Here is a 72,089-nt window from a genome sequence, read left to right on the forward strand (position 1 = left end):
AGGATGCTTTCTGGTTTCCAATTTTATTGTATAAGAGTTTTATCATGTAATGCATACCATTCTGTAACTCTTACTCTACATAACATACATCATGAATTATTCTAGAATATTTTAACAAATTTTTGTCATTTACTAAGAAATATTAAGGACCAAAAATGTGCCCAGCTTTCTGAAAAGCACTGGTGTTAGTGTGGGGTGTGCAGCTATGGCCTCTGCCCACATGGACCTCACATCTCACCAGGACAGTAGGCAGAAGAGTGGATGTCATGCTTATTGTAGATGCAAGGGAGCTCTGCATTCTCCCAGTGCTGAGAAAACCCAGAAAAACTAGCTCTTGGAGAGTGAAAATTGAAGTTTAACCAAGCCAGAGGAAAAAAGAGGAACAATTTCACAGCGTTTTCATTCACTCAGAAGATGTCAACAAGTATTTACTGCACACCTATTATTTACCAGGAATAAAATCCTCCTGCCATCTGGAAAGGGAATAAAATTAATATCAATGTATATGTAGTTTATTAGGAGGGAATGAATGCACAAGAGGAAAATAAAGCACACGAAGATACAGGAAGAGCCAGATTAGAGATGGGAAACTGTGTTTCTTGTTGTTGTTGTTTTATATCGAGTGGGTGAGTGAAGTCCTCACTCATACGGAGATATTTAAGCAGAAAAAAGAAGAAAGTAAAGAAACAAGTCAAGAGGATACTTGTGAAGGGCTGTTTGAAGGCAGGGGAATGGTCAGCGCGAAAATCCCGAAGCCAGAGGAGGTGAGCGTCTTGGGGGGAAGTACAAAGGACACCGTGGCTATATCCAGAAGAGAGTTAGGAGATGAATTCACAGGTCACAGGAGACAGGAGACCACCGAGGGCTTTGACCAGAGAAGCGCTCTGGCTGCTAAGTGGAGCGCTGATATTACAGAGCACGAAATGAAGCTGGAGGGCCAGCCTGCAGGCAATGGAGGTTGGCGATTGGACCAGACTGGCAACAGGGCAGCACGCAAAGATCACTGGTACTTCGGCTAAAGACAGTTGCAAGAACCTCTCAAGGATTTTATGTAACAATTTTCGTAAAGACTCTGGTTGGGAGAGAACAAGCATAAATTTGAATATAACGAGTCTACTTAGGAAGTCATTACATAAATTTGGAAATTTTCTGTTTTCCTCCTTAAACAAACTTCTAAAGAAGGAAAAGAATTCATATTCATGAGAGAGGCTAAGCAGATGCACATGTTGGGAAAGGATGGAGCAGAAAGCTTCCCAGGCAACCTAGAGGACTGATCAAGGGCGATAATGGTTTTGAATATATGGGATTTGACACCATAAAAAAATCGACTATGCCATATTGCAAAACCCACAAATAAACATGAAGAATATTTTAAAAATCAAACCACCTTAATACAAAAGTTGTGCTGATGGATAAAAATGCCATGATTCAGCTTTATAATTTCTTTTTGACGTAAGAATTTCAAGGGTTGTTGAAGTTACTTGTGGAAGTACAAAGTCATGCTTTTTTAACCCGTCACAACCATGAAGCTCTATTCATTGTAATTATTTATAATTGCTGCCTTAGTTATTTTAAAGACTGGACTTTGCTAATTAGCTCTTTGTGAATGCTCTGATCCTGGGATTCTTACTTCCTCTTCATCCAGGCTTTGTTTGGTCTCGCTTTTATTTGTATTGACCTTTGACATCCCAATTTTCTGTTTGCTTTTACAATCCTAGCTAATTAGAGGATTTCAAATTCTTCTTGATAAAGAAGTTCTTGTACAGAGCATGTGATTAGACTATCTGATGACAAGCCAGGATTTTAGCACCCCACAGTTAAAAGATCACACCTCCAAGCCGCATTTTCCCACAGGATGCTTTGCGTTTCAGCAATTAACCTCCTGTTCGGGACATGGTCTGCTATTCATTTCCTTCGTCGGGATTATTTCAAAGTCTGCCCTTTTATTGCCTTTTATCTGATGCAGTGAACCCTGAGGTCAAAGTAAAAAGGCCTAGGGAAAAAGTCTCATCGTCTTGTAGAAATGATCACAGTGCCTTTTATTAGAAATGTATCATCCAAAGCTTGCAAATTGCCTTTTGCCCTACATAAAACTGCTACACTTAAAATTGCTTGTAACATTACAGCTACTGATATTTCCTTGGTGAATTACAGACCCTGCTGCACCTATGCGTTTGGATGTGCACACACACGTGCACACTTCCTATGGAGTCACAGAAATTGTTGGAATGACAATTAGTATCTGAGTAGGCAATGAGCTAGGACGGAAAGGATCTAGGAGCTCCTATTGGCACGAAATTGGATTTTCATTCCTCCTTCATTCTGTGTACGCTTAACAAGTGCCTACTCTGTGTTGGGTGCTGTAATTTATGCTCAAGACACAGATGTGATAAAACCACGTCCCTGTCTCCCAGAAGTAGAGAGAATAAATAAGCCAACTTAAAAGTGTTAATACCACCAGATGTGGTCTTAAGTGATAGTACATGAATACTTAGTGGTTAACAGAGGAAACATCCACGTCTGCTTGAGGACCTAGGGAAAACTTCAGGAAAGAGGACACATTCGCCCTGAGGTTTGACAGAGAAGTAGAAGCTCTGTGGAGAGACGGTGGGAGTGGGAGGTGTGTGTGGTGGGGCGGTAGTGGTAGAGAGAGGGGATTCTGAGTATGTGGAAACGCACAGAGCCCCGACAGAACATGTTGAAAACTCAGCTTAATCCCACACTGTCAGAGCAGGGAGAGACGACGATCTGGACAGCTAAGTAGTTAACAAGTCAAAAATATACGGCTCCTCTTCTAAAGCAGTAATAAACCAGCAAAAGCCTTGGCACAGACGCCAACGCCAAAAAAAGACGCTTCAAATTTTATCCAACAGACGATGAAGAGCCACAGGAAATGTGTGTGACTGGACATGTGTTGGTATAAGATTACTTTGCTAGTAGTAGGAAGGCTATACCAGTAGGGTTGTGACCAGAGACAGGGAAGCCAGTAAGATGACCAAAAAGAGAGTCCAGAAAACAGGAGATGAGGACCTGAAATTGGACAATGGCAGCGGAAAAGTAGAGGTGGCAAAAAATACAAGGGAGACTCTAGGAGTACTTGTTGACTGATTAAGTGTACCTGGTTTAGTCCCCCCCACCGACCCCGTTTCCTGACTTGGGAGAGCACACAAATGATGATGCAGAGGCTCAAAAGAATGCTCCATCAACCCATGGATCACGCAATGTGATGCAACATTCGAGAATGTTCCGTGACTCCGTGAAGCCCATTTCTAAACGGAGATAATACTGGCACCTGCCTCAAAGGGTTGCTATGAGAATTAATGAATTAAGATTCTCTAATTCAACTGTATGGACTCAGAGCAAGCACTAAGTATTAACTAGTATTTTATAGGTATCTTGAATTTATCACGACTTTGAGGCAATCAAGTTAAAAGGTCTATATTTGGATAAGTAATAGACTACAGAGAATTTTGTTTTTCAGCATAAACGTAATAGATTAAGCTCACAGACAAATCTAGAAATTTCCAGAATGAAAACAGGTGAGTACACAGTTTTGAAGAATGTCAACATGTAGGGGGAGAACACACAAAATGAAGCCCACAAAAATAGCTGAGGGTAAATGGGGGTCCAGGAACAGACTGAAAGCAGAAATCATGCAACGTAAGATAGACTCAGTGGACTGGAGTTAAGGGCAGGTATCCAGGCTCTGAGAGGCTCCTGAGAAGAGAAGGATGCCAATCAAACTTGTTTCAAAGGGCATATGGACAGTCACGTATGCATTCCTATTATAATGCACATAATACTATAATTCATGTGTTTGTTTTTCAAGTCTGCCTTCCATTTTGAAAAAGTAATCTTCTGTATCAGTTATATATTGATCATAAGAAACTGTCCCCAAACTTAGTAACTGGGGGAAAAAAAGCATTTTATTTGCTTACAAATAACGTGCCACGTTTTAGGCTGGGCTCGGCTGAGCCCATTCATGCAAGGGGGTGCACGTGTGGTCAGAACACTGAAGATCTACCCCCTTGGCCAGTGTCAAGCACACAACAGCACTGTTAACTACAGTCACCACGTGGTATAGATCTTCGGGACTTATTCATCTTGCATAACTGAATCTTTGTGCCTTGACCAATATCTCCCCATTTCCTCCACCCTCCAGCCCCTGGCAACCACCATCCTACTCTCTGCTTCTATGAATTTGACTGTTTTAGGTTCCACATACAAGGAGATCATGCAGTATCTGTCACTCTGTGTTTGGCTTATTTCACTTAGGATAACGTCTTCCAGATTCATCCATGTGGGTTGCCAATGTCAGCACTGCCTTCTTTAAGGCTGAATAAAAGTCCACTGTGTCTACGCTTTGCTTGTCTAGCAGCTCCACTGGGGCTGTAATAACTAAGGTGGCTACATGTATGCTGCTGGCAGTAGAGGCTGGTAGTGGTCTTGGCCACGTGTAGCCAAAAGACAGCTGTCACCTGAGAGAGACACACACACACACAACACGGAAACTCAAGACCTCAAGGCTCAGAACTCCCACATGATTTTCACTACCTTCTGTTGGTCAAAGCGAGTCATTACGCAGGCCCAAAATCAAGGGGTTGCAAAATAGACTCCACTTCTCTATGAGACAAGTTGCAAATAATTCTTGGCCATTTTCAATCTACCATGTCACCTCAGGGCAAGAGCCACAGGGTTTGGATTTTGTATTCCCAATTCCTGATACACTATTATTCTTAAAGCTATATTGAATGGCAGCATGGTTCTTTGGGGGCATACTTCCTTTCCAAACATCGGAGGTTAAGAGTTTAAAAGAAAACACAAAACTTCTGCAATAAAACAGAATGAGATTTACAAAGATTGGCGTCAAAAAAATAAACCTATGTGAGGAATGAAGCCCTACCTCAAAACCGTGACTTTTCTTTTTAATTGTACCATCCCCCTGAGAGATTACTTCTCATGGCTGCCAACACCATGTACTCAAAATGACGACCCAGAAACCTTTCCTTGATATGCCCTATCTTAGATGAAACAAATCTGAAACATTACACGAGACTTAACTATGGCAATAAAGGTCGAGAGTAACATAAAACCAAACATGGCTTACTCCCAAAGGATTTAGACCCCGTTCCATTTTCATCCTTCAATCATCCACCTTGACTCTGGCAGAGCCATCACTGCGTACCTCCATGGCTACCCTCCTCACTGTCTCAACTCAGGGAAGACTGCCTTGGAGATCAGCAGGAACTCCTTCTCCCATCTCCTTCAGAATCTTTTTTCCCTGCCTGAGGATCAAGGTCTTTTTCAGGTATTGACTCAAGGACTGTGATCAGGGAGACTCCACACCCTGCTTACAGGGATGTGACCTTAACCTATGGTCACTGCTAGAACCGTAACTGAAAAGAACTCATCACAGCATCCATAAACGACATAACATCAGGAGTACCCATTTTCGGTGAGGGTGCTTTATCACACAGACTTAAGAAATGTTAAAGGTAAAGAGTAATCCAACACTTTTTTTCATTCACGCAAATAATTTTCCTGATGTGTCAGAGCAAGAAAGGGTAAGAAAGGTAGGGAGAAATGTCCGACCTAATTTAAAATCTGTGACAACGTAACAGAGTTGTTCCCTATGTTAATACATTCCATGAAGCTACTTACTTCTTGACATCCGTGTAGTAAAATTTCTGAATGTTCTAACATCATTTAATTTTCCAATAACAATTTTCACTTTTTCATAGCACTAAGGTTACTCCTAGATTCACTTAATCAATGTTAGGCAAGATTCAAAGCCTCAGACAAATGATCATTTAGTCTCAAAATATACCCAAGACCATTTAATTGTCAAAGAACAGTCTCAAAATATTCCCAAGACCATTTAATTGTCAAAACTACAGATGCTAAATAAATCTGGCTATACCATACAGCAAATAAATCTGAAATATATTCCCACCATTTTCCCCCTTAGTTTTTCAGTACTAACCATTGTGTCACTTTTGCCTGGAGTTGTAAAACTTTTCATTGCATTCTCCAAACTAAAGATAACTTACATAATACAAAAGAAAATGGTGAATAGACGACATATAGCTGCATATAGGAAAAGAATCTCCTTTCATCTACCACAAGGCTACCTTGGAGCCAAGGTTACAAGAATGCAGGAGAACCAAGAATCTTCAAATAGAAGAACTTGAATTGAAAGGAATTCTATATTTCAAACAGAAAATGTCCCAAGGGGGAAAAACAGACGTAGGTTTGAATTTTTCTAAATGAGCAAATAACAAGAAAATGTCAGAAATATTACTTTCATACGAGGAACGAAAATAAATGAAAATTTTCAGAGGCAAAGCAACAAAGCCTACTTGTGGTAATAGTGGTACATAGCATTTGCATAGAGCATTACAAGTTGATTCTCTATTAAAAAAATAACTGAACTAATGTTTCAATGGGATTATCAAATTTTTCTGATTGAAGATGTGCCTCACTCGGTGTGAGAATTATTTAGCTTGAACTCAGTAATGTGGCTCATCATAGCCAACAGCAAACTCTTTCACATAGCAATACAATCGGGTGTTATTAGATTCAATGTCCAGATAAAGATAGAGGTGACTGCTCGGAGGTCTCACGTTCACACTAGTATTAGGTACCATAAACCTTTGAGAGTTGCTACTGCACAGTGAATGGTTCTTACATAAATTGAATATAAAAGAGTAAGTCGTCCTTTTTTCTAAATTGAATATCCCAACATACGTGTTGGTACACCAGCAGGAAGAGCTAATACCAGAAGCAACCCCAAACCCGTAATGCATAGATGCAGGTGCTTGAAACTTCAGAGAATGGGAGGATGACGTGATCATTTTGGTCCCCAAAGACCCATTGTTAGTGCATCTGTTCTTGCCAGCCTGATTCCAAGTGGGTGGGCTGCAGAAGACACTCCCAGCATTAGTTATAAATAAACTCCGGACAAAAACAGTGAAACAGGACTGCTTCCTTCCCACGTACTTGCTCCCTTTCCTGCCAATGCCTCTACACCCCCGCCCAAGTCTCTGACGCTCTAGGAAGGCATTCTGCTTTCAGGGCTGCACAAAGCGACACCAGACGCAGGCTGGATCTTCCCCCCTCATCATAATCCAATTGCTTCATCATCTCACTCGTCATCAAATGTACCCTTCACCTCAGGACTCTACTAGTTAATCTAATTGATTTCAACAAAACATTCATGGTTTATTTGGGTTTAATTTGTTATCATTGCCAGTTACCATGTTCGCATTCAGTGAGGGACTTACTGGCTGGACCCAGTGAATGAACAGAGTGACAATTTCACGGGCTGCAGGATAACCAGAGGAAAAACAACTTGGGAAGCAGGTGGGACTCTGGTCTCCACTGAAGTCACAGTGAATTCGTGGCTGCCGGTCTGCATGGGTTTACAAAGAACCCAGAACTGGTATGTCTTGCTGAAAGAGCTACACCTATTGAGATGGAATCCTCCAGCTGACAGCACTGTATTGGTCAGCTCTGGTCTTCGATTTGAAATTCAGCAGAGGACAGCACATAAGCCCATAGGGTTTTTTTAATCTCTTGATGGGAATTATTGAGTTGTAGACTTTTTTTTTTTATTACTGGGAAAAGTCCAGGTGAAAGTGACTGAAATGTAAATTATAAGTAAAAATGGTACTACAGAAAAGGGTTTATTTTAGGTTTCGTAACAATCCAATGTGCAGTTATGAATTTTCAAGGGAAAGCAGAAGATCCCTATTACCTGCTGCTCCTGGAGGGTGGACCAAGCATAGATGATTGCTTTATTATCACCCTCCTGGGAATTCGCCAGGTGTTCCAGACAATGCAACACAAAAGTGCCCGTCTGGATTGCTGCCACTGACTTAATAGGAAACAGCAAGTGGATAGACTAACAAGAAATGACTTCAACATTTTTCAGGACAGTAAAGCTTTAGCTTTCCATTACTTGCTGGTTTTTTTTTTAACTATTATTAATAGCTTTGTAAGCTTCTAAAACTTTTTTTTTTAAATATCCAAAACATAGAAAGTACTTTTCCCTGGTCTGATCATCTCACAGGGATGAGATCTCTATTAGGCATTTACATTTCTGCTACACTGAAATACATTCTCTATTAGAAGTCAGTGCACTTTTTCTGTAAAGGGCAGATAAATATTTTAGTTTTTATGGGCGATATGGTCTTTGTCACAATTACTCAACTCTGTCATGGTACTGTTAAAATGGCATAGAGGGCACATAAATGAATGAGCATGCATGTGTTGCAATAAAATTTTATTTACAAAACAGGCAATGAGCTGGATTCGGCCCATAAGCAAGAAATCTAGCGACCACTCTTCTATATGATGTTTGTATTTTTTCCACTATCGCCTAATCGCTCTATACATAGGTGGTACTCTGTGTTTCCTGTAGACTGGATGACTAAATGGCTTAAAGCAAATTATTTAATGTTGATGATAAATGTAAAGACAGTTCTGCAAAGTCGTATTAGGAAAAAAAAAAAAAAAAGCTTCCTAACCACTTTCTGTCTTGTCTCATAAAGCTCATGTCAAAATGTGCTTCCCAAGATAATCCCTTAAAAATAACTTTGCATTTTTAGGAGGAACACAAAGAACAGTGCAAGCTTTCACTCAAGAACTACTTACAATTTATACCACAAGATCCTTAGGAATTACGGCCTTATTTAAGTCTTTTGCTGCACTGTTTTTCACAGAATATTAAATGACAGCCGTACAAAAAAAGGATACTTCAAAAATTGGGGGGAAATCATGGTTTTAAACATAATTAATTACAAATAATGAAACCTGGCTTAGCAATTAACGTAAAATCCTTTCAAATGAAATTATAATTGAGGCTCTTTTTTACCTGTAGACTAAAATCTTTTTGACTCACGTTGGATGACAATTTCACTTAATTACATGGCCAACCAACTACACTCGTAAAATTTATCCCATACCTACCATGTTATGACATTGCAATCCTAATGATAGAAAGACTATGTAAGTCTTTGGTACCCCACAGAATATATAAGACAGTTAAGAAAATAAGATGTTCTTGAGGTTCAAGGAAGACATGACACCTCATTAAACTGGTCGGATCAGGAAAAGATTCCTGGAGTCCCATCTTTTTTGTAAGGCGCATCGACCCATACATCATAATCTGGACTTGAACGATTTTTCACGTTTAATTTCTTGTTTCTACCATGTTTCATAAATGTCTTGTGCATTTATAACTAACTCCTCGTGTGGTTTCCAGTTAGGAATACCAGTCTTAAACTTGGCCATCCCGGCGACCTTTCAAAGCCTACTTCAAATACCTTAACATGAATTCTTATTAATTTTTACTTCTTCCATGCCTATCAAAATTTCTTTCTCTCTCACTCAGAGCTGTAAAGCATTTTTGAGTCCTAAAAGAGTACTTCCCACATGGTGAGGCTTTTCCTTGTATTGGTATATCAAGTCTGAAGGGTCTGAGATTGTACTTACTTATAAGCTAACAAGGTAACCTGCCACAGTTTCAGAGCTGGCAGAAGACACAAGATGCCTGTGTCAGAAACAACTTTACTGTTCACAGCAATAGGAGTCACAGTGATAATACTGCAAGCCCCAGTTTCCTCAGGCAAACTCAAGAGGACCAGGTGATGCCTGCACACACAAGAGGCTCATCACAGGAAAGGAACCCTAACTTCAGGGGCCTGAATCTTTTCTAATGGGTCATAAGCATGCCTGACCTTCGCCTCAAGGAAGGTATCGTAATTGTACTAGACATGAAACACATCTTCCCTCTGCTCCAGGGCAGTCACTAGGCCTATCTTCCCCAAGGTCCCCTCCACAAATAGAGTTGAAATCACAGTCCAGAACAAAGCAGTCAGTGTCTCTACTCACAGACTCGCTACGATGTGAGAACCGTGGAGAATCTGGAGAATTGTCTCCCAATAAGTGACCTTCCCTCCTTTTCACTTCAGAGCAGTCTTATTTTGTGCCCCCCCTGAGAAAGATCCTGAGATGAGGATTCAAGCAGACATGGTTTGGAGACAGATGTCAGAAAACATCAGTAGGGGAGTGAGAGTGAGAAAAGGAATAGAAGGAAGCCAATGAAGGGCAAGTCATCACTCTGGGTACCGTTGCAGATAACTAGAGGCTCATCCTTCTGGGAACTCAGGGAGACCATGTAGAAGAAGTAAGAACTCTGAATTAGCCCCCTTAAGGAGAGGGTGCTGACGTATTTATACACCAACTGTCCTTGGTTACTGTTTGAGAATTGTTCCTGGGAGGTGACAACATATCTAGTGGCTCTGCCTACTGTTTTCAGAAACAGAATAAGCTCAGGTACAAAAAAAGAAAGAAGAAGAAAATCCTCTGGCCAAAGAAAATAGGTGCATTGCATGTTAACACAAATATGGTAAGGCCCGTAGGGATGTGGACAAGACATGGCCAGTAACTGTTACAAGGGCAGAATTTTATATTTTTTCTTTAACAATTAACAAAACTTAGTTTATTGTTGGCACTTAATCTTTTGTTATTGAATGGAAAAGAAAACTTGACATAGGTCTTGAAAAAAGAGTATCGATAGGCCTAAGTGGAGGAAAAAATACAGGGTTGATCTGTGAAAAAATTTACTTTAACAAGTAAATGTCTCATCTAATGTTGTACCAAATCAGACATAACTAAAATATTTAATTCTGCTAATTTATTTCTGGGCCATAGTTAAAAAAATGGCCCTATAACTCATGAGATCGTAAGTTAAATGCGATAAACTCTAGTGCAAACTGACTCTTCTTTCAAAATTTATTCATCTTCATTGTGTAAGTGAAGACGAGCTCAATGAAGCATGTTTTAGATAAGGCTTAATTCATTTCCAAACATCTAAATTCTGTCAATTAGACAGTTTGAAATAAAATTTACTTAAAGAAACTCAACTTCTGAATACAATCATGTATTCTAAGTAAAAGAACTGTATTCTAAATGTGTGCTTATATCATCTCACACCCGTCAGAATGGCCATCATCAAAGTATCTGCAAACAATAAATGCTGGAGAGGGTGTGGAGAGAAGGGAACCCTCCTGCACTGTTGGTGGGAATGTAAATTGGTATAGCCACTATGGAGAACAGTATGGAGGTTCCTTTAAAAAAACTAAAAATAGAGCTACCGTATGATCCAGCAATCCCACTCTTGGGCATATATCTGGAGAAAACCACAGTTCGAAAAGCTACCTGCACCCCAACGTTCACCGCAGTGCTGTTTACAATAGCCAAGACATGGAAGCAACCTAAATATCCATCGAGAGATGAATGGCTAAAGAAGATGTGGTACATATATATATATATATATATATATATATGATGGAATATTACACAGCCATGAAAAAGAATGGAATCATGCCATCTGCAGCGACATTCAGGACCTGGAGACTGCCATACTAAGTCAAGTCAGACAGAGAAAGACAAATATGGTATCTCCAATATGCAGAATCTAAACAAAATGGATACAAATGAACTTCGTTACAAAACAGAAGCAGACTCACAGACTTACAGAATGAATTTATAGTTACCAGAGGGGAAGGGTGGAGAGGAGGGACAGATTGGGAGTTTGGGATTGACATGTACACACTCTGCTACATTTAAAATAAAATGCCTAAAAAAATAAAGTCATTCTTACTACTCATCTTCAAAAGAAAAAAATAAATAAATGTGTGCCTTCGCATAGACTAGACTGAGGCTCCCAGGGAGACTGAAACTCTCTCTGTTCATGACGACACAAAACTAAGGATGCCCTTAGTCTTCCTGGCATACAAGAGTCTGTTTCTGGGCAGGTTTTGTCAAATGCATGCAGAGCTTCGCGTACTAAAGAGTTCCTTACAGTTTAGACACTGATCAACTATTGGCTCCATAAGGGTTCCCTTTGATTTTTCTTCGAGATGCTGCAGAAACTTTCTCGAATCCTGGCTGTTGCCAGTGAGTCTTTCTTCTGCCTGCCTTTGTCAAAAACAACAGTAAGATGAAACCTTCAGCTGGGGTGGCACATCTTCACCCAAATTCACTTCCTATTATTCACAAACTATTTCAACTTGCTTCTTGGCCAAGTAGCCTCACCCAAGACAACAGAAAAACTCTCTGAAGAAGTCCAGTTATGCTTAAATATCCCAGTACCTGATGGTTAGAAAGAATACCAGGGCCGTCTGATGTTATTATCCCAAGCCTTTATCCTCTCTAGAGAGCGCCTGGCCTCAGCTTCCTCAGTTTCTGCTCTCCCGTCCCATAACGTAGTGATATGGGAGGTGATAAACTTTCTTATTGTGAGCCAAAGGGTATCTTTCTTCAGCTTTTTCCATTAGCCAAGTTTAACCTCATGCAACAAAAAATAAATACCATTAAGAACCATTATATACTGGAAGACCAAGTCTTTCCTCTCTTCCCACGTTAGTTCCTTAAATCATGTGTCACATGGCATTTATCCTAAAGTTCCTCCAGACCCATCGCCAACCTTTTCAGACTCCACTCAGCATTCTCTACTTTTTCAGTTATCTCTTAAAAATACTCAGTTTTTTTATTCTTATATGGTAAGATGGTTTACCTCAAATATTTTTTAAGACACAAGAAATTCAACTTACATACTTTACACATATAATTACTAGCTACAAATTTAGATTTCATTAACAGGAAAAATCCATGTCTAATTGTTTTGCACATAAACAATACAATTACCAATAAACTAAATCAGTATTTCTGACCAGTATTAAGCACTAATGAGAGTGAATCTATTATCTCTATAAATGTTTTAACTTTAAAATTCATAATCAAACACCAAAACTAGTTTAAAGATGAAAGGGACACAAAAGAATAGGCTATAAAATTATCCTAAGTATTCATTTTCAGGGAAGGATAAGCAGCAGCGTATGGTGAAAGGTATTTTTATGGGCTTCCTTCCATAGGTAAAAAAAAACAAAAAAACATTTAGAACTTCAGACCACAACACACTAGCTGTGGAGTCTAGTATCTTTAGCTAATGAACACCAAAGCAGACACCAAATTCTAAAATGCTTAATATATTCAAGGAATTATCAAAAAAGGCAACATCTTCCTAAAAAGTCACATAATCTCTATGCTTTTTTATACACAGTAACTGCATCAATAAAAAAAATTTTAAAAATTAAAAAATTTTAAAAATTTAAAAATAAAAAAAAAAATCTAAGTACTCACCAGCAGAACATGATTGGACATGGTGTGCACCTTCTACGTCACCAGCTTAATAGGAAATGTCTCACCCTGCTTTCCAATTCCTTTAGATCCGAACCCGCAAACGGCGGAAAACCAACCTCAACCTTGCACACTAGGGGTGGCAGAGCAGCAAGATGTGGCAACTCTGGGTCCTTGAATAACTTCAAGTGGCAGAAATACCTCTGCCTGCCCTCTCTTCAGGCCACCACTTCTAGACAGTTACCTTACTTAAGCTGTCAAGTATTTTTCTATGCTATAGCAGCCTATACTTGACCCTTCCTAATTCACCAAGTATCTGGAGCCCTGAACTTCCATCACTTCGTTTTCCTTTGGTGGTGGTTGTTCAGTTTGCTTTTATTAATGTCGTGGTAAGAGGTGGAGCTTTTAACATCCAATCTCATTGTCTTTGTTTCAACACATTTTCTAGGTTCTGCTGTCTGTGTATTCCTGGAAATGCAGAAATGCAAGAGCATTTTAAGAAGACGAACCCTTACTTTTTACATTTCACAAAGGATCACACCATACCTGATGTATGTTCTTTGAGTATAAATTTATGGCACATTTTTCAAGGCATTCACTGTAAATTCAGCTACATTGCTATTTTGAACTGTTTTATGATGTCCATTTTTCTCAGTCTGACGTTTCAGTAGGTCCTAACACACACATTCACTGGGCAAGTCTAAACACTAAAGAAATACAGGGTTATCAATCAAGCAGCAGTTACTGAGAGCCTACTAGGGCAAGTTCTCTGCTGCGTGAGTGATGGAGAGGCAAAACATGGTCCCGATATAAAGGAGCCTGTGATCTTGTTGGGAAGACAGAACACACACAATGTGAACCAAATCACTAGCAAGTACGTGATAAATGCCACTAAGTTCCAACGAAGGGTCGAAGGGGAATATTTTAAGGTAAAATTGATGCAAAAAACTTAAAGCTACCTAAATACGCTGTCAGCACTCTTGGCACGTTTCAGCATTTTTCTTCACTCAGTTTGGGACAACTCAGCATTGCTACCAGACTCGTCTAAGGTCTTCTTTTTTTTTTAATTGGGGTATAGTTGTTTTACAGTGTTGTGTTAGTTTCTACTGTACAGCGAAGCGGAGTTCCCTGGGCTATACAGCAGGTTCTCATTAGTTATCTATTTTATACATATTAGTATATATATGTCAATCCCAATCCCCGATCCATCCCACCCCCGCCTTGGTATCCACACGTTTGTTCTCTACATCTGTGTCTCTATTTCTGCCTTGCAAACCGGTTCATCTGTACCATTTTTCTAGATTCCACATATATGTGTTAATATACGATACTTGTTTTTCTCTTTCTGACTTACTTCACTCTGTATGAGTCTCTAGGTCCATCCACGTCTCTACAAATGATCCAATTTCATTCCTTTTTATGGCTATGTAATATTCCATTTGTATATATGTACCACATAAGGTCTTTTTTCATCCCAGGAATTGCAAACACATCTTCCAGAATTAATTTCTCTATATGGGACTTGAGTTTGCCCATGAGAAGCACGTGTACGAGGTTTGGAAAGCATGGCTCTGGGGCCATTTTCTCTAGAGGGAGTTGCAGCCAGATGTGCAGACAGAAATGAGGCATCCCAGTGGGCTCCTGGAGGGCTCTTGAGAATCACATGCCGTCCTGTTGCAGACTGACACAGTTGGTGGTAGCTTCCCAGGGATGCTTCAGAAATGCCACCATTTCTCAGGAAGCACTTGAGAACCACCTGCTGGGGAGTTTCTGGCTGAGGTCTCTACAAGGACCTTCCTGAACTTCAACGTCATCTTCCCTGACCTTTACTCTTCCAGTTCTTGCTACCTTTGTGTAAGCCTCTATTCCTTCATGAAACCCTTTATCCTCGGAGTATATACGGTGGCTTGTATTTTCCTGTCTGAACCCTGACGGCCATAGGTGGGAATCCTTATAAAGTGAGAAGATGACAGGAGGGAGGTGCTTGTACTCCCAGACACTCTTCCTTCACCAAAACAAAACCAGACCAAACCATACACAGTGAAAAATGCATGGGGGCAGTGGCAACGATAAATTCTAAATCTGGTAACTCATTCACTTAAACTGAGTGAAATCGGAAAGTGGACCAAAAGTCAGACAGGAGGCTGGACATAAACCCTGGCTCAGCAGAGTCAAGAGGAAATGCCGAGAGGAAGGCAAACCAGGGTGGAGTTCACCCGGGATGGAGACACAAGACCTAGGAAGAAGAAAACAAGGCAGGAGGAGACAGGGAAGTCAGCACAGCTAAGGAAATCAGATGATTTTTCAGAAATCAGAGTGAAAATAATTTCAATTTCAAATACAAATGACATTGATAGGATTTGACAAATGTTCTATTTGAGGAATTGGAGTTTCTTTTCTCCACACTCCCCATCTCCACACTCGTGGCTCCTACACAGCTCACGAATGCCATGGATGTCAACATTAGGCCCCTTCTTCCTTTCTTATATCTATATGTATTTTTTTAATAGCAAAACCTAAGTTGTACAGGCATCCACTTTAAGTATTGCAGTGAGCTGAACTTTAGAGAGCTTCAGGGAAGGTGAGAGTAGCCGACTATAGTCACAGCACCTGACGCAGGACAACAAAGCAGCTACAGCACGTCTGAACAGTCATGGTTCCCAGCCAAGTACCAGTCTGCTAAAATACCCACGGTGCATACATCTTCAGGAAACTTAAGATTTGTTTTTAATAGTATCAAAATTATTTTTAATTGAAAAGGCAGCCTTTGGAACAGGAGAGGATTGTGTACATCACATATCTGATATGGAGTTAATATCCAGAATATGTAAGGAACTCCTATAACTCAACAGAAAAATCAAATAATCTGTTTTTAAAATGGTCAAATGACCTAAATAGACATTTCTCCATAGATAACGTACCAATAACCAACAAGGATATGAAAAGGTGTTCAATGTTGATAGAGAAATTAAATGCAAATTAAAACCACAGTGAAATATCACCTCACACCCATTAAAATCGCTACAATCAAAAAAAAAAAAAGAAGAAAAGAAAAAGAAAAACCCCAGAAAATAAATGATAGCAAGGATGTGAAGCAATTGGAAATTTTATGTACTGTTGATGGAATTATAAAATAGTGCAACCACCAGAGAAAAGAGTGTGGAGCTTCCTTAAAAATTTTTAAAGCTACCATATGATCCGGTAATGCCACTTCTAGGTAATTTAAAAGAACTGAAAGCAGGGTCTCAAAGAAGTATTTGCACACCCATGTTCACAGCAGCACTATTCACAACAGGCAAGAGGTAGAATCAACTCAAATGTCCAAATGAATAAATAGACAAAGTGTGATATTACGCATATAACAGAAGAAAATTCAGCCTAAAACAAGAAAAAAAGGGGCTTCCCTGGTGGCGCAGTGGTTGAGAGTCCGCCTGACGATGCAGGGGACACGGGTTCATGCCCCGGTCCGGGAAGATCCCACGTGCCGCGGAGCGGCTGGGCCCGTGAGCCATGGCCGCTGAGCCTGCGCTCCGCAACGGGAGAGGCCACAACAGTGAGAGGCCCGCGTACCACAAAAAAAAAAAAAAAAAAGAAAGAACGAAAGAAAGAAATCCAGTCAAATGCTACCAATTGGATGAACCTTGAGGACGTTATGCTATATGGAATAAGCCACTCACAAAAGGACAAATACTATATGATCCCATTTATGTGGTGTATCTAGAATAGTGAAATTTATAGAAACACAAACTAGAATAGTGGTTGCCAGGGACTGGGTGGGAGTGGAAAAGGTGAGTGGTTCTTTAACGGGTAAATAGTAAGTTTCACAAAATGAAAACGTCCTGAAGATCTGTTTCACAATAATGCGAATATACTTAGCACTACTGATGAAAAATGAGTAAGATGGTAAATTTTGTGTGTTTTTCACTAAAATTTTTTAAGTAGCTTAAAAATTAGCTTTAAAAACATTCCAAGAAATATTTTTCACAGAAAATGTGCATCGTTCCCACCAGAGTAGGAACATGCGTCTCTTCAGTTAGTCACATTGGCTGATGCCTTTTATTTCCCCGTGAAGGCTTCCTCACTGGAATGTATTTACTAAACACAAGAATTTCCAGGCACACATGTAGGGCACATAGTACTTCCATTGTGCCCCTTTGTTAGTAGTTTAGTACATTGGTGAAACTTCAGTTTCACAGAGTCTCTAACTAGCTTAAAACCCCATTTGTTTACCTTTTACATATCACACCAAAACACCAGAGACCATTAGCTCAAATGCTTACCAAATTTGTTGAGATTCTAAATTATGCTTGGTGCTCAGTACATTATTACATTCAGGACCTCACAATCCACTAAGTGAACAGATAATTATAACACCATAAATGCAAAGCAAATTAACACATATGAGGTGAGAAGTTCAAAGATAAAAGTACATAGGCAACATGAATAGGAGATGATTAACTGTCAGAGCACACAGTGAAAGCTTTGGAGAGGACTTAGTGAAAGCTGAGAGAATTTACCAGGCAGGTGGGCAAGAGAGAAGAGAGAAAGGGATTCTAACAGAAAGAAGAGCATCAATAAATAAATGATAGGTATGGTGTTCAAGGAACTACAGGTCTTCCAGTATTTCTGGAACTTGCAGTGCAAGAGGTAGAAAGAATAAAAGATAAATTTACAGCAAAAGGCAGGAACCAGGTAACGGAGGGCCTTGTAACTCATACTAAGAAACTTGGACTCGCCATTTGCAGCAACATAGATGCTACTACAGATTATCATACTAGGTGAAGTAAGTCAGAAAGAGAAAGACAAATACCATATGATATCACTTATATGCGGACTCTAAAATATGACACAAATGAACCTATCTATGAAACAAAAACAGAATCAGGAACATAGAGACCAGACTGGTGGTTGCCAAGGGGGAGGGGGTTGGGGGAGGGATGGAGTGGGAGGTTGGGATTAGCAGATGAAAACTAGTATATATAGAATGTATAAACAGCAAGGTCCTACTGTATAGCCCAGGGAATTATATTCAATATCCTGTGATAACCCATAATGGAAAAGAATATAAAAAATAATGTATATATATATATATATATATATATATGTGTAACTGAGTCACTTTGCTATACAGCAGTAATTAATGCATTGTAATTCAACTATACTTCAATAAAAAATAAATTTAAAAAAATATAATAAATGACGTATCTTGAAAAAAGGAGAAATTTGGACTTGTTTTAAGGGAAATCCTTTGAGGGTTCAGTGGGATACAGAATATAAGATCAGATTTTTACTTTAGAAAAATCACACAAGCAATGCTGTCAATTATAGTTTTGGGACAGTAGGACTATGAAACACAAGGGCATCAATTAGAAAACTCTTCAAACATCTGGACTGATACTAAAACACCAATTTAAGGCAAATGGGCATGTAGCACAGGCAGGAAATTCTGAGAAATATTTACAAAGTTTGCAGACTGTGATGTGTAGTTCGGTATGCTGGATAAGGAGAAATCTAGGATGCATCACTGGTTCGCAACTTTTGAACCTTCTACACACAAGAGTAAGCTAAGAGAGAAGTAACTTTGGAGAATAAGGAAGAAGAAAAAATTGGGGGTTGAGGAATAATCAAATAATATATTGAGTTGGAGCATCCTGGATCTAGATTCTTGTGGGGCATGGAGACAAAGACGGCACATAGCAGTTGAAAATACAGCTCTAGACCTCAAGGGCGAGAAAGGGACTGCGGTAGAGGTTAAAGAGTCATCACCTAAGTCATAATAATGGATGACATTCATAGAGAATAGAGGTAGCACAAGATCAAGTACAGAGAAATATGCATCCCTGGATTTAAAATAATAATAATAAATGAGTCAAGGAAGAGAAGCCCCTGGCAAAACAGACTATAGTAATATATGAATAACATAATGCAAAGTTCCCAATATTATAAAAATTTCTTAATAAATGAAAGTATAATTAATTTTGCAGCACTAATCTGAATCTCTTCTCATAATTTACCTCCTCACTCAGAATGTTAAGTATATGCATAGATATAGTAGAGATATAAAGTGCTATGTAACCTTGACACCACGGTATCTTCACATCATCGTTTCACGTCACTCTGGTGATCTTCAGCATAATCCAACCTGACCCCCATGTATATATCTACTTACATCTGAACAGAACTTTCTGAAACTTAGTTATCATCCACTCGTTCAACGCATTTTTTCCAGTCTTCCAATATCACCACAATTATGCTCTCTCCACAGTCCTCATCATCTATTGACTAGCTACCTTGAAAACTATTTAAAGCTAATGCATCCTTGGATGGCAGTGGTTTAAAACCATGTGTGTTGCATTTTTTTTTTTTTTTACAGGAATTTTCCGTCTCTTGACTGAAAGCAACGATTGATGTTGTATTGGAAATTACCAGCATGCTATGTTAGCCTCCAAGTATGCTAACTGGCAAGCTATTCCACAAGTCACAAAACAGAAGGGCTCACCCATCACATTAAGATGCTTAAATCATACACGGTGAAAACAGGAGGAAAAGTATGGGCCAAGTTAACACACTCAGTAGAGAATGCAAGCCGGGTAGCAGAACCACACCACTGAATTCCTGGGTCATGTAACGTTCCTGCAGGCAAATGTTCTGCTCTTTCTACCATGTCTGCCTTCTCTGCTGATGACGTGGTTATGAAGACCAGAGTTAGGATTTGAGTAAGAGGGCTTATTAGCAGATGGAAAGTCCTGGAGCCATCACACCCTTGCTCTTTTGGAAAGTACAGTGACCATTATGCCAGGTCACAGCTGTAGCTTGAAGAGGAGCTTTTGATAAGTTTCTTGTGCAGAAGACAGGTGGAACCAGGAGAGAGTCTTAATGCTTCTCTTAATGCTTAGTGGGTGGTCAATTTAAGATTTCATGAAGGCTGAGCGCTTCGCATGCATCACGTACATCTGTTTATCTTGAATATTAGCTACCTCTGGGTCCTTCCACCTCCGATCTGCATTCAGCATATAGATTTATTTTGTCCTATCTAACATGCCTTATAAGTAATTAACTTCCTTATAAACAGAATTCATAATATGAGTTAACTTTACATTTCACATACCACTTACATATTCAGTATATATACCTGCCATAGCTTATGAGGTTCAACTATGTTTACAATTGATTCATCATCCATGTTTAACATAAATAATGAAGGTTTTATTTTTTAGTAGTTTTCACACCACATATTTTCTCTTTCCTTATAAATGCACAACTGTAGATTCTTAATTAAGGTAGCAAAAATACATTACAACTTAATACTGGTAAAATATTCAGGCATGTGACATGTCATGGGAAGAGATTGATTTTAAAAAATGAAAACTTTAGATTTCCATGGAATCACATTTCATAGACAACCACTTACTGTAAATTTTTAATACCCCACATACTGATAGAATGCCTCTCAAAGATATAGCTTGAATGCATGATGCTGAGAACCCCCAAGGTTGCTAGTAGTTTACTCAACGGTAACTTCTGAATAATACTGTCAGAGAGTTACTCCAAATTTCTGAAGAACATGAAGAATGAACAGAAATGCAGAATGATGTTTTTCTTTACTAAAATGATTTTTCAACTAACCTTTTCCATTGCTATGAGAATAAGTATCTTAACTCAGAAAAGTTGAAGTAATTAAGATGTTTCTAGAAGTTCTTATTCAAAATAATCACCCATTGCAGTTGTGTGTAAGTCTACTTTGTGCCATTATTTTGCTTTGTGAATAACCATTATTTCTTTATAAGATAGAAACACATCCCTCGAAAGTCTTAAAATTCTAATAGTTTATTAATTTGTTTATTATAAGAGCCCCAAAGTGAAATGGTCAAGTACTTTGAGTCAAAGGATGTCACTTCATTAGAGAAAGAAATGTAGTAAAGTATAAACAATCCATGTGCTCACATTGATACCATTTACTGTAAAAGGTTTTGGCCTAATTAATAAAAATTTCAAGATAACAAATTTAAAAACAGTATCATAACATATCCAAAATATATTTATCTAGTAGGATTAGCTAATAGTTATTTTTTACTATGACTTTGTTGATTCCAAATAAAGTAGGACTTTTTTGCCTGTGTTTCTCAACAACTATTTCATCAAATTGAAAATAAATTGAAGATCCTGCAGTTAAAACTACTAGAAGGAAGCATAGGAAAAAAAGCTTTTTGACACTGGTCTTGGCAATGACATTTTTGTTTTGGGATATGACACCAAAAGCACAGGCAACAAAAGCAAAAAATAGACAAGTGGGAATACATCAAACTAAAAAGTTTCTTCACAGCAAAGGAAACTATCAACAAAAAGGAATGGGAGAAAATATTTGCAAACCATATATGTGATGCAGAATTAATATCCAAGATATATAAGGCACTCATACAATTTAATACCAAAAATAACACAATTTTTAAAAATGGGTAAAGGACTTGAAAAGATATTTCTCAAAATACAAAATGATCAACAGGTATATGAAAAAACACTCAATATTATTAATCAGGGAAATGCAAATCAAAACCAAAATGAAATATCCCCTCACACTTAAGATGGCTATTATCAAAGAGACCAAAGGTAGCAAGTATTAGAAAGGATGTGGAAAAAAGGGAAGACTTGTGCACTGTTGGTGGGAATGAAAATTGGTACAGCTACTACAGAAAGCATGGTGGAGGTTTCTCAAAAAATTAAAAATAGAATTACTTTATGATCCAACTTCCCATTTCTGGGTTTATATCCAAAGGGAATGCAATCAGTATTTCAAAGAGATTTGCACTCCCATGTTCACTGCAGTATCATTCACAATAGCCAAGATATGGAAGTGACTTAAGTTTCCATAAACAGATAAATGAGTAAAAAATATGTGGTGTACATGAACACACACACACAGTGGAATATTATTTAGTCATGAAAAAGAAAGAAATCCTGATATTTGCAACAATGTGCATAAGCTTAGAGGACATTACGCTCAATGAAATAAGCCAGAGACAGAAAGACAAATACTGCGTCATCTCACATGTGGCATTTACAATAGTCAAAGTCATTGAAGCAGAGTAGAATGGTGTTTTCCAGGCTGAGGGTTGAGCGCAGCCCTGTTGGTTAAACAGCAGAAAGTTTCAGTCATGCTGGATGGATATTGGAGGTACAGCATGGTGCCTATAGTTAATACTTCACTGTATGCTTGAAATTTACAGAGGGCAGATCTGAAGTGTCCTCACCACAAAATAAAAAGAAAATGGTAACTGTGTAGTGATGGATATGTTAATCAGCTTGGCTGTGGTGATCGTTTCACTATGTATACATTTATCAAAACATCAAATTGTATACCTTACATATATACAATTTTTGTCAATTATAGCTGAATTAAGCTATTTTTTAGAAAAGAAAAATATATCTGAGATGCATGAAGTAGAAGAAGCAATTTCTGGCCAATATCTAAAATGTCATCCTTTTTCCATTAAAATAAAAAAACAAGTGTCCTATTGTATGTGGTTATCAATACCCATAGAACTGTACCCTAGAAAAACCAAGATTTACTGTACAGAGACAAAAAAGTGAATTAAAAACATTATGTGACCTCCTAAATTCTACAAACTTAAAAAAATAGTAATCTATCAAAGCTGTGTCAAATATGGTAATACAAAAAAAAAAGAGCATTTGGTTTAAGTAATTGTGTCCCTGCCATAAGTAAACATATTGATAATGGTTCACTGGAGGGTCAGAGATGATTTACAGTATTAAGAAATCTGGAAGAGTGCTCAAGGAGAAAGCCCAGGGGCAGCCCAATGAGGCCAATGAGGCATGACAACTGTAGATTGTGGACATGTCATCATAAAATCAAAATGACAAGGGGAGACGAGCAATAAATGCAAACTGATAGTCATACTGCCCCAAAGCCATGTGGACATCAAGTACTGATAGGGCAAAGGTGAAAGTTCACGGGTCATCCCCATCATTAACCTTACCGGTCAGTCTTTAACCCCAGTCCCAAGAAAGTCTAGAAACCAAGATTTAGGCAGGAAAAGGAAAGTACTGTGAACAATCCTCCCAAGGTCACATACAACATATCAGACGGCAGTAAAGCCATATAAACCCTTCTTCTACGACCTAGAATCAATTGTCAGTACTGTATACTCTTAATAAACACTGTCGGAGGTGGGTGTGTGGTGAGGTGAACTTCATCTTAAAGTCACCATGTTACCTAGAAAGTGTGAAATAAAGCATGAAAGTATAATACAGTTTTCCAGTTCACATTTCAAAATTTGTTTCAAAGTGGTAAGGTGTCATTTCATCCTATAACGTGAAAGTGTTGAAGATGGAAAAAATACCACACACACGGCTATTTAAAGAACTTATTAATATTGCACCTAGTGTTAGCAAAGAAGCAGGCCAGGCACAGGTGAATGCAAAGATGAGTACAGCCCTCAGAGTTTCTTATAATCCCACAGATAAGTAGAAACATCCATGGGACATCCACAAGGACGTGAGAACACGCTGTCTGGATGTAGCTCTAACATCAGTGTTCTCAGCCTCCCATTTCCAAGACTGAGCATTGATGTTGTAGACATTTTCTAAGTGAAAGGCTCACCCCAAAAGTCAGGTCTGCTAAGAGTCCTAGGAGGTAAGTAAAGTAGTAGCTGAAAGTTGTGGACTCAGAATAAAGTTAATTTCAACTAAATGCTTGGTTATAGGGACTTATTCCACCAGGGATATGGGCAAAACAGCAGGCCAGATACTGCATATCCAGGCACCTAAAGATTTCCTTAAGTTATGAATGTCTTGAAAATAATTTCTACCAAAAAACCTAAAAAACAACTTTCTGATATGCTAGAGACTCAACAGCAAATACTCTAAACCATGGACGTGGTAGGTGCTATTTTGATGGTGAGACAAAGGAACATCTGAACATAATCCTAAATTTGTTCTAAAGAAATACTGGGATGGCCAAAAAGTTTGCTCAGATTTTCCCATACCATCTTATGGAAAACCCAAACGAACTTTTTGGCCAATCCAATAGAAATCAGCAGGAGTAGAGTTAGAGAGGAATACCAGAAGTAATGAGGCGACTTCCTTATAATACAGTGCACTCTCCTATAATCTGAATCAATTAAGAGCTAAAGTGGAAATTGGAGGCTTTGTGGCCAGCGGGGAAACGTGGGAAAATGTCTTACTGATCCAACCAATGCATCTCATCCAGATGACATTGATGCACTGATACAGAGGGGAGGACATTGTGTTTCATTTTGGTTTGGTTTTCCTCCATATCTCCTATGATAAGACTGAAATGTAAAAGCCTGTTGGCAGTAGTGATCAACTGTCCTTGGTTTTCTTTCAGAGTTGAGTAAAAAAAAAAGAAAGAAAGGTTTATGAACAGTAACATGTATACAACTAGTCTAACCACCACATACACAAAAGGTAAACTCTACATTCTGACATACAGCTGTCTAAGGCTTTAATTTCTTCAAGAACAAGGTTAAGAATACAGATGTTTACCACCAATTTAAATGGCTGGTAAATGGCTTCAGTTTCCTTAGGAGAAAATGAAGCAAGACATAGACTACGTACACAGTCTTGGAAGCCACTTCTAATTCATGCAAGAAGAAAATGCCTCCTTTTCCACTATTTCACTTGAAGAGAATTTGTTCTGAAGTAACGATGCAGTCGTTAGACTTAATTCTTTCGTGCTGCAGAATACCAAATCTTCCATCTACCAGCCATCAGGACTCATATCCTATTTAATACAACTTGCATTATCCAGTCACAAAAGTTCCTAGTCAAATGGTATCAAAACCTAACATAAGAAAATTTTCTAGAGTGAAAGTCAAGTAGCAACCACATGAGAACTGATTTCTGCCTACAACAAAGCAAAGCCAATACAACAGAGGAGATACTTGAATCCAACTAGCAGGGCAGAGAAACCTTCCAAAGTGATTTAGTGAGTCAGGATGAAAAGTTAGTTATATATCAAATGTTACTTTTTATCTAATTACATCTTTTACATAATTTGTTTTGCCATTTGGTGCAGAAAAATAATTTTACATACATTTGGAAGTTTTTCTTCTATTATTTATTTTAAAAGAATTTTATTATTATATGCAAATAGATATTAAGCTCAAAGACTCCGGGGAAAAAAATGGTCCTCTAACAATAGAAAAAAATCAGGGGAATGTTCCCACAGAATCTTTTAGCTCAGGAAAAAGGCAAATCAATATAAATCTGATATGCATACCTAGGGATATGGTACATAATCCATAATAATTTTGATTTGGGAAAATACATAGATCATACCACATTCTGTCTTAAAATAATTAGCTTCTTGTGATGAAAATTTCTTCATATTCTTTGAACCACCAGGATGATCAACTCAGTCTTTGATGGGAAGACCGCTGTGTGAATCCACCACTGATTATCCCTGCTTTACCAGGGGTCATATTTAGACTATTAAGTACATCAGGGGTTCCCAACTGTGAGCTCAGGACATCACTGGAATTCATAGTTAGGATGGACCTTTGAAATCAGTCCTGGTTTTATCCCCTTATCTGGGAGGAGACTAAGAAAGAAATTGATTTTGCCTCTTTCCCAGGGAACTTGGCCCAGAAAGAAGCTCTGAGGAAACTAGAGAGCCCTACAGCAGCCCTGTTTTCAGAATAAACATTGGGAAAGATAAAGTGGGGTGACAATATGGGGACAGATCAGGCGCTGCCCCAAGCAAGCACAGGGGACAGACATTCAGTTAACACTCCTCTCTGGGAAACAGAAAGGCCCTAGATTGTAACTGTTTCCCATGACACAACTATTTCACTTCAGGTGTCAAAATATTAGCGATAGTCATTGAATTATATTCGAAATTTACCATTTCTCAGCTTGACACTTGGAATCATTACTTGAATCCAGATTTTAGTCGCATGGTTTTCTTTGCATATTATTTAAAGTCAAAGCCTTCTATACGAACTCCATCCACAGTGGAGGGGGCAAGATTTCATCAGTGAAATATGTGTAAGTTTTATTGAGGTTCTCCCAGGTGACGTGTTGGATAATATTAAGCGTAATGCTGAAGTTATTAGGTCTTAGCAAATAGCATAATTAACTATCTATGCTTAAATAGGAGACAAGTGAGAATTTACAAACTAAGATAAAATATGCATTATGCAATTAAGGTATGTAACATTCTTCTCTGTAAACAAAAGCAAACAGCCTTTTTTCACAGTGCTAATGTCATCTTGAAAGTACCATGTTTCTCAAGGGCCATCAGTAAAGGCACTGCATCCATCTTTGTCAATTTCTTGGAGGAGTCATTAGCGAAATGTCACCTTCTGAGCTCCTCACACCTCGAGGACAGAAAGTTTTCACTTTAAAACAGCAACAATAAAAGCAATACCTGATGATGCCATCATGCCTTAGAATCTTGCAACTAGAAACACTGTACAGTTAGAAGAAAATCTCAAATGATAACAGGATCCTTGTAATTATCATTAATCAATTACTATTATCACAAAGTTTACCTGTTTTCTTCCCCCACTTAAAACTATCTCTGAAATATTAAACCACAAGACATGTAACTTAGAGGAAAATTGTCATTAGAGTGAGATCATGCCGCATTACTTTTTAAACTTTCCCTATTGAGGAATCGTTTTGTCACTGACTAAAATCTGGAATCTGGGAAATGAAAAAAGATATTACAGTCATATCATTCCCCATAATTCTAAGGACCAGGAACGCGTATTTAACTACTTCGTCCGAAGCAACCTTAGAAAAGCCCAGGTGTCTGGATTTTCAACCGTGTTGGCGGCTGAATCACATTACCTGCCAAAGCGAATGTTAAAGAGACTATTACACGTAACAGATAGCAGAGCTGATGCCTGACATCACTTCCAAATAGAGGATGCCAAGAGTATAACAATTATAGATAATAATCAAATTCAATTCTCACATTTCAAAAATCTGTACTTTCAAAATATTTAACCATGTTGCCAAATTCCAAATACTTGTTTTTAAGTATAAAACATAGAAGAGCAAAACTGAATCTGCTCATATTCCTGATGAACATTTATTTACATTAAATGTTTTCCTAGTCCCTTGTAAACACCAAGTTATGATATAACGAATTAGGAGCCCTGTCACCTGTCTATTGCTTGCATGTCTCTGGGAAATCCAGAACACATAGCAGCAACCACTTAGCCCAGTTAGCAAGGTCCAGCCATGAGTTCTCTTCAAGGGTGTCTTGAGTCCTACTAGGTGACAAGAACCTTGGACACAGATAATAGTCCTCAAGACTATTATAATCTCATTGGAGGAGACAGGCATGAAAACAAAGTGATAAATGCTATGATGGATGTAAGTAAGCACTGTACTTTCTAATTGTGTAATCTAGTCTCCCTTTGAATTCTATTTCTTTCCTATTTCTACTTTAACAAATCACTGCAAATTTAGCAGCCTAAAACAACATGAGTTCATTCTCTTAAAGTCTTGAAGTCATAAATCTGAAATCAGTTTCACTAGGTTAAAATCAAAGTGTCTTCTAAGCTGGTTCTTAACGGAGGCTCTCGGGAAAATCCTGCTTCCGTGCCTTTCCCACAGCTTCTAGAGGCTGCCTATTATACCCTGTTGGCTCAGGGCCGCTTCCTGCATACTGAAAGCCAGCTGAGTAATCATTTCCCTCCTCTCTGGGTTCTGCTTTCCTCCTTATATCTTCTGCATCTCATCCTCCCTCCCTCCTCTAAGGATCCTGTGATTATGTTGGTCTGATCCAGGTAACCCAAGATAATCTTCTCATCTCAACCTTAATCACCTTTGCAAAATCTCTTTTTCCATGTGAAGCAACACATTCATAGATTTCAAGGATTAGGACACAGACATCTTGGGGGGAGGAGTGCATTATTCAGCCTACCACATATACTATGGACAATTTCTAGCGTATCAAAATTCATGCAGTTTCAATAATCTTTTGGAATTTTACAAAGCCATATTTTTTTATATGCCAGTCCTGTGCCTTTTATGTAGCAGAATAAATTATGCTAGTTAGATACGGATGCAAAATTTCGGTAAAAACTTGATATATCTCAACACATATAACGGACTGTACAAATTGATAACAGCATAGCTGGGGCTTAAATGACCCATATTAGCTTCTTTTAATTATACCAATAAGTTACCTGATTCTGTTTCTATATTCCTTCAGGCTTTGAAGAGCAATTGCAGATTATTTGATTTCCAACTGCAATTTTTTTAAAGTGTGTGTGCATAGATATATTTATATATCTTTTCCATGAAGAATATCTTTTGATGGAAGTATATGTAAGATTCAAAATTACTGTACCGATGAGATTCAGGGTTATGAGTTTACAGTTTCTATAATTCCTTTATTATTAAGGGTGAGTACTGCAATTCTCTTGATAGTGTAAATTAATGAAATACTGTAGAGCTCTCATTGATGGCTTTCTCAAATTTCTTCATAAACCATTATTACCATCTGTCTGTGGAGGCCTGTAAACTTTGGGAGTTCCATGCCATCTTCACATCTTGAGACAGATGTTCTGAAATCATTTCCAATTACATGTCCAAATTTGTGAGTCTAAGGTTGACTGGAAAGAAAGAATGGAAATCAAATTCCAACCTACTGTCTTACTTTTAGCAGACGTCTCAGTTTGGAAGAAGGATTCTTGAGGACTTTATCCATCCCCCTACCCTACCCCGCTGGATGGCAGCTTGTATCACATGAGCATCTTCTTTTATCAGAAAGAGAAAAGAGTTGATATATGTGGTGCACCTACTACCACAAGGCACTGAATTAGGCATTTTGCACATTCATTTAACAAACACTGTATTCATTTGTGAAAAACTGTATGCAAGTTGCTAAGGATACAGAGTGAAGTGAAACACTCTACCTTTCCTTAGAAAAATTAAGGTCTCGTGGGAACGGACAATTCACCTGTGACTGCATTACAGTATGGTTCCTGGCTCACCAAAACTTAGTATCTAAATCCAACTTTAAGTACGCGAATTTTTTCTTGGGAACTGAATTTTGAACAAGGAGGAATTAGCTAAATGACACAACAGAGAAAAAGGCATTCTAGGAAGAGGATACAGCACAGATAAAGCAAGACTGGTGGAAAAGCATGACAGGACACGGCAGCTGAAGGAGTCAAGGATCGTTCCACAGCTGGAGATAGGGAACTTTAGGGAGGCAAGAGTTGGGCAATAACTGATCTTGTTCTAAATTAAGAATTATGAGTTTTATCCTGTGAGCTAAAGATGTGCAGCACAGCGCTTGCATGATCCCATTTATACGTTACAAGGATACACGTGGCACCAGTGTGGGGGACACGTTATTTGATCATCAGCTCTGTTCTGACTTCTCCAGACTCCGAGCTGTTCCTGCAAGCCAAAGAGCTTTCTGGGATCCACTGTCAGTTGGGTTCCACCAGTGGGTGGTCCCCAAAAAGGAAGAGAGGAAGGAGACTAAGGTCAGTATCTTCATTCTTCTGACTTCTTGTCTGATTGTCTCAGATTAGATGCCTCTTTCATTCAAAGTCAGGGCTCCTACAGGAGGCTGTCTCCAGGTGGTACGGCCTGGCCGGTCTGGACTAGCGCCGGGATACAGCACTATCTGTTGGTTTCCATACACTCTGCCTGCAGCTGTTTAAATGGTCCCCTAATTAAACTCTGCTGCAATTCTCCAACATGAATGGACCACCTTTTATTCTACCCAAATCCTCACTGATACCATTTTTATCCTCATAACACAGCGAGTCAAAATCATTTTCCAACTTTTCACAGGTGAAGAAACTTAAATTCTGAGAACCTAGGAATCAATGTTCTTCTCTGCCTAGAAAACCGGCTTTTATCCACCCCCAACCCAGCCTGTGCACTGGCACAAGCTCCTTAGTCGCTAGGGGAAGGCTGGCAGGCCCTGAGGCTTGAATCTCAAAGACGCTGCCCCAGTAGCTTGTGCATTCTCACCCTTTACCATGGTAGCATGGTGGATTTGAAGAAAATAGGATGCGATTTTCCATGCATTTTGTCTTACTTCAAAAGAACCATTGAAAAACCCAAAAGAACCCATTGAATCAGCCGTTACCTCCTTACCTCCAGAATGAATGCATCTTCACAGCTGTGCCCTTGCCAAAGCAAGACTGTCTGTGACAATCATTCCAATTTTCCAAGACCTATGTTTTATATACTATATTTTTATGTTAAAACATACTACTATATTTTTGGTATATAATAAATTTCTTCTGTAACTATTATTCCTCCAAAGGAATGGTCAACTGCACTGAAGGAAAAGAATATAACTTTCTCTCAGTTTTAATATATGAATTTCAACACAGTATCTAATGTGCACATCTTCTAATAGGAAGTATTTAACAAACACTAAAAATGTAAACAAGCCCAATGACACTGTTTAACCAAAATTCATACAGTGAGGTTTTATTTTTTTAACCAAAAAGTTTAAGACAATTAGCTTGTCTACATAATGATTTATTCTTATAATACCATCATGTGGAATAGGGCATTGATATCTTACTAAAGGAACAGATGTAAAATGCCAAAACTCTTGTTTTACCATCTTCTGTATTAATATACTAATACTGCTGTCCTTATTTTTCTTTCAGGGCCTAATATGCTCCCTCCTATCAGAGCTCCTTTCTTCCCTATATTTGTCTTCTAGTCTGAACTATTGATAAATCACTGATAACGTCTTCAAACACATAATGTGTCGAAGTCACTGTCATATACTAAAAACCGACACAATGACACCTAGTGGTAACAAGAAAATGTACTTGCTTGAAACTAAGTAAATTCAACAAATGTGCATAGAAAACTGAGACTATTGAAGGATTTCCAGCTTGAACACTAAACCAGATGCATTTGGTGTATGAGTATGTATGTCCTTCTCTTCTTTGACTTACAGTCCAGAAAGTACAAGTCGCATTAATTCCAAGGTGATCTGTCTTCTTACAAATCCTTTGTTTGCTGACTGAATACACTTGAAAGTTAAATATAAACAAGTAGACAAGGCATGCTACAAAAAGATTAATCTAATTTGAGTTAATGAAATATTTAATAGGTCATTCGGTGTTGATTTATAACTCCAGGAAAATTTCAGAGGTTCTACACATTTTTCTTTTTTTTTTTAATTCATAGCTAACACAGAACTAAATGAAGCGCTGCACAACTTTTCCCTGTAATATTTACAAATAAACAAATTCCCATCTTTCCCCATTCCTCAGAGCATTTAAAATGAGAACAGGAGACTTCCCTGGTGGCACACTGGTTAAGAATCTGCCTGCCAACACAGAGGACATGGGTTCAAGCCCTGGTCCGGGAAGATCCCACATGCCGCGGAGCAACTAAGCCCATGTGCCATGACTACTGAGCCTGCGCTCTAGCGCCCGCGAACCACAACTACTGAGCCCATGAGCCTAGAGCCCGTGCTCTGCAACAAGAGAAGCCACCGCAGTGAGAAGCCCACGCACTGCAATGACGAGTAGCCCCCGCTCGCCGCATCTAGAGAAAGCCCACATGGAGCAACGAAGACCCAAGGCAGCCAAAAATAAAAGAGTAAATAAATAAATTTATAAAATGATAACAGATTTGAAATGCCAAAGTCTTCAGGATAATAATTTAGATGGTGTCTGTTATTTAAATTATCAGAGTGCCATCATAAAAAGGACTTTATGTTTAATTTCCTACCTGCCATATGAAAATGTAAAAGTATATTATAATAGCTGTTAAGGATGACCCTAAAATGTGATTCTGCCTCTGTCCCAGAAGGAGTTTGGTTCAAGGCACATGTAAAATCTACCTTACTGAACTCTAAAGAAAGAATATGAGTACAATGGCAACTCTCAATTTTATCACATAGTCGTCATACCAAATAGAGAAGACGTCCCTGCCTCTTGCTATAATATATTATTGAAATAGTAAAGCATGGATTTAACCTGAAAACTGCCTGATCATCTGAGCTTCAGATTCCTCACCGGTAATACTAGAGTGTGTGCCTAGATGATGTTTAGAGTTTCTGTTACTACGATAACACACTGTTACGGCTGTCAAGCCCACAGCTAACAAGATGTACCTGATTTGCTCCACAATTATAAAGTTTCCAGAAGTAATTTTCTTTTCACTTTGTAAGCCTATTGTGTCCATTAATCATATTTTCTCCTCCAGATATGTAAACTCACCAGAAATAAAAAAAATCCTACTGACGATTCCAGAAAACACTAAAATAAATTCGTTAAATTTAAATTTCTGTTAAGACTCTCTATATAGAAAACATTATTTCATTCACTTCTAAATTGTTTTTGTGAATGACATCACACTACAGTTAATTATGCCACAAAAGGCTTTATTGCCGACACTGATTTATTTAGGGGAAGGGAGAGAAAAACACAAGAAAACCTTCAGTGCATTTGATTTCTTGTAAGAGTGAGCTGTGAACCCCACTGCGTAACAGTTACAGAGTCTGATTAATAATATACCTCTATTACGTTTCTGGCTTCCCGTGGGAATTATAATATATATTAAACATAACCTAACTTCCTGTTTCTACATTATTATTAAGATCATCTTGGGGGCGGGGGGTAAGCTATTTCTGCATTCTAACACATGCGCCGTTGGAAGAAGGTATAAACACATTCTCTGGGAAGGGCAATCAATTCTCTAATTATCTAATAAAAGCAGGGGTTCCTCCTTGAGTTTGTATCATTCTCGCCCTCGATCAACAGCAATATCACAGAACCTGGACCAAAATATGTGCCAGTTTCATTTCGGAGGAGAAAGACCTAGGAAGAAATTATGAAAACCTCCACATACTGCCATAACATGGTACCCTTAGATCAGGAGTTTGCACTTTGTTTTTTATAAGCTCACATCTCAGTATAAAAAATATAAGCAACCTTCCATATTTCATTATAATTCAAATATAAATATTTACAAAAATGAAATTTGATTATGTTCTCAAATTTATATTAAACCCCAAAGAATAAATCCAGACAGTCTACACATATTCATGGGTTTCAAACAAGGTATCTGTTTCAATTTAATGAACATTAATATCTGCTTAAATGTATGAACTCAAAACATACAAATATGTGAATTTCAAAGCATGATGTTAAAAGGCTGTATTTCACTGAGCTGTTAACGACAATATAAATAAGATGAACAAGGCCAGAGCATATTACATGTGGACTAAAATGCCAAAATGTGAATATCTTTCTAGTAAGTTAAAATGGGAACTGGTTTATTACTTGTAATAACGTTGCTGACAAACCTATTTACCCTACAGTAATGTTAATGAATGATACTCTGGACTATATACTATTCAATCCATGACTTTTTCCTATATACTTTCAAAATTTTTCTTTGAAACACATAGCACTATGTCCATTTTCCAGCTAGCTCAAGCAAGACTACAGTATATCAATCAGAAATCAGAGTCACATTTTCATTTTGTTTAACTGGAAGTACAGTAACATTTATTCAATATATTTGATCCATCTGTATTCCTCATGAACCTTTGTCTGAATCTACACAGACTTCTTATAAACTACTGCTAGGAATCTGAGTTTATTGAATAAGCTATACAAAGTGTGTGACCTTAGAACTACTGTAGGAAAAGGGTAGAAAAAATAAACTAAATTAAAAAGTGTAGAATGCATAAGTAATTACTGTATTATTCTACATTTGAACCCAAAACAATTTGAGAATGCTTAAGTTACATAAAGGAACTACTTATTTTACAAAAGCCTAATAAATTATTTGATGTTAACACAACTGTGACACAGTCATTGGTGCCTTTGCTATCAAAACAGGAGATACAGATGCTCTAGCTTTAGTTTCCTGAAATGACTTAAAACCACTCAACTGTAAATTAATCCCAACCAGAGAGTATTATGATTACAAGTATCCTCCCATTCATTCCTGGTCTGAAAGCTTCTGTTCCATGTAACCACTCCAACCCTACTGTGCTTCTCCCACTGATGAGCTATTGGGCCAAGACAGCACTCTCTCTCCGGGACTAGGTATTATGTGTAGCGTGAGAATAATCTCACACAGAGTTATTTAGAAGAGTTACTGGCGATTAAGTCATGACTATAAAGCAATTTTCAGCTATTCTACATTCTTCCTAGGGAATGCAGCCAGAGGCAATTTTACCTTTTCAAATAGTCTTACATGAAGCCTGAAGGATTCTGAACATAGTATTTTTCTAACAGTTTTATTCCTTCCAAACATCTGTAACGCCTGGTTGTTTTACATTTCTAAAATGCAAAATATCATGCCATCAAAACTTTCTCCTGGTTTCATAAGGGCAGAAGGTTTCCAGAAACTGAGGTTGTTAAAAATCATGTGAGATAATTTTTTAGTTAAATATTAAGAGCTAACTTTATTGAAACTAAAATAACACTGCCCTGTGCGAGTTCAGCTTTTGCACTTTTTTTTGATGTCTGGCTCTCTGTTGATGCTTCCTTATTATAACTTATTCTCTGTTGAAAAAGCCTGAAGAGAAGAATGCTATAGCAAAAGCCAGGTTGAGCTTCATGGTCTATAACTTGTGGGACTGGGATATCAAATACCTTGAAGCCAGTAATTTTTAAGCAACGACCTCTGCTTATTTTTTTTCATTAGCCGTATGCCTCAAGGTTGCTTGCTTTAAAACTTCTTATACGTCCACCTGAAGTAGAAATACACTAAAAAAGACAAATAACCTTGCATAGATCATTAAAGCTTTCTCCATTAAAAAAAAAAAAAAGAGGGCTTCCCTGGTGGCGCAGTGGTCGAGAGTCCGCCTGCCGATGCAGGGGACACGGGTTCGTGCCCCGGTCCGGGAAGATCCCCCATGTCGCGGAGCGGCTGGGCCCGTGAGCCATGGCCGCTGAGCCTGCGCGTCCGGAGCCTGTGCTCCACAACGGGAGAGGCCACAACAGTGAGAGGCCCGCGTACCGCAAAAAAAAAAAAAGAAAATGAAAACACTCATCACTTGACAATAATAGAGGTGAAATTGGGGCAAAAAATTTAAAAATAGCTGAATTTATCTGCAGGATATGTATCCTATGCAATATATTTGGCTTAATAATAAATTTATATTTGTATGTGGATACGGGGATATCTGAGATTTTCAGAATTTAGAAAAGACATTAAGAATGTAAAGAGAGACTGAGAATTTAAAGTCCAGTTTCTGCAGAGCAGAGATTCTGCATAACTTCTTTCTGTTTCTATTGAAGGTATTTCTATTAATAGTAGACTTGAAATGTATCGAGGTTTGAATAAGGACCGAGAAGCAAGTTTACAATTTGTAAAATTAAACATTTCTTAGATATTACTTTTGCATTAAAGGGATGATGGTATTGCCCACATGTCAAACTGGGAAAAGGGAGAGAAACAACACTAATACTCATTGAAGATCTATTCCATAGCAGACTGTTTCAGGTAGTTCAGTACACATGATCACACATTGTTCTCGCTCATTTCTTTTCCCCCCCCCCCCCCGGAGACAGAGGACTTTCTTTCTCAGGTGGATTCTCGGAACGCTTCTCAAAATTTGCCAGAATATTCTAGCCCTCTCCTAAGTATGGCCCTTTTTGCTTAAGCAAACCAGCCCGTTTATTTCTAGGCTCTAACACCGCAGGCTACCTTGTAGGAAAAGGAGTAAGCAGAGGGGGAGATGATGCCAACAACAACAAAAATATTCTGTAACTTGAGTAAGCATCAATACCTTCGAATTCTGGAAATAGTTAAGGCACAGAAATGTATATATCTTCCCACCAAGGCATCAGCAAGACTGATGGCTTTCACAGCCAACTTGTGGTAATACTGCCACGTGAACGAGATGTGGTGGGCATGGGTTGAGGGAGCCCTAGGCATGATCCCGGACTCACTTTTTCGTAAACACACACTTCTCAATATACAGCTTGCTGCTGGTTGATTTTGAGTGTGGAGATAGTTGTTTTCACAATTTTACCTCGTTTAACACTTATTTGGGGGGGGAGTGAAGACTCACTCACTTCTTCAAAGAATCATAAACAGGGGTTCAACTTTTCTCTTTATCTTTGCTATATACTTTTCCTTGCCATTAAATAATCAAAATCCATAAATAAAGTTTTTTTTCCCCCCAAAGTTCAGGTACTCAGTAAGTTATCAAATAATGTTTATAATTTGTAAAGCATTTACCTTGTCAAAACAGTACTTTATAAACAGAGTAAGTATAATAAACTAATGATTTAATGGCTGTGCAAAAGAGTAATCTGTGGCTTATTTACACAATAAGATTATTCATGCAGTTTATTTCTACTGAGTATTTATGCACATTTGATGAATATGAATCCATAAGGCCAAAGCCAGAAATTGCCCTGAATTATCTGTATTGGTTGTCTACAAACTTCTTTGTTTACACGTTACCAAAAAAATTCCATTATAGTATTCTCCATTATACAATTTGGTTGTTTCTAAAAATCCTTCACTAAATTTAAATAGCTGAAATGAACAGAATTTCAATTTTATTTCAACTGTTAGATTTTTTAAATAAAAATTATAAATCCTTTCTATATGTATCCAATGGAGATTTAAATACTCACATATAAAAAATTTTATGGACAAAATCTTTAATAATCTGAAATTGTCCATCATTTCTTTTTGTCCTTGAACTCTTAATTCCCCACTACTTACTCCTGAGAATTTTATCCTGATATACATACGTATGTATCTCCTATGCTTATTTTTAGCAGATAATATCTCTAACAAAATTTTGGATTTTGCACCTCTTATTGCACTCTTTCCCTAACCACCTACAAATACAATGTCTTGAGTGAAAAAAATTGTAATTTTACGTAATCATTACAATATTACAATAATTATACAATATTGTATATAATTACAATTTTATATAATTTATCAAAACTAAATATGAAAACTATTAAACAAACGCTAAAATCTTATTAAAAGTGTATGTCTCAATCGACGGCTGAGGCTTTTTAAAATTTGTGTGATATGTTTTTGCAAAGCATTTAAGACTCCCTTAGTGAACACAATTTATAACTAAAGCCAGGCACAGTTAAGCATCAATTCTACTAATTCCTATGTAAATAGATGTAAGCATTAAGGTATCTTTTTTATAGAAATTAAGACATAAAGGGCTTTATTATAAGAAAAATGTACAATATTTTTATTCCCTGAGTTAAATGTCAAAAATTACATTACAACTCATTATAATTTTTTTTCTATTTTGACCTTGTACTAGATAGCTGTTAGGTGCTTGTAAAATTATTGAAAATAAAGAATTTCTTAAGTTTCACTCATAAAAGTACTTAGCGCCCAGTCATTAATCTCATTCTCAATATTGAGAACAGTGGTTTCCATTACAATTGCTTTGGCATTGTTAGAATAAGGCACCAGAGGGAGATTCAGGATATGCTAGAAGGATGGTTTTCTTTTGTAGGCTGGGCGAAAAGCAAGGGCAAAATGAGAGGTGGAAAACTAAAACTAACGTGATGACTTGACTAAGGGACTCAGCTCAGAACTATCAGTTTAGAGAACAAGTATGTATGAAGTTTTAGGCTCTTGAAATTAATTCTCCCAACCACTAATTCCCAGGTCACTGTGTCATGTACACTCGGTGATAAGGGTAACTCAGTTTTAAGATCACTGATCTACATCAAGCTCTAATTGTAAATCAATTAAACATGCCCAACCTGAAGCTCCATGTGAAGGATGGATTAGCATATACCATCCAATATATGGTGGATCTAAAAATTGTAGGCTGAATTCATTAGCATAAAGTAAACATGATGCTACGTCAGGTGATTTGCAAACTCCAATACCCAATTTCAGTGCATGTGAAATCACTGTGACTAAGATGATCCACTGAGATGCTGTGAGACTCCTCTTCCTCTCAAATCCTGAAGAATGTATTTTACTATACAGCAGTTCTTCTTGAAAACTAAAATAAAATTTAGAGCAGGAATCCTTTCTTTACACATGTTAAACAATACAAGGCAAGCAGAAACGTCTAGGTTATTTTGTTCCAGGACATACTTGCTCCCAGAAAAAATAAGGTGAGCCAAGTAAAACAGCCAAACTTACTAAGATTAACAACTCGTTTACCAACACTTGCCTTCCAAAACTTCAGCTAAGTGAGACTAGTCAGACACAGAAAGGCAAACATTGCATGATCGCTTATTAGTGGAATCTAAGAAACCCAAACTCAGAAACAGAGTAAAATTGTGGTTTCCAAGGGCTGGGGTGTGGGTAGGGAGAGGGTAACAGGAGAGATGATGTTTAAAGGTACAACTTTACAGCTAATAGCTGGAGATGATGTATAATATAGTGAATACAGACAAAAATGTACAATATTATAATCAAACCTGCTAAGAAACTAGATCTTAATTACCCCTACCACGAAAAAGAAATGGTAATGATGTGACATGATAGAGGTGGCACTATCACTACAATGGTAATAGTATTTCAATACATAAATGTATCAAATCAGCATGTTGTATACTTTAATTTATAAAATGTTACATGGCAAATATATTTCAACTGAAAAATACAAATTAAAAACCTTATTTCACTCTGTATACCCATCAGGAGCCTTGATGAAAAGGACCAAATCAGAAGAAGCTGTTAATCCTAGTATAACATTAATCTCTCAGACCTTTAGATACACATCTTTCAATTAAAGCAATAGAAGCCATCCTTGAATTACTGAAAAACGTCCAGATGGGGGGGCCTGAATTCAGCTGAGAACTTTTAGAAATCCACCAGAAACAGAACATCTTGGAGGAGGAGATAGATTTCGAGCTAGACCTTAGGATCAGGACAAAGCGTGTATGAATTAAATACACATCTTCCATCTAAGACCCGAGAGTAAGATCCAGAAAACTGGACCCTCTGCCTGTCACATTTTAAACCTCAAAGTTCTCGTCTTTATCTACCCAATTACGCTCACTCAACTTTACTGGTCTAATACAGTAAGTCCCCTACATACAAACAAGTTCCATTCTGAGAGCACATTCGTAAGTCCAATTTGTTTGTAAGTTAAACGAAGTTAGCCTAGGTACCCAACTAACACAATCGGCTGTATAGTACTGTACTGTAATAGGTTTGTAATACTTTTCACACAAATAATACATAAAACACACACACACACACAAAATAAAACATTTTTAATCTTACAGTGCAGTACCTTGAAAAGTACAGTAGTACCAGCTACATCACCGCTGCTTTTACACTTGCTTCTGGACACCCTGGGCTTGAAATAAAGACACTGTACTGCTGTACTCTATACAGTACTGGACAGTAAAGTACACAAAAGCACAGCCACTTGTAGAGGATGCACGCACGTGACAATGTACGCCAGCGTGTGAACTAACTTACGTGACTGGACACGTGAACTCACGTTCGCAGCTTGGAAAGTTCGCAACTTAAAGGTCTGTACGCAGAGGACTTACGCTGCATTGTCTTAGGCACTTGGAACTATAAAATTTACTGACCTTTTGTATTGTCCTATCTTCTTTTTTACTGGCTCTAGTTCTGAGAGCTCCTGATTCTGTTATGGGAGCTGTCCCCTTGGTTTAATTTGGGCAATTACAGCTACATCGCTACAGACTTAAAATAGTCATCAAGTCATTCCTTTAATATTCATGTAGCCGTGCTCAACTGTATGCTCTCTGGAGTCTTAAATGCTGCCCAGCAGCCACTGTACCATCAAATGATCTGGCAAATAATGTTCCATTTATAGAAAAACAAAATCTGACCCTTGTAAAGACTGGAACAACTACAATCAAAAACTCTGCATGCAACCGTGACACGGTAGACAGTGATGAATATCTGGATTGATCACGTTCCCTAACAATAATATTCTGTCCTCCAGCTGAGGCTGAAGAACGCAAAATTGGAGGGCTAAAAACAGAAACCAACAAATTTCCCTGCTCCTTTGTTAAATAATACCGGAATCATACGAGCTTTTCGTCTCTAAGTAAAACCGTATTGAGAATGAGTAGAAATAATTTAGCTATTTACTCCAAGAAATACTTGCTCCTGGAAAATAATACTATGAGTGAAACAAAATAGCTGACCAGTGGACATGAACTCTTTGCTCATCCACATTTGCGTCAAAAACCTTGCCTCCACTCTGCCCACTAATCTAAAGCTATTCCAAAATTCTCCCCAATCCAATCCTTCCCCCTGCCTTAAAATCACTCCATTCAGGTTCAAAAACTGTATTACTATCCTCCCTTGAATTCCTCCTATGGGACACGACTAAGATTCTGCTAACACCATATTCCCTCTACACTGAATTAAGTCTAACAAACTTACATTTGCTTAAGAGTTTTTCATTTAAAAAAAAAACTTATTTTTCAAATCAATGGTTAGCAACATGTACCGATACTAATGTTTTTTTATGTATAGAAGTGTAATTTACTTTGATATCATTATTCAACTATTCATATGATTTATTTTTATTTCCCAGATTTGGAATGTTATTAGCAGGGCTTATACCTCATTTGACTATTTATACTACACATAGCACTAGATCTTAAGCATCTAATAGTCTGAGCAAATAATTATTCAATAAATAAATGCATAGACAAATATGATTAAGGCTTTTTAATATATTATATAATTATTAAATTCCCACTGTGTAAATGTCCAAATTGTAAACACACACAGGAATACACGTATGTGTATACAGTTAATACACATTAAGTATTAATTAGTAAATACAACATAATACCTAATACTGAAATATATTTTTACATGTGTTTGTGAATACACCCACATGTAACTTTGAGACTACGTGTACCTTATCTGTAAGACACCATATATTTTCCAATTTGTACTTTTGTTTTCTACCATTGTATTGATATTACATACAAAAGAGTATTCATTCAAATAAGCATCTGAAAAAATCTAGGCACCCGCAGTCTCACAAGACATCATTTTAATACCAAACTTACATAAAAGTAAACTTATGTATAAAAATAAGACAGCAACATCATAATTAGTGCTTTACTCCAGAGCCTGAGTAATGTGATATTAGCCACTGACAGTGAAAATGCTATTGATAACTTGTCTGATCCCTCAAAATAAAACCTGAGATAGTGTACATTCATAATTATCTTTCAAATATAAGCATGTTTTCTTTTCACTATTTATCCCCCATACTCAAAGCTATAAATCATCATTTCCTTTATAGCTTCTCGTGATGCTCTGTGCTAGGAGACTGGTATAACAAGCCAATGACTCACACTTATATGCCCAGATTTAAGTTGGAATTTTGTTTGTTGTTCTGCACCTGTGAGTTTCAAGCCAGTTAACTTTTTGCCCTGAAAAAATAAAATATTCAATTGAAGATATTTGTGGGGAAAAAAATCAGTTGAAGCCATAAGAAATTCCTGAGAGTTCTAAATATTCCGGGACCATATTTCATAGTCCCTAAGCTATGAACACAAATTAAGATATAGCAGCGTGGTAGAGGCAACATGTGGCCCTTATTCACATCTGTCAGCTAATGGAAAACTAAAATGCTACAGCTGCCAGGGTAAATATTAATCACTCGAAAAAGGAAAATTATATTAATCTATTGTGCATGATATGCTTATATGTGAGTGCTATTTATGTACCGCATGCTACACTTTTGCTGAAATAACCCTGCCCTTGATAAGCCATAGGGAAGTCTTGTGATTGGAAACAAATCATGAATTTAAGTGAGTTAAAGCATCAGCATACGTTAGAGAGAAGAAAAGCCAGGTTTAATGTTGAATGCAGAGAATCAAACATAATTGGAAATCAAAACTGTGGCTGTCCTTAAACAGGATAATAGAAAGGAACAAATATAAAACCTAGTTTTCTCAAATAACTCATCTTTATTTTTCACCACAAACCATATGAAGTCCATTTTTGGATATTCCATTTTTGGATATTCCAATTTTGGATACTGGATACAAAATATCCAATTTTGGATATTTTTGGATATTCCAGTTTTGGATATTCCAATTTCTTTTTTTAAAGGCATATAATTGGGGTACAGATTGCTTAATTTTAATTTCAGCTTGAAATCCTGAATTACAATCTGTTTAGACAATCTTTCCAAACAAAAGTAAACAAGATCTGGTATCTTATAAATAGCACAGGCACTGCTTCTTGTTGTGACATGATTGGCAGCTGTTCCTCAAAGCACAACACAGAGAGGAAGCTGGTCTATCAGCGCAGCCCTCTGTGAATCTTCTAAGTCAATGCTATCTAGGCCCCAGATCATCTTCTCCTGCCCCTGCAGACCTAAACACAACCAGCTGCCAAGGGCCCATAAACTCTATGAGAGCAATGTTAGAAGTGCTTCTATTATGTGGGCTTCAGCATTTGGAACCAAAGTCTACTATTTCTTCTGATGGATTCAAAGTACAAGAAGCTATTTTTTTTCCTTCTCAACACTGAAACACATGGGGAGGGGGCTGAGTTCTAACTAACAAAGAAGGATCTCATGATTGTCAACTCATTTTCCTACAACCTAAGAAATAAATTGCAAAGAATAAAAGCAATGATAAGACACAGTGTAAAGGTCATAAATCGAGAAGAAATTTTAATGAACGGCTGATGCAGAGTGGTAAGGAAGGATTAAGATGGGTAAAAATACTTGCATAGTGGAAGCAAATAGAGGTTGTACTGACGGAGCATTTGGCTTGAAAATGACAGAGAATTGGGGTGAAATTTGGGACTGAAAACATGATAAATTGAAAGTCCTATGTGTGGATTTTTAATAACTTCCAGTATCATACTTCCGTCTCAACAAGAAGCAAGAGAACCCAGGTTTCTAAGTCCAAGTTAAAAAGTTCAGTGAAGGACTCTTCTTTGGAGAGTCTGAAAGCTATTAGAGAAAAGAAATGCTTTAGACATTTTGTTATCTTCCTGAGTGATGGTTGGTTTTTATCTGATGACCCTAAAATACAGTAGGAAATGCATCAAGCCCTCCATGACCATATGCTCCTAATTCCCAATGAGCTCTTTTGTACCTCTGTCTTAAAAGAAACAAGGACCACGGACCTCATTGGAAATGACAAATATAAACAAAAATGACCTCTGAAAAAGGTAAATTCTTAATTATGAAATATCCCCAATTAGATTCCTCAGAGGCATGTACCATTACATCACAGGCAGAAAACAAGATCAATGCTTTTGAAAAACAAGTAGAGGATAATACTACTTAGAAATCAAAATAATATTAAAGTTAAAAAGTCAATGAAAGGTTTGGAAGATCATATTAAAAACACTTCTCAGAGTTGAACAAAGGTCAGAGATGGATATATGGAAGACAACATACATAAACAATCAAACTAGGAAGTTCAACATCTAATTAATAAAAGTTCCCAAGGGAAAAAAGAAAGGGAAGATAGAAGAGACAGGTATAAAAAAGTCATACAACAAAAATTTCCCAAGCTTAAGTACAGAAGTCTCCAGATTAACAAGTGTCATCAAGTGTACAAACTAATGAACAAAAGAAAGGCCAATAAAAAAGTGTGACCAAGATGGTCTAACGTTCCCTTCAGCTTGACTAAACTTTGACAGGTTTCTTCCTGGCTACAGCTCCCTGACTTCCCTTTCTTTAGAGCACCTACTGTAGAAAACGTCTAATTGTAAATCCTTTCTTTGCTTCATTGAGATAAAAATCTCCCAGCCTCTTGCCAATTTTACAACCCTGGAATGTCCTTCACTACTTCCTCACCAGCTGGCCCCAGCATTTAAAGATTCTCCCAATTCTTATTTCAGCAGAATTGAGTTCAATCTCTCAACTTGCTCTCAACTTAAGTTGTGTTTGCCTGTTTAACTCATCTGATGCAATTTTTCTTTGGCAAGTTCATCATCAACAATTTTCAGAACATCAAGGATAAAGAGAGAATCTAAAATAACTCCAGAGAAAAACAAAAGATGATCAATATTCCAAATTTCTAAACAGCATTACTACCTACTACAAGAAAAAGGAGCAATTTTTTCAAGTTATCAGAGAAACTTTAACCTAGAACTCCATCTTTAGCCAAACCAAAAATCAAGAAAAAGAGTATGAATAGTTTTACAGACACAGAAAAAGTTTTCTCCTTTAAATGCTTAGTTTAGTCAATAGGATTAAAATAAAAGTGTTGGTGTTGAGGTTACTGGGCTGTGTCTTTTATCAAAAGGCTTTATAAAACCAGAAACTTGAAAATAGAAATAAATTCCTATGTTTTCAAGATAGCTATCTTATATACCAGGGCTGCTGTACCCGCAAAGACCCCGAACTCTTCAATCTCTGCTTCATCTTTTTTGCAGTGTGGTATTTTAACACAAGATAACTGCTGGAGCTCCAGTCACTCCATGCTTATTCCAGACAATTGGATGAAGATGGGGAAGAACAGCAAATCTTCTCTTTTCAGAAGCTATTCCAAACAATTTACACAAGGCTTCTACTTATAACTCATTGGCTAACACTTAGTCACATGGCCAGCATGATACAACAGGGTCTAGAGATTTAGCATCATGCTAAATGTAGGGCACTGATATTAAAGAATAATGGTAGAAAAATTTATATGGATAATGATGCAACTAGTATCCATTATAAGATGGCACTCAAAAAAGTTTGAGAGGATTTGGAGACTGTGAAGACTATTAAGGTATGAAAAAGGAATAGAGTATAATAAAAAAAAGTGAGGACTTCCCTGGTGGCGCAGTGGTTAAGAACCTGCCTGCCAATGCAGGGGACACAGGTTCGAGCCCTGGTCTGGAAAGATCTCACATGCCGTGGAGCAACGAAGTCTGTGCACCACAACTACTGAGCCTGCGCTCTAGAGACCACGAGCCACAACTACTGAGCCCCCATGTCACAACTACTGAAGCATGCGAGCATAGAGCCCGTGCTCTGCAATAAGAGAAGCCCCCGCAATGAGAAGCCCGTGCACCACAGTGAAGAGTAGCCCTCGCTCGCCGCAACTAGAGAAAGCTCGCGCACAGCAACGAAGACCCAACGCAGCCAAAGATAAATTTTAAAAATAATAATAAAAAAATAAAAAAGTGAATTACTAATTTCAGAACATATTTTAGTAGCTCTTTCTTAAAACCAGACACATAAAATGGACAACAAAATAGCAAATATTCTAGAGATGTAACGCAAATATAAAGCATATTTTAATTGATATATAAAGATATAGGTAAAGGAATTCCTGCAACCAGAAACAGAAAAATATAAATTAGTTTCAAGCACATATGAAATATAAAAATTGATTGTATTTGACCACAAAGAAAGTTTCATTAAAGCCTCGAAGAGGTATATCATAACTATTAAATCAAAAAGGAACTCTATTTAAATTCCCCTCCCAAAATTTTTGACTCAGGCCATTTTCTTCCATAATGAAAATAAATTAGAATTTATTGGTAAAAAGGCGTCCATGTCTAATATCTTTTCATGATGAAGAAAACATCTCAGTAAACCTCGGAATAAAGGGAAATTTCTTCAACTTGATAAAGAGTATCTACAAAAACCCTACAGCTAACATCATAATTGATAAGAAAGCCAAAGCTTTCTCACTAAGATCAGGTGCAAAAGCAAGGATATCCCCTCTCACCACTCCTTTTCAACACCGTACTGGAAATTCTAGCTAGTTCAGTAAGACCGGGGGGAAAAAAAAAGGTATATAGGTTGTGAAGAAAGACATAAAACTGACTCTGTTCACAGATAACATTATTGTCTATAAAGAAAATCCTTAACAACAACAACAAAACTCATGGAACTCATAAGCTTTTAAAACAAGCTTGTAAGGTACAAGGTTATTATACAAAAGTCAGTTGCTTTCCTATATACCAGCAATGAACAAGTGGAATTTGAATTGAAAGCACAACACGTTTATATTAGCGTCTCAAAAACAAAATACTTAGGTATAAATCTGACAAATATGTGAAAGATCTGTACGAGGAAAACTACAAAACTCTGATTAAGGAAATCAAAGAAGAACTAAACAAACGGAGAGAGATTCCATGTTCATGGTTAGGAAGACTCAAAATTGTCAGTGTGTCACTTTTTCCAAACTTGTTCAATAGATTCAATGTAATCCTGATCAAACTCCAGCAGAGTATTTTGTGGATACTGACAAACCGACTCTAACGTTTATGTGGAGGCGAAAGTCCCAGAATAGCCAACACAATATTTAAGGAGAACATAGACGAAGTACTGACACTACCAGACTTCAAGACTTACTCTAAGCTACAGTAATCAAGACAGTGTGATATTGGTGAAAGAACAAATAGATCAATGGAACGGAATACAGATCCCAGAAACAGACCCACATAAATACAGTCAATTGATCTTTGACAAAGGAGCAAAGGCAATATAATGGAGCAAAGATAATCCTGTCAACCAGTGGTACGGAAACAACTGGACATCCACATGCAAAAAAAAAAAAAAAAATGAATCTAGACACTGAACTTACACATTTCACCAAGATAAACTCAGTATGAATCACAACCTAAATGTAAAACACAAAAACCATGAAGCTTCTAGAAGGTAACATAAGAAAAACTCTGTATGACCTTGGGTATTGCAATGACTTTTTAGATACAACACAAAAACCATGATCAATGAAGTAAATAATTGATAAGCTGGACATCATTAAAGTTAAAATCATCTGTCTGCAAAAGACAATGTCAAGAGAATGAGAAGACACACCACAGACTGAGAGAAAATATTTGCAAAAGATATATCTGATAAAGAATTATTACCCAAATTATACAAAGAACTCTAAAATTCAACAATAAGAAAACAAACAACCTTTTCAAAAAATGGGCCAACTACCTGAACAGACACTTCAGAGAAGATATACAGGTGAAAAATAATCATAAAAAGATGTGCTATCTTATTTCCTCTGGGAATTGGAAATTAAAATGAGATAACACCACACACCTATTAGAATGGCCAAAATCTGGAACACTGACAAAACCAAATGCTGGTGAGGAGGTACAGCCACAAGTACTCTCATCATTACTGGTGCAAATTCAAATGGTACAGAGTTTGGAAAAACATGGAGGAAACTTAAATGCTTATCATTAGGTGAAAGAGGCCAATCTGAAAAGGCTACATACTGTATGATTCCAGCTATGTGACATTCTGGAAAAGGCAGTATTATGAAGATGGCAAAAAGACCAAGGGTCGCTGGGGTTGGGGAGGGGGGCAAGATGAATAGGCAGAGTCCAGAAGATGTGGGGAGTGTGAAAATACCCTGTATGATGCTGTCATACATTCGTCTATTCCCACAGAATGCACAACACGAAGCATGAACCGCAACATAAACTCTGCACTCTGAGTGGTTATGACATGTGAATTTCGGTTCATCAACTGTAACAAACTGACCACTCTGTGGGGATGTTCATGAGAGGGCAGGCCATGCACGTGGGTTGCAGGGGAGGGGAGCGGTTAGTGTAGGGGGAATCTGTTCTCAATTCTTCTCCGAAGCTGCTCTAAAAAAATTAATTCTTAAGCTTTTTTTAAAGAGCCAAAGCTGATGTTTTACAAATTAAAAATCATCACGTTGAGATTTAAACATTTCAGTAGATGCAGAAAAATCATTTGAGTGTCTCCAGGATTATGGCAGACTAGGTATTTTTTAAAATTTCTCTAGCCCTGGACCAAATATCAGAAAGTTGCAAAATTAAGTACTTAAACACACTGAGCTCAAAACGTTGGGAATAACTCTAAAGAGGTAGGAAAGTAAAATATAACTATATACACTTGAAAGAAAACTGTTCATCCTTAATGGAAATGCCAGTGATGGAAACTTGAGAGACAGGGAGAGGAGAGGAGATCAGGTATTGTTACAGTAAGAGAGGGAAGCTGACACAGAACACCAGCCATAATGTTAAGAAATTCAAGAAAAACACTTAGTAAAAGGTGACTAGGGTGTAATTTGTCTCCATATAAGATGACCCACAACTGAATGCACTCCTGCCTGTGCTATCAAGAAATATTACTGGTGATGATGCTGATAACAATAATGATGATGGAACACTAACAACAACACTAACTGTAGGGTCCCTTAATAATTTGGAACCACAGGCCTGATAACCTTTGGGTCTGGGATTCAAATTTAAAGAACACCTTCCTGAAGGCAGAAAATCTCCAGGTGGAGAAATTAAACTGAATTGATTGCAGCTTGGTAACATGAGCTGATACATATTGAATAAAACACCAGTCTCCTCTGGATATAATCATCCACAATTAAGGTATCCCAGGATCCCACAGATGAAATTCATAGAAGTATGAATGTAAAGGAATTATCAAAGAACAGATGATACAAAACATAAACAAGTATTGGCATAAGTATATCAAAAACAAGATCAGATTTAGACTGCTAAAAACTTCCGACTTTAGTATTACTAATTGGAGTAAAGCACTACAATGAATAATGTGTTGAAAAGCATAAGTGGTAAAAGTACAAAATTAAGCAAGCAACAAAAAAGTATCAATAAAAGGCCAGAGAGATTTGAGGAATAACCAAAAACGGATACAGAGTGTGAATGCGAAACCAAAAATGTAATTGACAGGATGAACACCAGTTAAAGACACAGTTGAAAAGACAATTACTGAATGTACCATAGAATTGTAAGGATTATCCAGTGTTCAGAGAAATAACGAGAAAAAAATATGATTGAGGTTAAGGGACTCAGGAGCAGAAAAAAGGTCTATAATGTATATAATTGGATTTCTAAACAAGAGAATGAAGCAAGAATTATAAGGAGAGACAACGGATGGAAATAACCCAGAATTAATGCAAGACATAAATCCAAAGATATAGAAAGTACAATGTATATTAAGTGAAATAAGAAATGCCCACTGATATATTATTGGAATTGTTAATACCAAGAAAAAGGAAGATTTTCAAAGAAATCAGAGAAAATGGAGAGCTCTCTAAGGAAGTTGCTGTAACATTAAAAGCAGAATTCCCTCATCTCCTGCTGCTCTGCCCTTGTTCCCTTGATCATTCCAGGCCAACTGTTTCTGGAACATTCCAGACATTTTCTTCTCTAGGGACCTTTGTTCCGGGTGGTCCTTCTTCCTGAAGCTTCTTCTACATGCTGTTTGTCCTACATTCCCCCGTCAATTCAAGCTTGCCCTAAAATACCTCCACCTCAAGGATCCTGACAACCCGACAACAGTTAACATTCGAAGCTTTCCACAACTTCCAACCCACCTTATGTGCTCTACCTTTTATTCCTATAGCATTCATTAATTCTAATGTATTCTATTATTTACCAGTAGTGTATCACAGATTTATCAAATGATCATAAACAACTTGAAAACAACTAATGGGACTGTAAATAAATTATAGTTCCTCCCTGCAATGGGAAATCATATCTTCATTAGAAAGGATCAGCTAGCTCTAATTATAGTGTAGGAAACAGTGCCAAGATATACTGGCACCCAGAAGTGTATACATGAAAAAAGCAAAATGCAGAGCTATACGCATAGCATGCTACAATTCTACATGTGTATAAATCATACACATGATCCATATCTGGAAAGAAACGGGTACCTTATAACGCTGGCATCTTCAGGGTCAGCAGACTACCTGGCTGGGGGACAGGTAAGGAAAGGGGCCTTTTTCCCACGTCTTACTTCCAAAATTTTCTTCCACGAGAATGTAATAGCTATCAAACAAGTAGATGTAACTACTAAAACGTACAGGCACAGAAGTCTCTTGCTTTTACATTTATGTATGTGTTAGCTGGATAAACATGAAAGTTAAAAAAGAAAAATGACCTGATTATGTTCCTGAAAAAGTAGAACTTTCAATATTTGTAGGAAAAATTGCTACCGTCATTGTCTCCAGGGTACGCTTCATGTTCCCCTTGACCATGACTGAAACATGTTTTCCTTTCTATAGATAAACAAATGACTCTCTACTACCTCTTTACCTGCTTCAGAGAGAGAAAAGTGCGTGCACCCACACAGACACACACACACACTTAACCTGAGTCACGACTCTCTCATCATATTGCTCATTTTTCTCAATTGTGTGTTTCATGGAACATTTATGATCAAATAAGCCATTAGGATTTGGTGTGTTTTTCTCTTCCTCAATCTGGCATTTAGCCATCATCATCCAAGACTACCTTGTGAAGCTACCATCCTCATGCAAAGTGAGTTTCCACAATCTTTGTGTTTAAGTGACAGGTGGAAAATGTATCATAAAAGTCATACAGCGTAGGACAGGCAGTGAGAGCAGGTCCGCAATGAAACCGTGAGCCTGCATTCACGTCAGACAGGGTATTTGCTCTGAACCAGTTAAGGCCAAGTTTACTGTGTCAATGTCAAACTCATGGTAAACAAAGTTTTTGCTTCTCTCTCATCATGAATAAATCACTTGTTCAACCCAACGACTCAGGCCTTATCAGGCAGTATTTAATTTCAGCACAGTTGTGCTGACAGGCCTAATCACAATTCTCCTTTTCTTAAATGCAGAGAAGACCCCCTGAGGATTCCCACTAGGGACAGACTCCCTGGAGCATTTCCCTAAATTTCAGAATGCCTGCCTTACAGGCGTGTTTTCCTTAAGGCTCTGTGCTTTGCTTTCCAAGAGGGCAGACAGATAATATAAGTATTCACTCCCCAGTGTGAATGCGAGATGCAGGAGCATCGGGCCAACCATCAGGAAACCGGAGTTCTGGTAAGAGGACCCTAATTCTAAATACCCATACATCCCGAAAGGGTCTTTAAGAACCCTGGGTCTCTTGATGTGAAAATAAGTTGGTCAACTTCTAAGACTCCTGAAGTTCTAAAAGCCCATGGATATCTACATGGACACTGGTATATGAAGGTATTTAGTTGGTTCTTAAAGGAGTGTATTCATTTGCTAGGCTGATGTAACTAGTACCATGAACGACGTGGCTTTAAAACAACAGGAATTTACTGTTTTGGCAGCTAGAATTTCAAATTCAAGGTGTTGGTAGGGTAACACTCTCTGAAGACTCTAAGGAAGAATCTATTCCAGACCTATCTCCTGGCTTCAGGTGTTGCCAGCCATCCTTAGTGTTCCTTGGTTTGCACATGCTTCACTCCAACTTCTGCCCCCATCATCACGTGGTGCTCTCCCCGTGCCTGTCTCTGTGTCTCTACTATCTTACAGAAAGCAGTCCTAGTGGATTAAGGACCCATCCTACTCCAGTATGACCTAATGTTAACTTGCATCTGAATTACAACAAAGGTCAGGTCACATTCACAAGTACTGGGGGTAAGGGCTTATACATATTTGGGGGGGGGTACACAATTCAACCAGTCACAGGTCATGCTGTACACTTCTCTACCTACACATTTTAAACCAGATGCTCAGATGATGCAATCAGTTTGCCAATCTAATATTCGGAGAAACTGAAACACAGACAATTAGAACTTAGAAACCTAAAAATCCCATAGTCACTAAGAGCATCTCAAAGGACATTATCTTTCATGCCTCTGCATTTTATAAGAAAACTGTGCCTCGCAAAAATATTGCTTCTTCAGGAAAATATATTGAAATTGAAACATAAAAGTAAAGAAGATCCCATATCAGATATTATTGCAGGAAATTCAAAATCTCCCTCCCACATAAATATCTGAAGAAACAACTAACAAAATTACAAATTCTGTAAAGTTCAGATGTTATTGTCAAGAAGGTTTTACAGTTCCTGATAAATATACTGCTGCCAGAAAGAACACAGTAGTGAATTAGATTTACATAAACAATTTTTACTTTACTAAAAATGTTTATTACTACATTACTATATGCAATGTAGCATTATAATAATCCTAGTTCTAATATGTATTAGAATCTAATAATCGTTAAATTATTCATTCCCTTGTTTTCAATAGTGAATGGAGTGGATAGAATGTATGGCTGATGTGCATTCAGAAATGTCCCGGTTAAACCCAAAACAAAAAGTTGCGAATGGCTTGTGAATAGTTTTCATGCTTCTTCCACAGGCTGCTCTGAATACAAGAAGAACCATCCCTAGAGAAGTGGTTATGAAAACTGTACTCTGTTTTGTTAAGGTTCTACGCTCTGTTTTCCAAGGGGGCGGATAAGCAATATACGTATTCATGCTTAAAATCAAGGCTGAATAGAACGGGCTACCTTGTCATCTGGTAAAATCGAGAAGGCTCAAACGGTGTAACCACAAGCTCACCTCCCCATTCTGCTCCTGTAGAAGAAGTCCCCTAGCCAAACCACTCAACTTATCCAACAGACCCAGCACGTGCCTGCTTATCCCTGAGTAGTGAGTTTCAATTCCCTGCCAGCCCACAGAAACAAGAATCAGAATCATTCAAACAAGCCAATCACATGCTCCAGGGGGAAGCAGGGGGAACCTCATCCTCTTAATACTACAAGGACTGCTTCCTACAGCCGGATTATCCTTTCCACTCCCAAGTATAATCCCGGTACATCCTGCATGGCATGCAGGATCCTCCTCTCCCAGGCTGTGAATATAGGGGACTCATGAAATTGCTGTTGATTTCATCTGTCCAAAGTCGGGGGTCATGTGTTCCACCATCCACATAACCCTAGGGCAGGAACACCTTCCTCACCAATGGCGTCAAGAGGAGGCAGTCAAAACATACCTTTAAATAACTACCTAAGCAAGAAGCCTCTAGAATCTTACAGCATTTCCGTAAGTATTTTGCACTTGACTGGACAGCGTTGCTAGGTCTCATGGGGCAGGAAGGAGCAGCAGTTACCTGTGCAGGACCATCTTCTCACAAGCCACGTATTAAACCAGGATACAAACAATATTGTACCACCTGGTGGACAAAAAGGAGGCTAACTGGGCTACCTGATTACAATCGTGTGAAAATAAAGAGTATTCTGGCTAAAGAGACTGAGTTGATTAGAGTTTGGATTAAAACTTAGAAGCTTTGAAAGAGATGTTTGTCATATTTACTTGTTCATAAGCCAGTATTTTGAGGAAAACCTCATAACGTTTAACAGCATCTAGTCTTTTTGTTTGTTTTCATTTTTGGTTGTGTTGGGTCTTCATTGCTGCACACGGGCTTTCTCTAGTTGTGGTGAGCGGGGGCTACTCTTCATTGCCGTGTTCGGGCTTCTCATTGCGGTGGCTTCTCTTGTTGCGGAGCATGGGCTCTAGGCACGCAGACTTCAGTAGTTGTGGCACGTGGGCTCAGTAGTTGTGGTACACAGGCTTAGCTGCTCTGCAGCATGTGGGATCTTCCCAGACCAGGGCTCGAACCCGTGTCCCCTGCATTGGCAGGCGGACTCTCAACCACTGCGCCACCAGGGAAGTCCAGCATTCTAGTCTTTTGCAGAACACATTTTAGGAACACTATTTACACTCTTGGATCCTATGTACACCTTTACCACTCATCTCCACGTAGCAAACAGAGCCATCTATCTAAAATCCCAGTAGGACCATGTCCTGCCCGTGCTTGAATTCCTTCGGTCTCCCTCCATCCCCTGAAAAAGCACAAGCTACTAAGTATCGCATACAAGGCGTTGAATGACCTGACTCCCAGTCCCCTTCTTCAGTCTCGTCTCTCATGGCTGACAGTGGCTTTTCTTTTTAGGCAAAGAAAGAATGAGTTTGTGTACAGCCCGAGGAGAAATACTGAGTGGAGAGGAAGAAGTTAAATATATATGAGGGAGGGGATGAACAACAGAATGCTATATATATGAGAGAGGGAGTGAATAACAGAATGATATTCTGGACAAGGTTGGAGCTGGGCTCAAAGACTTAAATACAGACATGGCTCCCACTTCAATCTTGACATAGCGGAAGTAAGATATGGGCTGCAAGAAATGAATGCTGGGGTGGAAAAGAAGCAAGATTGTTACTGAAAGCCCCTATATTCTCACTCAAGTAGAAGAAAGATCATCTGCTGAGGCTGAAGGGAACAGGGATTGAGCTAGTGTTTTGAAGAGCAAGGCGAAATTTGGGATTTTATCCATGCAAACAGGAGGTGGATGTTACTAAGAGCTCGCTGAGGGCCAGTCTGAGGAAAGGCTCTAATGTGTAAGGGTATGTGCTTTAGCCAAACGTAATTCAGTTCCACCCAGGGACGGAACTATCTAAATAGGGAATGAATTATTTCATTTCTCCAAAGTTATTTTTTAACCAGACTACTCAGTGAGAAGTGGTTTCCAAGACAATTGATAAAAAATATAGTTCCTATCACTGAAGAAATAGGCTCATTGGATGTGATGGGTGAACCAAAGAAAAGGGAAGGACACGACTTGGAGATAATGAAAGCTCCTAAGGAGCAGAGATCTGAGATCAAATACAATATGGACACCAAGGGGGAAAGGGGGGTGGGTGGGATGAACTGGAAGATTGGGATTGGCATATATACACTATTGATACTACGTATAAAATAGATAACTAATGAGAACCTACTGTATAGCACAGGGAGGTCTATTCAATGCTCTGTGGTGACCTAAATGAGAAGGCAATCCAAAAGAGAGGGGATATATGTATATGAATAGCTGATTCACTTTGCTGTACTGTATAAACTAGCGCGCTACTGTAAAGCAACTACACCCCAATACAATTAATAAAATACCATATGGAGACCTGAATCGGTGGTAAGATTGCGCTCTTATAATGGACTCTTAATATTTACCATTTCCGAGATTAGAATACTTCTAAAGGATAAGACGGTCTAGCCAATCTCTCAAAATCCCCCATAATTATGCTAATGGTTGGAGTAAAGAGAGAGAGATTATTAAATCGTTCCAAACTCTTCAGTGAATGGGGGGAGTGTATCTTTTATGATATTTTGATCTTAAGTGACAGAAAAATCTAAGGAACCTAGCGAATTTATTGGCTTCCGTATCTGAAAAAATTATAAGGCTGGTTTCATGGATTTAAGAGTTTAAATGATATTATAAAGAGTATATCTATCACTGAGTTCAGCTTTGCTATTCTTTGCACGTTGACTTTACATCAGTTTCCACATGGCAGCCAAAAGTCTGTAGCATCTCCAACTACGTATCACATTATATGCAAATGTGGCAGGAAAACACCTCAAATCAAAGCACTAACTTTAGCTCTAATTGTAACCCAACCTTCAAACAAACACCATCTAAAGGTTTGGGGGCACTAACTGACCAGAGCTAAAGCATACTTTCTACTCCTAGAAAAGAATGCGACCTCACGCAAACCTGAAGAACTGAGACTGAGGGAGGCACAGATCTCAAATGGAAGTCATGGTCTGTTCAAAGAACTAAGATGAACGAATGGGGAAAAACCTCCTCAAGCCACCATTCCTCTAGAGCCTCTCAACCTCAAAAACCATATGATTCGAGCCCCAAGATACTGTACAGAACAATTTAACCAGCTATGTTGCTCCTATATAATACGAATTTCCAACTTCCTAACCCTCCACGTAACCTCAACTCAGCCTAATTCATGTTTTACAGTCTGTCACTTTCAAAATCCCACCATGGTACCAATTTCCATTTCAGTTAAGGTTAGTTGCAAGAGAAACCAAAAGTACATATTTCAAACAAAAAGCAGCAAAGAAATTGAAAGGAAATATGGGAAATCAACCCATTTTTTTCAAAGCCTGAAAAATCAGTCTCAAAGCCCACAGACAAAGGCAATTCTGAATGTTGGTTATCAAGAACTCAACTTCACTTTCATCATGGAAATACAGGATTGAATAAGCTCCCATCTTTTTCAACATTTTACGTAACTGTGTCCAAGACTCCATTTCCAGGGAAAAAGCAGTTGACTGGCCTAGCTCAGGCGATGTAGATCATGACTAGAGGAGAGGTGGGCACATTAAAAATCATGTTAGAATGATCCAAAGACTAAGAAGATGTTATATTATCAGGATACCAAAAACAAAAACCTGGCCACTACAGGTAGTAATGCAAAAGTCTGTTTTGCTGGTGAGGACAGCAGGAAAGCACAGAGTACAGTGGTAATCATTATGCAACACAGGAATGTATGCAACCAGCATGCCGTACACCTTAAACTTACAAGGTTATGGGGCTCAATGATAGCTCAGTAAAAAATTAAATAAAAACTCAGTATGAAAAGTAAATTCAATTCACAGCGGAGGCAAGAGGGGAGAATTAGCATAGAAAGTGGTAAAGCCAGAGAGTATAAGCTTCAAAGGAGAATGACTACAACCATAAAAGAGCAAGGAAACATCATAATCATTCATTATTCTTGACAGTATTAATGAAGACTGGAAAGAGAAGCCAGGGGAGGGGGTGTTGTACAGGGCAGTGGTGTCTACGTGGGAGATCAAGGGTTTATCTAGGAAAAAGGCACAGCAAGAATTCTTTGGAAGAATGATTGCGCAGGACTGGGTAGACACCAGGGAGAAAGAGGAAAATTGCAAGACATCATTCAACCAACAAATAGCTTAACATGTATCATAATTGCTCTTGCGGTAGGACATGGGTACATTTAAAAGACGTATAAGATACGGTCCCTGACTTCAGGTCTATAGGCTCTAGCGATTCATCACTGATTAATAGAACTTTCTGCTATGATGGAAATGTTCTATAACCTGTGCTGTCCAAGATGGTAGCCATTAGTCACATGTGGTGACTGAGCACGTGAAATGTGGTTACTATGAAAAGAATTGGCTTTTGAATTGTATTTCATAATGAATTAAGTTTAAATATACATAGCCACATGTGACTAGAGGCTACAGTATGAGACAGCACAGTTCTAGATTACAGTGTCATACAAAATAAAAGGTGACCCTTACAAGATAAAATAGCATTAAGTTATAGTCTAAAATCCTCCAAGTTTTGTAAACATAAATTTACAAGAGGCTTTAGATTATACTTGCATGAATAACAACTGAAAAATTATTGTTAAATTCGTCAAAATTCCTATAGGTAGCTTGATAAAAAGGTGGACATAAGTCATCTTTTTAGGATGCTAGTGCATCTTAGAATGTAACTAGCTACAAGTGATATGACGGCATTCACAGGAGAGAAGGCAAGGTCCAGAAAATCACCCGAACTAGGAACATTCACAGCTCTGAAGCTGACAGCAGGGGCACACACCCAAACCTGAGGCTATTCCAGAGGTAACCATAGACGTTCCTCTGGAACTAGTTATCCTGATCTTGTCCTCCAAGTTTCTTGTGAAAACTGCTTCTCTAATAACTGAGGATTTCTAGTACATACTCTTTTTATTCCCTCTGCCTATCAGGTACCATTCCTACTGATGTAGTTAATAAGTGGTGCGATCCGATAAATTTGCATTTGTACGCCTACTGACTTCGGTCATTTGGAGAAAATTGCTTCAGAGGTGACTGCCTTTTCTTTTCTGAAAACAGTCCTACAGAGGTCACCAGGTGAACTGAACAAAAATACCTAAGTTGTCAAGGAGTTTCTTCTTCATATTTCGTTTCCCCTTTTAACCAGTTTGAAGACAGACATAGTCAATTTCTTTTTTCCATGGAGACATTTTCCCAGGTACCAGACCATCTGCTAAACAATAAGTATTTGTAATCATCAAATACAAATTTGATGCATTGCAAATCATGCAATGAGGGAAGCTCCAGTATTATGCTCACTGTAGACAAGAGATAACTAGTGCCCTGAGTGGTTAAGTAACCTGTTCAAGGTCAAGAACTTGATGTGGTGGAACCAGGACTCAGACAAGGAAGTCTGGTTCCAGAGTCTTGGCTTTGAAACTTCTCACCATCCTGCTTCTCCCACCTCATACCTACCCATGCATGCTCACACATTCACAACCCACACCTGGCCTTGAAGACATGAACGTCCTCAACAGAAGGTCTGCCGTGAATAGAAGAGTAGGGATGTGGAACAGCATTGAATGTTTCTGTGAAGATATAGTCCAGAATTACTGCAGTGTGGATTACAAAGAAAATGGCAGAAGGTTAAAGATACAGACAACGGTGAAATCCTAAACGGCTTATAAACTAGGCTTGAAAGTTTAATCTGTGTACAATGGACTGATATTTCTAAAATGTGCATTGAAACACAGTCCCAGTACAAGCTTAAAGATTTAATAATCAAATAAATTATGGAAGTGCTGCACACTATGTCTGCCTGGTACTGCATACTATGTCTGCACATGGTCTCATTAAACACACTGAGAAGGCCTGCAATTAAGAAGTTGAGCGTTGCGTAACTCTACATTTTACACACTATTTGTGAAATATGCCTCCGTGCATATGCATATCTGTAGAATCTATTCGCAGGTCCACGTGATATACTTTGAATCCCTTCAGTAAGCACAGGAGGATTTTAAACCAGGGACCATTTCATATTACAGATACATCACTAACCAGAAGGGGAAAGATGAAGTTAAAGAAAGTGGGGTTTTGGAGGAGGGGAAAACAGTTAAAATATGAATGTAGGAATGAGGCAGTAAACGTAGAAACATGAAAATGAGCAAATTTGTGACATACTTAAGGAAAAAGGACTTAGTGACTAATTTGATATGGGGAGTTAAGAGATATGGATGAGAACGTTTTCTAGATTTCATGGGTGTATAATGGTAGCATTAACAGGAAGAGAAATAGGCTTTGTTGAAATAAAACAAATAGATATTCATGCACATTAAATTAAAGGTTACTGCGGGGCATTTAATTGGAACTATGCAATAGGCTGCTCACATGTGTTTGCTGCGTTCACACCACCTCTCAAATGTCTCATTTTATTTGTATTTACATATTCCTTTGTTTACTGATTATTTCCCTACTAAGTGTAAAGTCCTTGAGGCAAACCTGTGATGGATGCTTAATAAATAACTTTTTGTGGAATACATAATTCATGTTGCAGAGAAATTAGTTTTATTGAGGATTTGCTATAGGTTGAATATTTGTTTCCCCACGAAATTCATAAGCTGAAATGGAATCCCCAGTATGATGGTATTTGGGGGAGGGGGTTGGGAGGCAATTAGGTCATGAGAGGGGAGCCCTGATGGGTCCCCTGGTGGGTCATGAGGGGTTAGTGCCTTTAGAAGAGACCCTAGAGAGCTCCTTTGTCCTTTTGGCCACATGAGGTTAGAGCGACAAGACAGCCATCTCTGAACCAGGACGAGGGCCCTCACCAGACGCCAAATCTACCAGTACCTCGTTCTAAGACTTCCAGCCTCCACAATTCTGAGAAATTGATTATGCTGCTTACAAATCACCCAGGCTATTGCGTTTTTATTGTAGCAGCCCAAGCTAAGACAGTGGGACAATTTTTTTTTTTTTTTTTTTTAGTAAAAGATGAGACCTTCCCTCTCCTACGTAGAGAGCCCAGAGGACCAAACACCTTAGTCCTTTCACAGACTAGGGTGGGCTGAGATTGGTGTGCAGGTTAACAGTCAGTGTACCTTTGCCTCAACCCGTTTTAGGAAAAGGATTCTTCAGAATTCCCAATAGACAAGTCTGCCTCTCCACCCCTGGGGGCTGCAGGAAACCTGCTCTGACTTGCAGATCTCTTCAGCCTCCCACTCTGAGCTTCTTTAACATCTGACAAAGGCCCAAGGTAGACACAGGCTGAGTGTGTGATGTGCTCCAGCCTCTGGTTTATCAGACACCCCGTGCATGGTGTTCTGTTAACAGCAGCCTGAAAGGACTGTGACAGGGTATAAATGGTACGGAGAAACCCAGTAGCTTGGCTGCAGGGTTTAGTCCCGGGGGCAAGGGGCAATGCTGTGGCCACATCTCCTTTGTCCCAAAGTCCACGGAGAGGACTAGCTCAGGCAGGCACCACAACCACACGTGTAAAGCTACACAGCTTTCCCAGGCCCACAGATGGGGAGCAGAGGATCAAATCATTGCTGTGAAGGGATAAAGACTGCTACAATATGTTATCACTTCTTTACACCTTCCATAATTCTCTCCATTCTGGACCTAAGAGGGCTCCTCCTCCTATGAGGTCCTACCAGGATGCTCGAGAAACTGGGCACATTAGGGTCCAAAAGAAGGGAGAAACATCATTTATATCATGGCTGGCTCTTGGTCTGGGCCTTCAGCTTTCTGCATTTCCCAAGGGAAGCTCACCCAGCTATCACAGGACAAGGATTTGGGACAGGAGACAGTAATAAAGTACATCTGGCAGGGAGACATTCTGCCTTTCTTTCCAGAAACTACGTGCGATAGTGGGTGATTTGCAGAGTGCAGATGTGGCAAATGCCAATCATTCTACAAATGCGACAGATTAATAGATATTGTATCTACCTATAACAATCATATATAGGCAAATTGCTTGATGCTTTTGAGTTCCTGGGATGACTTCACACACTGAACTCTTTCAAAAGCAAAAAATGATGACAACATCTAGGTTTCTATATTTTAAGTTCCATGCCTGCATAAATAAGACAAGGTCTAAAATATTAGCCAATCATCTTTTGAAGTCAAAATGAGTATCAAATAGGTCTGGCATCTAATTAACACGGGTCACATACTTAGTGTACCTTAAGAAACCCTTCTCACATCATTTAGTAAGGAACTACTTTAAAGTCCACTAGAAAACATGCAGTATTCTCAAATACCCATCTACTACTTTTATTTTTCCAGTACTTAGAAGGACACCAGTCATAATGGATTAAAGACCCCAAATGAGGTCCAGAATGACCTCATTTCAACTCAACTATAATTGCAACCACCCTATCTCCAGATAAGGTCACATTCGTAGGTACTGGAAGTTAGGATTTCAATGTATCTTCTGTGAGGACACAATTCAACACACAATATGCACCTTGCCAGGATAGTATTTGATCCACATAACAAAATTTTACATCTGATGAGGAGAAACCTGACTTGAGTTACCATAGCAGATAATCCCAGCCTGTTAACCTCTAAGTTCATAGATCCAAGCTGTTTAAGGACATGTGTCATCACTTTGGCTAAGATACTAACAACATGGACACAGATATATCCTTAATCTTCCTCCAACCTTCCCTCAAAGAGATTTGCCACCACATCCTAGGGTAACTGATGCACCAGGGAAGAAAACTTGCTCACTTTTGGAGGGGCTTGCAAGAAATTGGTTCTGAGTTGAGGTTAATCTAGACAGACCCCAAATATCACTGTGGTGTGATCAGAATGGAAGTTTGTGAATACCAGATAATAAGTGGAGTTTTGACCCATTAGGGCTGAAGACTATTTTTGTGGTTACTTCCTGAGTTCCTCAATTTACAAAGAAAAAGAACATATTCAGCAATTAGCAGAATCCCCATCTTGATTCCCTGGTTCATGGAGTGAAGGGTGTGGAAAGAAGAACCAGATGAAAGCCCACTGAGATTCCTCTCTTTACCAAGATAGTAAACCAAGGGCAATACAGTGTCTCTGGAGGAACCTGGAAGATTGTTCCACCACCAAAGACTTCAAAGATGGTGGTGATTCCCATCACATCCCAATTTAACTCACTTGTAGAATTTATGCAACTTATTTACATCACTTTCTCCCTTTTCTTCTTGTAATACTCTGCCTTCCACCAACCTGGTGACTTCAGAAGCTGCTTTGTAGTCTCTTCCTATCTCTGAAGTCATTCTCCATGTTTACCTCTAACAATCTCTTTTCACAATGCCTTTTACCTTCTCAAAATCCATTAGTTCTACTTCCACTCATCCCAGTTACAATCTGAACTTTATCATCACTCAAAATTAAGTCATGTCTCTATCTGTAACTCTGATAATTCCCCTTTTGATCATGGTCTCATTTCTATTTCTCTGCTTTCAAATTTTTTAATTAGAGTCTTCCATTATCATCGCTCTATTATCCAATGCTAAGTAACCCCTAGTAAAATTTTACTTTATTTCCAAGAAGTAGTAATAAATTGATGTTTGGGACCACTGTAAGTTTATGCAATCATACCTTAGGTGAACTCTCACCGATAAACTGGAAATTCACTAATCCAGGCTTTATTGGTATCTTAATGCATTTCCATAGTACCTGACCCAAACTTTCGATTTTTTTACCCTGTAAATCTCCATTTTGCTTTAGAGAAAACTTTCCCCTTTTTTACTTAAAAATATTTATATTTTCATCCTTCTCTCCTATCACTTGACTCTGAGAAAATATGGCAAAATACGTGAAAGAGTGAGCAGCAACTGGTCCATTTAGTTTTTCCAAATGTAAATAATAACCAGACATGTAAATTCACCACCATTTATTCATTCCTAATCTCTTTTGAGCAATGGCAGTGTTTCATTTTTGCCTAAATCATTTTTCATATTATATTCTTCTTGCTTTCAAGTACACAGATCCAACCAGGAAAACGCAACCTCACTAGGTATTTCAAATAGAGGAGATCTATTGCAGGAGATTTGTAGATGCTTAGATTCTGTAAAAGCCCACATAGCCGGTATCCATGCTTCTGCTACAAGACACTATATGGCCGGTGTTCAGAATGCCAGAGGCTGGAGATAGACTAACTGTTGCTGCTAGAATAACACTGACAGCAACTGGAAAACCAGGAAATCCCTCTTCTCTTTCTCCTCCTTTGTACAATCTTCTCTAGTACTTTCTATTAGCAGAACCTAAAAGCATGCTGTTTTTCAAGCGAATCTGGGAAATACCATTTGCAGATTCGCAGCCTCATCATTACCAAGTTGAGCACAAAAGCATGGGCTTGAAGCAAAGAGACTACAGGGAATTACTAGCACACCATGGCAAGAAAGTGTCTTTATTCGAGGCTGAAACACACCACTGTTCAATAGTGAAAGTTCACTTAATAGTGTCAGTTCAGCTTGGAATTAAAATCCAGCTTCCCATTTTCTAGCTAAACACCAAACATCTTCTCAGTTCCTTCCTCTGTACAATGAGAATTAAAATGCATTACTTAGAAGGATTTTGAATGGTTAAATTGAGTAAGGAATTATATACAAAAGAATGCCCAACAAAAGGATCATACCCCATGATCAAGTGGGGTCTATATCCGGAATGCAAGGATTCTTCAATATACGCAAATCAATCAATGTGATAAACCACATTAACAAATGGAAGGAGAAAAACCATATGGTCATCTCAATAGATGCAGAGAAAGCTTTCGACAAAAGTCAACACCCATTTATGATAAAAACCCTCTAGAAAGTAGGCATAGAGGGAACTTTCCTCAACATAATAAAGGCCATATATGGCAAACCCACAGCCAACATCATCCTCAATGGTGAAAAACTGAAAGCATTTCCAGTAAGATTAGGAAAAAGACAAGGTTGCCCACTCTCACCACTCTTATTCAACATTGTTTTGGAAGTTTTAGCCACAACAATCAGAGAAGAAAAAGAAATAAAAGGAATGCAAATCAGAAAAGAAGAAGTAGAACTGTCACTGTTTGCAGATGACATGATACTATACATAGAGAATCCTAAAGATGCTACCAGAAAACTACTAGAGCTAATCAATGAATTTGGTAAAGTAACAGGACACAAATATAATGCACAGAAATCTCTTGCATTCCTATACACTAATGATGAAATATCTGAAAGAGAAATTATGGAAACACTCCCATCTACCATTGCAACAAATAAAATACCTAGGAATAAACCTATCTAAGGAGACAAAAGACCTGTATGCAGAAAATTATAAGACACTGATGAAAGAAATTAAAGATGATACAAATAGATGGAGAGATATACCATTTTCTTGGATTGGAAGAATCAACGTTGTGAAAATGACTCTACTACCCAAAGCAACCTACAGATTCAATGCAATCCCTATCAAACTACCACTGGCATTTTTCACAGAACTAGAACAAAAAATCTCACAATTTGTATGGAAACACAAAAGACCCTGAATAGCCAAAGCAACCTTGAGAACGAAAAACGGAGCTGGAGGAATCAGGCTCCCTGACTTCAGACTATACTACATAGCTACAGTAATCAAGACAGTATGGTACTGGCACAAAAACAGGAAGATAGATCAATGGAACAGGATAGAAAGCCCAGAGATCAACCCACGCACATATGGTCACCTTATCTTTGATAAAGGAGGCAAGAATATACAGTGGAGAAAAGACATCCTGTTCAATAAGTGGTGCTGGGAAAACTGGACAGCTACATGTAGAAGTATGAAATTAGAACACTCCCTAACACCATACACAAAAATAAACTCAAAATGGATTAAAGACCTAAATGTAAGTCCAGACAGCATAAAACTCTTAGAGGGAAACATAGGCAGAACACTCTATGACATAAATCACAACAAGATCCTTTTTGACCCACCTCCTAGAGAAATGGAAATAAAAACAAATGGGACCTACTGAAACTTCAAAGCTTTTGCACAGCAAAGGAAACCATAAACAAGACCAAAAGACAACCCTCAGAATGTCAGATGCTTCATTTGCAAATATTTTCTCCCAAAGGATTAATCTCCAAAATTTACAAGCAGCTCATGCAGCTCAGTATCAAAAAACCAAACAACCCAATCCAAAAATGGGCAGAAGACCTAAATAGACATTTCTCCAAAGAAGATATATGGATTGCCAACAAACACATGAAAGAATGGTCAACATCATTAATTATTAGAGAAATGCAAATCAAAACTACAATGAGATATCATCTCACACTGGTCAGAATGGCCATCATCAAAACATCTACAAACAACAAATGCTGGACAGGGTGTGGAGAAAAGGGAACCCTCTTGCACTGTTGGTGGGAATGTAAATTGGTACAGCCACTATGGGGAACAGTATGGAGGTTCCTTAAAAAACTGCAAATAGAACTACCATACGACCCAGCAATCCCACTACTGGGCATATACCCTGAGAAAACCATAATTCAAAAAGAGACATGTACCAAAATGTTCACTGCAGCTCTATTTACAATAGCCAGGACACGGAAGCAACCTAAGTGTCCATCAACAGATGAATAAAGAAGACGTGGCACATATATACAATGGAATATTACTCAGCCATATAAAGCAATGAAATTGAGTTACTTGTAGTGAGGTGGATGGACCTAGAGTCTGTCATACAGAGTGAAGTAAGCCAGGAAGAGAAAGAAATACTATATGCTAACACATATATATGGAATCTAAGGGGGAAAAAAATGGTCATGAAGAACCTAGGGGCAAGACGGGAATAAAGACAGACCTACTAGAGAATGGACTTGAGGATACGGGGAGGGGGACGGGTAAGCTGTGACAAAGAGAGTGGCATAGACATATATACACTACCACAAGTAAAATAGATAGCTAGTGGGAAGCAGCCGCATAGCACAGGGTGATCAGCTCGGTGGTTTGTGACCATCTAGAGGGGTGGGATAGGGAGGGTGGGAGGGAGGGAGACGCAAAAGCGAAGAGATATGGGAACATATGTATAACTGATTCACTTTGTTATAATAGCAGAAACTAACACACCATTGTAAAGCAATTATACTCCAATAAAGATGTTAAAAAAGAAAAAAGAGTACCCAACAACTAGTAGGCACTCAAGTGTCTACGACTTTCCTCCCTGTTGTACTCCCATGCACCTTATGGCTCTTCCTGTTTCTCCCTATTCCAATTGATATTTCTATTTCTTCTCCATTGAATCATCTTTGTACTGTTTGTTTGAATCCCCAATGCCCTAAACCTGGACCTATTCTTCACTCCTTTTATATCCCTTACCCTGCAATTCATTTAATTAAAATTTAAATCTCACTTCTACGTGAATGACTCCCAGTTCTGAATATTCAATTCAGACTCTCTGGAGTTCCAGACACACATATCCAGTTAGTCACTGAAGAGCACCATCTGATCATCTGAAGATACCTTAAACCCAGTATTTCAAGGTGGAACCCATACTTCCTCCACCCAAACCAACACACACACACACACACACACACACACACACACACACACACACACACACACACACACACACACACCCACTACTCTATTTTCTTTGGGAGCTAATGCTACTCCTAAATACTCAAGACAAAAGACCCAATAGAAATCTTTCAAATACTCTTCCTTCACTCCATTTAGCCAACTTTGTCCCATCAACATTGGCTGTGTCTCAACGTATTTATCAAACTCGACCACTGCAGTGGTACCTAACATATTACAAACATGTCTTTTACTGCTTCTATGCATCTTACACACTATTGTAAGGTTACTCTTCCCAAAGTGTAGTTTTAATAGCATTGTCCGTCTGTAATGTTAGTAGCATTAATATTTTTATTTCTGCCTAGTGAATTAAAACTAAACATCCACCCTGGCATTCAGGGCTATTTCTATAATGTTTTATCATTCCATTTCTCTATACTTGAGTCCACTCAAAAACAAAAACAAAAAAACTCTACTCATTCTATGGATGCTGTTGCTTCTTCTTTTGGTCTACACAATACTATTCACACTTCTTTTAGGACACTTCTTCTAGTTTACTTTCATATGCAGTAACTGGAGAACAAAAGTGGGGAATACCTTTACTGACAACACAAAAAAAGAAATAGACGTGTATCTTTGAACCATATTGCTTATTTTTAGGAACGAGAGATTTGATCATGCTAAAAGATTGTGATGCCCAGATTTACAAAGGCACAAAAAAAGAGTGTACTCATGAGAGTAAAGCCAAATACTAGGACATTTCCAGAAATACCCTGAAATTTCTACTTTCTTGGATTAAATAATAATAGGGCCAAGGATTGGGTCTAAATTTACATAATCTAAAATCTGAGAGAAGAGTGTGATTGTTAATCTGTCTATATTCAGAGACTCCCCTTGGGAGCAAATGCTATTCAACCTAGGAAACACACTGCCTGATACTTCCACCTGGAGTGAGGTCCTGCTGGCTCTGGATCAGAGACATAGCTACTGGATCAGGGAGGAAGGATAGTGACAAAATTGTTCTTTATGCTGCTTTGTCCTTGTCTTATCCCATCTATGAAGCAGTAAAATGTTGGAGAAATGAGATTCATGAGTATATTTCCACAACTTACAGCAAAGAGTCTTACCCAAAGTAGGTGACTGATAAGTTTGCTGAAAACGATTATTGAATTTTCTCATTTCGAAAAACAGAAATTTGACTAATTGTTTAGACAAGCTCTAATCAACACATCCCAAATATCATCTTTCTGGCAGAATTCTTCCTCATCCATCTTTCATCAGAAAGGAGTTACTGAGAAGGTCTCTGCTGTTTGCAACTGTGATGCCTGAGTAGGAACCCAGGACTGCTGCCAACAACGTCCCCCAAAAATGCAGGAGAGGACGTGCCTTCTACCTTCCGATATCCTGCTCGACTCCCATCAGCAGAATCTTCTTCCTCCAGTCCTTCCAGTAACTCTATAATAAACGCCTTGTATTAAAGTTTGTTTGAAAAAAAATAGTTGCTAACCCTACACAGTCTCATGTGGCCAAAACATTCTCTATTTGTCAGTATAGTTACAGCATAATTTCTGATTGTCTAAAGGAATGATGATATGAGTACACCAAGAACAGAGTGTTTGGTATGGATACCAAGGGGGGAAAGGGGAGGTGGGGTGAATTGGGAGATTGGGATTGACACGTATACACTATTGATACTATGCATAAAATAGATAACTAACGAGAACCTACTGTATCGCACAGGGAACTTTTGGAATAAAGTAACCTACTGAAATCTCAACATATTTTGTATGCTTAGCAAAAGATGCTTTTGGTTTTCCCCCTGTTCATGTTTCTCTGAGGTGGCTATGCCTGATTAGGAGAGGCCCTGGTGAGGTAAGTTCAGAATTTCACAATACATCATCTCCCAAGAAGAGTCTAAAAGTGATGTGACTGAATAAATGGAGTTTGAAACAAGCTACTTGCAGAGTAATAACAGCAATTTTGAACATAAAGTTGCATGGTTGCCAGGTCCCCTGTGGGATATTGTGGCTAAGAAAATTCTATTATCCAGATCATATTAATATAGGGATAAAAAAAGGATGTATCAGGAACTTATTAAAATGAATGCCACTGTATTACTCTGGGTAAAAAAGATGATCCGGAAATTACTATTGGGTGCCTCTCCTCCTCATCAAGCATCAGTCACATTTTAATTGTAGGATTTGTGTTTCACTTCCTGGTTTTGCCTTTACTTTTTCCTTGTCTGTTTTATGGTGATAAAGTTTGCTGCTCTTAGGGCCTTACTGCCAGCTTCACGTCCTCCAGCAGTGCGTACAGTGGCCACCAGGGAAATTACCTGATGGGATAGCCAAGATCATGTTCAGGACTGAGGGAGTAACTTGAAAACTTCTGATGTCTTCTTCAAATCTTATCATTTAAAAATGTCCACTTTTAATATAGTTTCCACTATTACTTTATTAATATAGAATAGTTGTATAATGTGTAAAAACCTGTATACAAAATAAATGATATGTATATGCAACAAAAAAACTTATGTAAATACTTGTAACTTTTACTAATGAAGTGTGCGATCAAAAACATTTGGACCCTACTGCTCTCATGAGCCAGTTAGTCACAATCCTTGAGGTCGAGGAAAAGGGAAAACCAAGAGTAATCATCCATGCCGTCAGGAGGATTCTCGGAAAACAGTTCAGCAGTATGTGTTATTTGAAAAGTTTGGAGGTCATAAGCCATCAGTAACATAATTAAAAACCTTACCAACTCTGGGTGACTGATAACTAGTTTCTGAGCCACGCAGTTACCCTGACTAGGTGGTGTCGTGCTGCCTTTCACCAATGACAGCTCTGCCAGGACGAGAGAAGCATCTCAAACCATTCCCTTAGTGTCTCCTCTTTTCCTAGTACCACCAAGTTAACTAACAGTCTCCAGTTCAGGCTCAGTTTCTGCCAATTTCCAATTTATTCTTGAGCAGGAAAGATGGGGCTACATACTAGCTGGGCAATACAGATAAGCTGTCCAGCTCCAAGAACAAGGTGGGGCAGCCCCAGGACCATTCCTGGGCACCACAGTGTCTCCCCACCTCCAGTTCATCTGCCTGTTCCTTTGCACTGGACCTCGCTTCCCATTCTCTCACCAGCTCTCACCTGCCTACAGGTGCTGGAGCCTGTGCTGCACTAAGGACCCCTCCAGCCTTTGCCAGCATCCTCTTGATTGGATAAAGTATATCTCCTCAAACACATTATTGGCTCCAACTGTATTCTCAATGAGCCATGCCTCTACCCAGACTATGTATATAGACTGACTGCCTAGAACTGTCAGCCACCATTCCCTACCTACACAGCCCTGTGCATCTAAGCATGTTCTAGACACTCAACTAGGCACTGATAGTACAGCATTGAAGAAGCCAAATCTGTTCCACGGAACTTATAAGAGGAACTCTCGTGAAGGCTGATTCTCACTCCCCCATAGTTGCCCTAACTCACTTGACCTTAGGTGTTCTCTTGTTTATGAAAGTAAGTACATGTGGTAAACATTATAATGGACTATTAAACTAGTCACCAACCATACTCCCCCCCCAAAATATTTTTAAGCTCACAGAACTTTCCAATATATTTGTATATATACTACAAGTACATATATAATTACAGTATATTAAATGTATTAGCCTTAAAAAGCAGGAACAAGTATATTCTATATGCATTGTTCTGTAATCTGTGTCTACTTCAACATCACATCTCATATCAGCATATACCAGTTTTATTTTTTCTTAGGGTAAGCTGTGACAAAGTGAGAGAGTGGCATGGACATATATACACTACCAAACGTAAAATAGATAGCTAGTGGGAAGCAGCCGCATAGCACAGGGAGATCAGCTCGGTGCTTTGTGACCACCTAGAGGGGTGGCATAGGGAGGGTGGGAGGGAGGGAGACGCAAGAGGGAAGAGATATGGGAACATATGTATATGTATAACTGATTCACTTTGTTATAAAGTGGAAACTAACACACCATTGTAAAGCAATTATACTCCAATAAAGATGTTAAAAAATAGTTACATAATACTCCATATAGAAAGAACACCAGCTGTTTCCCTTAGGGATTTATTACAGAGCTGAATTAATTCTTCTTGTTCTAAGTTCTTCCTCCATTTTCCCACCAGTTCACCCAAAGTCTGAGTAAGCTTCAAAATCACGACCACAGAGATTGCTAAGCACGTATACACAAACGCACATATACAAAAATAAGTACTTTTGAAATAGGGAGGGAAGATAAGATAGGATATTGAAAGCTACGGAAAAAAACACTTCCAAAAATCAAGTATCTCTTATTAATTCATGAATTCTGTTTATAATTTTAATAGTGTGATTTTGTGAGAGTAAATGATTTAAATACCACTGTCATTAATTTTAAAGCACTTTGTTTTTAAAAGGGTTAAATAGAAGATAGATTTCAAGGTTAGGCTGTGTTTGGTTGGCCTATAAACTTCCATGTCAGAAGAGCATCGTTCACTCTAACATTAGGATTTGCTGCAGGCGTTCTTGTATCTAAATGGAGCATTCCGCAATGCAACTTGGGGTACAACCATTAGTTATACTATGAGAAAACTGATTTCTGTGGGTAACAGAGTAACACATGATGCAGCTCAGCATCCATGGATTTAGAGAATATAACCTGGTAATATACTGAATGCCTATTGAGCAAAACAGAAAATTCTCATCTTGGTAAGCCACTGGATCTATGGCCTTCTATTGCCCAAGAAGCACTCCCTTGAAAAAGCTCACATGAGAAAATCACTTTCAAGATAACATTCTTCACATTTATGAGGTGGTATTTCTCCTACACTATAAAATATATTTTAATATTTAATGATATTAGGTCATCATTTTATACTAGAAAGGGACCTGGATTTGGACTCAGACAGTACCCCTTGATTTTTGGCTAGGGCCCTGAACATGTTCTATTTTCTTATCTCTCAAATGGGAATAGAAAACTTGGTATACTCTTAAACTGGTGCATAATAGACATAGAAGCACTCTGCATTATGTAAAGCACAGAAATAAACTAAAGTGTCAAAAAAAAAATGAGGACATTAGGGCAGAAACAAGGCTGAATACTGTGCACGGAACATGAATGAGTATTCTTTATTTCTGCAACAGAAAGCTGAAATGAAACTGGTGGCAATGTCCACCATGGACAGGAAATTGGCCTCGACTCCCACTGTGCTTCTGATTGGCTGGGCATATGGAGTACTTGAGACATGACAGAAGACCTAACAGTTGAAATATGCCAGGAAGTCTCTCTTAGCTTTATTCCAAAGCTGATGAATCGGTTTGCAGGGCAGAAATTGAGACACAGATGTAGAGAACAAACGTATGGACACCAAGGGGGAAAGCGGCGGGGGTGTGTGTGTGTGTGTGTGTGTGTGTGTGGTGTGGTGTGATGAATTGGGAGATTGGGATTGACATATATACACTAATATTATAAAATGGATAACTAATAAGAACCTGCTGTATAAAAAAATGAAGAATTTTTTAAAATAAATGAAATATTGGTAATATTCTAGGCAATTTGCTTAAAATCTCACATGACTATATTATATATGAAGAATAAGCACTATTGTAAAGGACATTTTCCTTCACAGTCAACAACTGTTGGTTAAGATCTGAGTCATAGATTTTACAGAAATGGAGAGTTGGAAGATGTGAGGAATCACGCGAAATTTGTAATAAACTAAGCTTTTATCAAAATGCTGTGTCCAATAAGCAAATTGATTGTTACCAAAAGATCTTCAAATACTTATCAGAATTTTGCATAAAATTTTTTTCTGTATCCAATTACACATCTATTCATACTTGGGTCTGTGACCACATTCTTAGCAACCAAAATTATATAGGGTGTGTAGGACCCTCAGCCTGGAATGTAAGGAATGATAGGATTCTTTGACTGAGAAAGGGATTGCAACCCACTTACTTTCTAGATTGAAATATACTATGAAATTTGAGGAATATTATAAGCTTCATGACATCATCATGAGCCTGTTGAGATGCTTCCTGATTTTATAAGAAATGTCCATGTAAGCTATTGGCTAGGCTGAATTTCCGTTGGGAGGCTCTGGAA

The sequence above is a fragment of the Monodon monoceros genome, unplaced genomic scaffold (genome assembly GCF_005190385.1).
Source record: "Monodon monoceros isolate NGI ecotype Baffin Bay Population unplaced genomic scaffold, NGI_Narwhal_1 Super_Scaffold_1, whole genome shotgun sequence".
Classification (NCBI taxonomy): Eukaryota; Metazoa; Chordata; class Mammalia; order Artiodactyla; family Monodontidae; genus Monodon; species Monodon monoceros.